This window comes from Mesoplodon bidens, assembly GCF_964165515.1.
Source record: "Mesoplodon bidens genome assembly, contig: HAP1_SCAFFOLD_289, whole genome shotgun sequence".
Classification (NCBI taxonomy): domain Eukaryota; kingdom Metazoa; phylum Chordata; class Mammalia; order Artiodactyla; family Ziphiidae; genus Mesoplodon; species Mesoplodon bidens.
In genome coordinates, this window is record NW_027672374.1 from 432,361 (window position 1) to 489,732 (window position 57,372).

The 57,372-nt window shown below is 44.4% G+C and overlaps 3 protein-coding genes across 3 annotated transcripts; all 3 read left to right on the forward strand.

Annotated features, from left to right (window-relative positions):
* The first annotated feature begins 20,712 nt into the window (after nucleotides 1–20,712).
* On the forward strand, nucleotides 20,713–31,290 carry LOC308610296 (interferon regulatory factor 6-like). The gene is made up of 4 exons (XM_081259485.1): nucleotides 20,713–20,919; nucleotides 28,493–28,788; nucleotides 29,707–29,835; nucleotides 31,194–31,290. Exons 1-4 carry the CDS (start codon nucleotides 20,807–20,809, stop codon nucleotides 31,274–31,276), a joined length of 621 nt encoding a protein of 206 aa, XP_081115611.1. The 5' UTR covers nucleotides 20,713–20,806; the 3' UTR covers nucleotides 31,277–31,290.
* LOC308610304 (BCL-6 corepressor-like) lies at nucleotides 31,278–46,415 on the forward strand (the record flags this gene model as incomplete). Its single annotated transcript, XM_081259488.1, is given in 9 exon segments — nucleotides 31,278–31,751; nucleotides 32,410–32,463; nucleotides 32,930–33,116; nucleotides 38,489–38,716; nucleotides 39,953–40,134; nucleotides 40,463–40,480; nucleotides 40,484–40,717; nucleotides 45,602–45,871; nucleotides 46,200–46,415. Coding segments are annotated over 9 exon segments (1,863 nt in total).
* A 202-nt stretch (nucleotides 46,416–46,617) lies between these two features.
* Nucleotides 46,618–49,868, forward strand: LOC308610297 (BCL-6 corepressor-like). The gene is made up of 4 exons (XM_081259486.1): nucleotides 46,618–47,064; nucleotides 47,500–47,576; nucleotides 47,745–47,899; nucleotides 49,325–49,868. Exons 3-4 carry the CDS (start codon nucleotides 47,805–47,807, stop codon nucleotides 49,614–49,616), a joined length of 387 nt encoding a protein of 128 aa, XP_081115612.1. The 5' UTR covers nucleotides 46,618–47,064; nucleotides 47,500–47,576; nucleotides 47,745–47,804; the 3' UTR covers nucleotides 49,617–49,868.
* The last annotated feature ends 7,504 nt before the right edge of the window (nucleotides 49,869–57,372 follow it).

The window sequence follows — 57,372 nt, forward strand, 5'->3', positions numbered from 1 at the left end:
AATTGGCATAAGTTCTATTTCACTAGGGCTGGCATTTTGCACTGCCAATATGACTAAGAGTGAGGGCCAAGGGACTTCACAGTGTCTCTGCAAAAGAGTGATTCTAATGACAGACCATGGGCTCTAATCAGGGTAAGCAGAGAACTGAGGAATTACGCCTTGAGCGCTACACTTGATTTTAACTGCAGGTTGGAACACAAAACTGAAAATCTTGACTGATAATGGTATGGTAAGGGCAAACACAGCTAGAACCTCCACATTTCACTCTGTTACACAGGAATTCTCCATGTTTCTTTCAGCTGAATTCCTGTCTCTAATTTCTTGATCCTTAATTCAGTGACATTATCTGAGGTGAGGTATGCATTTTTGATAACGTCTTTCAGAAATGCATTTTACAAGACTACTTTTAATGTTAAAGTTGTTAGACTAGAAATAAGTTTAACAGAGCTTGCAATGTTTTCAAGTGCTTTTCTTTTCTCTAAAGAGACATTTGTTTGACTATTACACCGAGCACCATCCTTCAGGTGTTCTTCCTCTGGCATTGAAAATAGGAGTAAAATGTAAAAATTAAACAAACATATTATCTTCAAACAGATATGGATCACTGTTTTCTTTCTAATATGGGCCAAATCTTGCTATTGACACCATGTCCATTTTTTTCCCAGTGTAACTAGTTTATTACTAGTTTTCCCTTCATTGTGTGTATGAGACATGTTTGCCCCCTCATGGATGAATCTGGAACTGTCACCATGAATTTTTTCTTGTTTTTATAGGGAAAAATAGACAGAAAGTATAGATATTATGGTCAGTGGGAATTATTTTTGAAGGAAATGTTGAGGCTGACCAAAAGAGGTTGAAATCACTAGATGTTTAACCTTCAATTAGTTTCAGAACTTGGGATTATGTTAAGAACCACACTTTAAGTGAATCTGGAAGAAGATGATAGACAAAAAAGTTTAAATTTTGACATCCTTTTAAACTATGAGAACACAGAATTATGAAGAAAGCTAGTCTCACTCTTATTTAAATATTAAAATGCTTAATGTTTGTAACTTAACTCAGAAGGATGAGATGGCTTTTCTTAAATTAGTTTAAGATTATATACATATAAATGAAGGAAAACCTGCCATTGATTAATCTTCACTTGTTACATATAGAATTATACAAGTTATGAGAAAGTCCATTCTTAGGACTGTGTGAACAACAATGAATCTGACTTTCCCTTAAGTGTTTTCCCTAACATTCTAGAAAAAATAACTTAATGTGCTGATTTAGACATTTATGACTTATTTGCTTGTCACTGTTTTCGTTTCTAGGAATAAGACCCAGTTTCTTTCCTCAAAAGAGTTGCAAGTTGATATAGAGCCAAAAATTGCAATAAAGTGTAATCAATTCCACTGCAGAAGTTTGTACTTGATATAAATTAATATGAGTGCAAGCAATGTACTTTAAGTTCATTCTAGAGGAGTCGTTCAGAATAGCTTCATAGAGGAGAAGACCTGAGCTATCTTGGGAGATGTTTAAACAGATGAGGAGTGGAGCCGGAGTTGGGAAGGCAAAGGCAGTGTAGCCTTAGAATGCAAATGTTCACAGACATGATCTTGTGGCTTATTCACCCTTCTTACCGACCTAATAAGGACACCTGCTGGTAGCTTCATCATCATCATCATCACCATCATGTTAATAAAGAATGGATATTTTTGTCAGGTAGTCAAACAAGCTCTTTACATGTAGCACCTAGATGTTTTCTACGATCCACCTTATGAGTTCAATCATTGTAATTATTTTCATTTTTCACATACAAAAATGAAGACTTAGAGAGATTAAGTAATTTGTTCAAATCTTGGTGTGTGCCCTTTCAACTCCATGCTCTGTACCTCTGTGCTTAACAGGCTAGGATGATTTGCCCATATTAAGGGCTCAGATATTGGTTGATAAGTATAATAATCTCATAAAAGGTAAAGTGAAGTAATCTGCTGTGATGTTTATGATGCAGTTTGGTGAATGCACTTAAGTGCCAATAGATGAATAATAAAAGTTAGAAACACACAAAACATAGAGAATAAAAATTCATATATGTATGTCTGTTGGGAATAAAAAATCCTCTTGAATGTCTAACTTCTTAGTAAATATCAGGATATCACATACACATCATTAGGCAGCATTAATGGAGTATCCTCTGTACCCTGCAAGAGGGCACTGTTACAGATGCACAGAAAGAAAATTCATATTTCCTGCACATTATAAATAAGGACATGCTATGATCACTCTTTAAGAATGAAGTAATTTGAATTTTTAACTTTTCCTTATCAATTGGTGTATATGAATCATGTTAGGTGAAGAATTATTGGTTGATTGGACATTTTATGTTTTAATTCTTTTCAGAAAACAGTAAACAAATCCCTTTAGGATCGATCAAAATATCACATTCAGCAAATGAGCTATTATACTGAAGAAAGTGATGAATTCAGTAAAGTGTCTGGAATCTAAAATATTGTTATATAAGAAGTAATTGAAGGAACTGGGAATAGATAACATGGAGCAAGACCAGGAGAGAAGTAGGTGGTCGCTCTAAACTATTTTAGGAGTTGTCCTATGAAAAAGGGTTTAGACTGTCCCACACTGAAGATTTTAGACCAAGTAGACAGGTTTAGGTTGATAAACGGATGAACATTTTGACAAGTAGAACCTTTCAACTACAAAATGGACCGACTGAATTTTAAACTCAAGAACTCCCTGTTACTGAAGTGCTTTAACAGAGGTTGAAGTTAAGCAGTTGGAAAAGTAAGAACCTTTACAGTGAGAAAATTCTATGATTCTATGGTTTTCAACTCATAAATTTGTGTAGTTCATCCATTTTATTCATTGTATACACTTAAGTATATTGTTCCTTGAAATGGCCATTCAAAGTTGTTTCCTGTGCCACACACTATGAATGCTAGGGTTGGTCCTGTGTAAATCTTGCCCCCATTGAATTAGTATTAACCCTTAACAAGCAGCTTTCTTCCATAAGGAAACAAGAAAAGAGGTTCAGAAATGTCCAACTAAGTTTTTATAAAATGGTGTTATCGAATCTTATTTATCAAAAAACTTCAAACAGGGGCTTCCCTGGTGGCGCAGTGGTTGAAAGTCCACCTGCCGATGCAGGGGACACGGGTTCGTGCCCTGGTCCGGGATGATCCCACATGCTGTGGAGCAGCTGGGCCCATGAGCCATGGCCACTGAGCCTGCACGTCCGGAGCTTGTGCTCCACAATGGAAGAGGCCACAACAGTGAGAGGCCCGCGTACCGCAAAAAAAAAAAAAAAAGGGAAGATGCAGACCTGTATGCTTCAGGATTTTCTCACCAAAACCCCACACAATTTCTTTACTACTCCAGCCAAGTATGGCCTAGCCCTACCCTCATCCCTGTTTTTCTTGGTTTAGTAATAAAGAAAGAGATGGAAATGAAGAAGAGATATTAGGTAGAAAGATATAAAATAGTGGGGAAAATAATATAAGTGAAGTCATGTACCACCACCATTTACTAGAAGTGAACTTTCAGCACCAACATTAATATTTTTTCCTGTTATATCTGTAAATGATAATAACAAATATGTGCATAACAATGTTCAATTTAATCAAATCTCATTTTATAACTAACTACTTCGCAACAAGTAACACGCTAAGGCAACATCAATAGATGAAAAAAGGCAGTCCCTGGCCCCAAGGAATGTTGCCCAGGAGAACACAGATATATGAAAAAAATACAATCACAATACAGTGTAGCGAGTGCAACAACCAGGAATGCAGAAGTGCAAGGGTAGCAAAAAGGAGCGTGTGATCACAACACTAAAAAGAAGACTGCACAAAAGACATAATGTGTAAACTGAGGTTTGAAAAATGAAGTGGGTTGCCCAGGTACCCCATAGGGAGAAAGGAATTCTTGGAGGAGGGAAAAGCAAAAATGAAGACAGTGAATTGTTCATATAATCCAGAAGTGAAGTAGGCAATGGCAGGAGAAATGATTGGACACAGGTGTCATGAATACTTGCAGGTCTGCATTTTAGCAAGTCCATTCTAAAGGAAACTTTGAGGATCAACTCGGGGGTGGGGGGGCGCGGTGGGGACAGAACTAGTCATTCCTGTAAGAAACATTGGAACCAGTTTCTACCAACCCACCAAAATAACGACTTCAAAGGCAACATGGTATCACAGAAAGGGCTTGTTTTTTTTGTTTGTTTGTTTTTAGTTCATTAGGCCTCACTTAAAATTCTGATTCCACTATGCGCTTGCTTTGGGATCTTGAACAACACTCATAACCTCTGCAAGTCTCAGTGTAGTAAGTTTATGTGATTACCTTCATCTGTAATATCTCTGCGATGCAATTTTAATGGAAACTCAAGTTCAGGTCAAAGACAAGTTTCTCTGTAACTTCTCCTCCGAATTGATTCAAAAGCCGTCTCTCCCGTCCTCATTTGGCTTCTCTTATGGAATCTTATAAAAACTTCTATGACCTCTTTCGGTTTTTTATGTTGTTGTTGTCTGTTTGTTTTTGAATTTAAGTATAGTTGATTTACAATGTTGTGTTACTTTCAGGTGTACAGCACAGTGATTCCTTTTTCACATTCTTTTCCCTTATAAGTTATTACAAAATATTGAGTAGAGTTCCCTGTGCCATAGAGGAGATCCTTGTTCTATCTATTCTATGCCTTACTTGAATGACCACAGCACTTGTTGTCTGTATCAGTTTTATGTCTCTGGTTGCTTTGTGACTGAAAATGAAAAATTTCTATTTGTTCATGTCCTGGCCCTTCCTTAAAAATGTGTTCATTTATGTATTTCATATTTATTGACTACATCTTAGACACCGTGTTAACTGCTGGTTCTAGATGTTAGTAAAATATAGACCTTCCTGTTCAAAAGGTTCAGTTCCATCTACTCTGGAACCTCTGGTCAAGACATCTACTTCTGTGCTCAGCCATCTTATCATCTGTAAAATGGAGGCAACTCTAAGAAAACATAGTTACAGAGATGTTGCACAGTTTCATGTGTCATTGTCTTCATTTGTTTCAGAAAACCAATAACATCTAAGCTACTACTGCAAAGAGTGCAATGTTACTTGGGGTCATCTAGTGCAGCTCTGTCAAAGGAAAGAAAAGGAAAGGGGCCTAGAATAACTATAATTTTCCCAAGAGGACACTATTATTTTATGGTAAATCTGAGTCAAGAACCCTGATCTCTTTGATGCCATTCCATTGTTCTTTCATTGGGTTGTGAACAACCCAGAGAAAGAAAGAGAAATAAAACTCCTATGTGCTGTGTCACTGGTACAGGACGTGACAAGATTGGAATTGGAGAACTATATATTAACAGGTATTTGGGAAATTCTTCAAACTAATTAAGATATATACCAGGTCCATAAAAAACAGTATGTTTTCTCAAGATGATTCTGTAGAATGAACAGAACTGGTAATTGAAGGTGTCTGTGTGCTGCAGTTCCAAACAGGATGGGTGAATGCTTGTTTTCTGGCACCTTGAAGACTCCACCCCAACATACACATTAAAATAAAATTAACATTTCAACTGGGTCATATTTAATTCTGCATGTTCTTGTAAGTCAGCAAAATATTTCATATATCATTTAAGTTGTCACTCAGTTTTGTTTTTGTTTTTGTTTTTTTTGTGTGGTACGTGGGCCTCTCAGTGTTGTGGCCTCTCCCGCTGCGGAGCACAGGCTCCGGACACGCAGGCTTAGCGGCTATGGCTCACTGGCCTAGCCGCTCCATGGCATGTGGGATCTTCCCGGACCGGGGCACGAACCCGTGTCCCCTGCATCGGCAGGCAGACTCTCAACCACTGTGCCACCAGGGAAGCCCCATATCTGATTTTTGTATTAGGACTCGTCTAATTTTTTATATACATTGGAAAATAACTCATGTCTTTCTAAGGTGTATATCTTTGATTATATTTTCTATTTTCATAAAGCTTCTTGTATTCTCTACTCAAAACAGGTATAAATAATGGCTGCATATAACTAATCAATAATCAGCCATTTTGTCCAGATTTTCAAATGTGTTGGTATAAAGCTACCATAGTATTCTTTTATAATTAAAAAAATTCTCTGTTTTATAGCTAGTCCCATCTCTATCATATTTGCCAAATATTGCTTATTTTATTGATCTTTGTAAAGAACAAGCTTTTGGGTTTATTTGTCAAGTTTACTGCTTTTCTTCTCTATTTTTGACTTTCCTCTTGATTAATTTTGTCCTTCCACTCTTTGAGATTTACCTTGTTCTTTTTCTATGTCTACTGTCCATTTCCTGTAGCTTCAAGAGCCATTTTCAACAACTCAACGAGCTCTGCCGGCTGTGTCATGGCCACTTCATCATACGCCATTAAAACTTAATCTCGTACACTGGGTGAAGACTCAGCAGTCTTATTTTGCTTTCAAAATTGTTCTATGGCCTTGGATCCTTCTTCTTCTCCTAAATTAGCACTATCATCAGGGAAAATTCTAGTGGGCCTAGAATTCTAGGCTTGCCTTTCCTGCAGTTTCATAATCAAAGAAAAAACATTTCCACCCTTCTTTTGATGTTGATCGAAAATTTAGCAACACTTCTTTGCACTGTATTCAAATCCCAAAATATAAGGAAGCCTTCATGCACACAGGCTCACTGAAATGTCATAATTTTAAACTATGTATGACCTTGAACAATGACCTTTCCAGATACTCCACACTCTTCCTAGGTGTTCAGACTTTTTCATTCCTACAATATCTTTTACACATGGTCGATTTGTGTCATAAGTTCCTCCTCACTCCCACTTCTGAGTATATATCCAAAGGAAACATCATCATGATTTGAAGAGATATCTGTACTCCCATGTTCATTGTAGCATTATGCACAAGATCCAAGGTATGGAAACAACCTAAGTGTCCATAGTAGATTAATGGATAAAGGAAATATGGTATATATATACAATAGAATATTATTCAACCTTAAAAAAGAAGAAAATCCTATCATTTAAGTCAAAATGGATAAAACTGGAGGACACTATGCTAAGTGAAATAAGACAAAGACAAATAGTGCATGATGTCACTTATATGTGGACTCTAAAAAAATAATGAAATAAATCAACTCTTCCCTCCCTGGACATTTTCCTCAGCAGAATCTAGCAGCCTCTACTATGAGTCTTATCTTTTTTTTTTATTGTTTGTACCAGATCACAACCCCAGGGAACCTATGTATTTACCGATGTGTATCTACATTATAGTTTACCATTGTTCTTTTTCTTTGTAATTCATTCCTTCCACTTCTGGCATCAGAACCTCATTTTTACTTTGGAGAAGTCCTCGTGATTCAGGTAGGCTGTGTGTCTCCTCCCTAGGCTGTGTGACTTGCGGCTGGCTAGACACGGTGTTTCGCATATACTCTATATGTCTTAAGTACTTACTTCTCTGTTTTCCATCATTTTCCCTCCAAATTTTTGTGTAGTTATTTTTTAATTGACATTTGTATTCCTTTCTTTTGTTTGACTAAGGTACTCTTCAACCAATCTTCTGAGTGCTTAATTTCAACTTTTTTAATTCTAGAAGTTTCTTTTGGTTGCATTTCAGATAATTTTTGCTTAAATTGTACATGTCCTTTTTTTAATACATTAATCATAATTTAAAATAATAGTTTCATTTAGATATAATTTACTTTCCATATTATTTAAAGTGTACAATTTAATGTGTTATGCATCTACCACCACAATCAATTTTAGAACTTTCATCCACCCCCAAAAAGAAAAAGAATCTATTATAGGTCACTCACTCCCCCATTTCTCCAAACCCTAGGCAGCCACTAATATACTTTGTCTCTACAGATTTGTCTAGACTGGACATTGCATACAAATGGAATCATACAATTACTTAGCATGTTTTCAAGGTTCATCCATGTTGTAGCATGCATCAGTACTTGATTTCTTTTTATGGCTGAATAATATTCCATGGTGTGGATATTACTGTGTTTCATTTATCCATTCATAGTAAATGGCCATTTGGTTATTTCCACTTTGGGGCTCTTGTGAATAATAATGCTGCTGTGGTTGGATTTATGTGCAAGTTTTGTATGCAGGTCTAGATTTATTTTTTAAATTAACAGACTATTTAGGAGAAGTTTCTGGTTTACAGAAAAATTAAGCAGAAAGGACAGAGTTCTCATACCTCCTTACCTCTCTAGCCAGTTTCCCCTATTATTAACATCTTACATTAGCGTAAGACATTTGTTATAGTTAATGAACCAATATTGATACATTATTACTAACTAATGTCCATGGTTTACTTTAGACTTCACTCTTTGTTTTGTACATTATATGATTTTTGACAAATGTGCAATAACCTGTATCCACCACTACAAAACCATACACAGGAATTTCTTTGCCTTTAAAATTCCACGCTTCACCCATCCTTTTCTCCCTCCCCACAACCTCTGGCAACCACTGATCTTTTGACTGTCTCCACACTTTTGCCTTTTCCTAAATTTCATATAGCTGCAATCATATAATATGCATATAGCCTTTGCAGATTGGCTTTTTTTCACTTAGCAATATGCATTCAAGCTTCTTCCATGTCTTTTCATGGCTTCATAGCCTTTTCCCTTTATTGCCCAATGCTATTCCTTTGTACCGATATACCATAGTTTGTTTATCCATTCACCTATTGAAAAACATCTTGGTTGATTTCAAGTTTTGGCAATTATGAAAGAAACTCTTATAAACGTCCATGTGCAGGTTTTTATGCAGACATAACTTTTCAGTTCCTATGGGTAAATACCAAAGAGCATGATTACTAGATCACTGTATGGTAAAAGTATGTTTTGTTTTGTAAGAAACTGCCAAGTATCCTGCTAGCAACAAATGAGAATTTCAGTTGTTCTGCATAGTCAACCACTTTGGTATTTCATTATTTGAATTTTAGCCATTTGAATAGGTGTGTAGTGGTATCTCGTTATTGTTCTAATTTAAAATTCCCTGATGACATGGAATGTGTAGCATCTTTTCATATGCTTATTTGCCATGTGTCTGTTTTGTTTTGTTTTTTAACCAACGCCTACTAACTCTTGTCCTCCTGTGTCTATTTATATTGTCTTTTTTCTTTCTTTCTTTCTTTTTTTTGAGCTTTTGATCATTTAGTCTTTTTCCTGGTATGTCCAATTATTTTTATATTAAAATTGGGCTTAACTTATTTTAGGAAACTGTAAAGATACCTCCATATTCTGGATGTTGTTATCATTCTCTTGAAAAGATTTCCGTTTGCCCATGGCAGACAGTTACCATAGGGACTGGAAACCTTAGTCCAGTCTCAGTTTGAGCTCATTCAAAGCTGTTTTTCAGTCTGTGTGAAGGGTGCTCTATTTCTGTCTTGTCCTTCCTCTACGGGTGTTGCCCTTTGGGATTACCATGTGAAAGTCTGGATTCTCCCTATTCCCAACTACCCTTGTATTTGTTAGGCTTTAAATGTAATGGTTCCCCCAGCCCTCTGAGACTAAGGATACGTGTAGCTTGTCATTCCATTCGTTGTTGCTTTTAGCTTGAGCTCTTGCTGTTTGGCTTCTGTGGTTACAGTCTTTTGAACTCCTTGGCTTTTCAGCTCCTAGGCTGTATGAGTTGAATCAGCAAATGCCTCAAGGAGAAAAGCTGCACCAAATGTCAAGCTTGCGTCTGTGTTTCCCTTCTCTCCAGAACTTGGCCCACATGTCTTGGTGTCTCTCTAACATTCAGATGCTGGCGAACAGATGTTTTCTTACTGTATCCAGGTTTTCTAAAATTTCTTTAGACTTCACCTGATCTTATGTTATTATTGAAGTATCATCTCAATTATCCCTAGGAAGAAAATGTACAATTTTATGTTTTTTTAATTTTCTATATTACCTCAGTTTCTGTAGAGACCTTTTACCTGATTGTTCAGTCTAGTTCCTGTGTTACCAGTGAGATGGAGATAGGTGGAGTCTAAGAATATTGGGGGGAAATCACTGATGAATGATATGGCTCGTTCTTTTTGTTTATCCTCTCCTTATTTACCCTGGCAGCCTACATTTGCCTTCTTGATTTGACCCAGTTGCCCAAATAAGCAACCCACTCTGGCAAAGACCTGACTTTACTCTCATAAATGTCTGCATGTTAGGATAAGTTAGATGATGAACACCATGCCAAAGTTCTTTCTGTGACCAGTCAGAATGGCCATCATCAAAAAATCTACAAACAATAAATGCTGGAGAGGGTGTGGAGAAAAGGGAACCCTCTTGCACTGTTGGTGGGAATGTACATTGATACAGCCACTATTGAGTACAGTATGGAGGTTCCCTAAAAAACTAAAAATAGAACTACCATATGACCCAGCAATCCCACTACTGGGCATATACCCTAATAAAACCATAATTCAAAAAGAGACATGGGGCTTCCCTGGTGGCGCAGTGGTTGAGAATCTGCCTGCCGATGCAGGGGACACGGGTTCGTGCCCCGGTCCGGGAAGATCCCACATGCCGTGGAGCGGCTGGGCCCATGAGCCATGGCCGCTGAGCCTGCGCGTCCGGAGCCTGTGCTCCACAACGGGAGAGGCCACAGCAGTGAGAGGCCCACGTACCGCAAAAAAAAAAAAGAGACATGTACCACCATGTTCATTGTGGCAGTATTTACAACTGCCAGGACATGGAAACAACCTAAGTGTCCATCGACAGATGAATGATAAAGAAGATGTGGCACATATATACAGTAGAATATTACTCAGCCATAAAAAGAAATGCAATTGAGTTATTTGCAGTGAGGTGGATGGACCTGGAGACTGTCATACAGAATGAAGTAAGTCAGAAAGAGAAAAACAAATACCGTATGCTAACACAGATATATGGAATCTGAAAAAAAAAATTCTTCTGAAGAACCTAGGGGCAGGACAGGAATAAAGATGCAGACGTAGAGAATGGACTTGAGGACACGGGGAGGGGGAAGGGTAAGCTGGGACGAAGTGAGAGAGTGGCTTGGACATATACACACATATATCCACTCCCAAGTGTAAAATACAAACTAGTGGGAAGCAGCCGCATAGCACAGGGAGATCAGCTCGGTGCTTTGTGGCCACCTAGAGGGGTGGGGTAGGGAGGGTGGGAGGGAGACACAAGAGGGAGGAGATATGCGGATATATGTATATGTATAGGTGATTCACTTTTTTATAAAGCAGACACTAACACAGCATTGTAAAGCAATTATAGTCCAATAAAGATGTTAAAAAACCAAAAAGTTAGAGAGTAAAAAAATTCAAAAGAATTAGCCACACTCCTCCAACAGATTCTCTAACATTTAGCAGAACAGAATTCACACTGAATCTGGTTTATGAGGAAAAGACAAGTCAACTTGAAAGTGGATCAGAGATGACAACATTTCTTTTCCACGTGCCTGCTTTGAGCCATATTTCTGCGGACCACTCAAAACCTTCCTCCTGAGTATTCTGTGATATATTAGAACCAGGAATAAGGGGTGTTAGTGCTGGAAGGGTCAGCCAGTGGTCTGCGATTTAATTCACATAGCCTTTCTGCACCAGACTCTTTAAGATCATTGGGCTAGCCTAAGAATTTTGAAGCTGTAGAATTCAAGACAGTACATTACAATAGGCCAATATTACTATTCTCCTGCTCTGACATTCTCCACTGATGGACAGATGAAGGAGAAGGAAGGGCAGTCACCAGTAAGTGAGAGTAAATGAAACTGGAATATTATAATTCAGTATCATTTGAGTGACTGAATTGGCTGGCAGAGTGTTCTCCAGTTAAGGGTGAGGGAAGATTAATTCTGCACATGACACCACTACTGTATTTATACAAGTCTACTGGGACAGTTGTTTGCCTTGAATTGTTTTCTTCATTCATTTCAGTCAGAGAGTTGTGTTGACTGATTTTCCTTTTTGATGTATGAAATACCTGTTTGACTGAATTTACCATGTAATTTACACTAATGCACTGGAAAAATGATACATTAGTCAAATTGGATTGGCAGGTATGAAAATGTTGACCCCAGAACTAGACAGAAATATAATATTGCCTTCTACAGAAATTAAGTCATATGCCCTGGATTTTGGGGAAATGTTCCAATTTTAACTCTTTTGTCACGTTTCAAAAATGTAGGGCCACTGATCCCATAGTAAAAATAAGAAGATCTGTGAAGTCCAGAAAAACATAGTTTTGTGTGACTCTGACAATCACATAACACAAGAGAAAAAACTATTATGATAAATTTTACTGAGTTTCATACTTATCAAGAGGTGTTTCTAGGTTAAACTTTTGAGTCTTATTCTAAAAGTTCTTTAGGAACAAACACTTCAAATATATTCATAGAAAACCCTCTTTATTTATAATTCCATTCTTCCAATATTTATAGTTACTATGACAGACCATTTCTCCACGACCCATCCCATGATTCTCTGCTCCTATCAAACATTTGGAAATTGGTGGCATGAGCAGGAAAGTGAAGCAGTTTTTGAGATTATTGAATAATGCTGATTTTATAAAGACTGCTTTCTTCCATAGTTGACAAACTTATGATGGTACCGACGGTTGGATACTACTCTTAGTGATGAAAAAGTTCTTAAGGAATCTTCCATTCACCAATCTGTGTTCTTGTTGAAAGCAAAGTTAATTCCTTTCAAAATTAACATATGAGCTTAACACTAATTTTTAATCTTAAAATAATCTATCTGTGAGAATGGGAAGTTTGGGTAGGAAAAAGTGACAGAAGATGGGACAAAATGAATTCATAGAAAGACAAAACAGAATTGTTAAAATGGTGGGTATGAACTTCTGTTTCCAACTATATCAGTTTACCTTAGGCCAGATAAATCATAAGCAACATTGGACTGTGAGCGTTAGAAAACTACTGAGGTAGCCATTACCTAGAAAGGTAAAATAGAGAAAGAAACTCACTGAAGTGAGAACAATATTCTGCACATGCTTTTTCTAGCCCAGTCATTTAGAAACTACTGATGAAGAGCAAAAGTCTGAGAAACCAAATGTGGCTCCTAAGAGATAGAAAAGCCAGTAGATCTTAGGACAACGTCATAGGACTAAGGAAACCAGAGTTGGAATTAAGAAATAACAAGGCAGCTAGAATTTTAAGGACCAAAATCATAAAGAGAGTAAAGATTCAGAGAACGGAGCTGGATTCAGCAACAGTGTTCCCTTGCAGTATTTTCCATGCATAATAGGTAGAGAAGGCAAGATGCTAAGAAGTCAAACAAAAGCTAACTGAAGTCAAAGCAAAGACTTAGTTGGCTCATAATGCTGAAGAGACAAAATTGGGGTTCAGAACCTATGAAAGATTTGTGGCCCAATGGAAAGCTAATGAATTAGGACATTGAAAGTCTCTACATATGTGTGTGTGTGTATGTGTGTCTGTGTTTGTGTGTGTGTGTGTGTCTGTGTGTTAGGAAGGTTGGTGCAACATCTACACTGAACCTTATAAAGAAGGAAAATGAGTATGAATTTGGTCCAGTGACTGAGGTGATCTTTCCTTCTGCTCCCTACCTAAGAATAGGAAATTCTCTACTCAGGAAAATACAGTTGACCCTTGAACAAGGTAGGGGTTAGAGACGCTGACTCCCTGTACAGTCAAAAATCCACATATAACTTTACGGTCGGCCCTTCTTATCTGTGGTTCCAAATGTGAGGATTCAGCCAACCACAGATCATGTAGTACTGTATTACTTATTGAAAAAAAATCCATGTATAAGTGGACCTGTGCAGTTCAAATCCAGGTTGTTCAAAGGGCAACTGTAATGTCATTCAGATTCTCTACAACTTGTCATATCCCAAGTCTGGTATTCACTGAAGAACCACCAAGACTACCAAGAAAAGGAGAATTAGAATAAAAAACAAAACAGAATCAGAATCATAGATGACCTAAACATTAAAGTTCATACATATTTTGGTAAATATTATCAAGTTCAAGAAAATAGATGACAAGGTGGAGAACTTAACTTGACAACTAGAAACTATAAACTGATTGAAGCTGAACTGATGGAATTAAAAATTATATGAAATTTAAAACTCGGTAGTGGATTGGACACAGGTAAAGAGAGGTAAGTGAACTGAAGATAGAATAGTAACAATATTAAGACTAAAGCATGGGAAACGAAAAGAATAAAAAGTACACAAAAGCGCATTTGAGACATATGGGCCACAGTAAACATTTTTATCATATGTGTAAACTGGAGTCCAAAGAAAAAAAGAGAGAGAGATTGGGATGAAAACAATATTTCAGAAATATTAACAGCTGAGAGTTCTCTAAAACTAAAAAGAATATATGGAGCCATAAATTCAGTAAGCACTAAAAAATGCAACAAGAACAAATACAAAGAAAACCACACCTAAGATCACCACAGTACAATTCATGAATAGTAAAGAAAATCATGACATCTTAAAAGAAGCCTGAGGAAAAAGAGAGAGATTACTTTCAAAGGAATAATAGGATTAAGATTACAGCTTTCTTCTCAATGAAACTGACTGCATACTAGAAAATAATGGAATAACATTTTTAAGTGCTAAAGAAAAGAACTGCCCATTGGGAATTCTAGAGGCAGAGAAAATGTTGTTTGGAAGGAAAGATGAAATAAGGCAGACAAACAAAATTTAGAAAATATGTTCTCATCAGAACTGACTGAATTAAATTATAAAGGGATACCTGCAGGCAGAAGGAAGATTATCACAGACGAAAATAAGGACTTTATAAAGAATTATGTATAACAGAAAGGATAAATAAGTGGATAAACCTAAATAAAATCTAACTGCACAAAAGAGTAATAAAAGTATATCAAAAATTAGAATGCATTCAAACAAATGGAAGAGGAAAAAGTAGTAAAAGAAATTTAAGATCTCAGCATTGCTTGAGAAGCAGTAAAAGAGCTAATAAGTCATGGTACATGTGTAACTGCTACTTATGTAAAAATAACAAGCTAATACAAGGGAAAATGGAATTTGAAGAAATCTAAAAGGAAGAAGGAAGAGCAGAAGGAACATAACAAGGTGAGACAAATAGTAAACGAGGAGTAAACGGTCTATAAGAAAATACATTAACTGTAAATACTCAAATTAAAGGACAAGGATTATTGAAATAAAAAACCTAATTCTATGCCACCTACAAGAGACAAGAGTCAGATTGAAAATTAAAGGATTCAAAAATGATGTCGTAACAACAATAAGTAAAATTGAAGAAGATTTTTTAATGTTCACATAGATTTGAAAGCAAAAAGTATCACTGGTGATAAGGCAGGATAATAAAACCCACTGTTACTTTACAAGCAATATATTATAAAGCTACACTTCAATGCAATAGATGAAAGGAAATTCCAAAAAACTAAGTAGAAATAGAAAAATCTAAATTACCTAGATCAGTAACATAGAACCACAGCAACAAATCAGCAGATTAGAGAAGATCTGAATAACATCATTAATAACTTTGGCCTAAGTTTACATAAAACACTGCACCAACAATGATGGAATATATACATTACGAAGAAATTTTTAGGTGCACATGGCACATTTATAAATTGACTATATTCCAGTTATAAAACAAGACTCCGAATAAGCAAGAAATTTAAAAATATATAACCAATATTTTACCAAATAGTTGGATATTAAAAACATACTTCTGATCATTATGTAGGTCAAAGATAAAGTCGCAATGGGAATTAGAATTTTATTAATTGAATGATAATGAAAATATGCCATAACAAAACCTGTGGGTTGCAAATAAAGCTGTGGTCACAGAGAAGTTTATGTATTCAAATTAGATTCTCTAAATGTAAAAGGGAAAGGAATAAAGCAACTAGAAGATCACCTATCACCCTGAGGTAGGCAGCTCCTGGACTGTACCTGGTGGGGAAGGCAGGGCAGAACTTCAGGAGGCCAGCTGAGAGCACGGTGAACGCCACGTCAGGAGCAGTCTCCAAGAAAGGGCACTTAATGTACAAAGGGATGACTAAAATGTATTTAAGAGCTAGCACCTGACTCCTCTTAAGGATGACTTAACGTTGCTGGGGAAAAAATAAGTGCTCGGTGTAGAAGGTGAATAGCTTTATAATTCCCAGGAGAATCTTGGTACCAGGACCACACAATGAAGAACTTGGAGTCCCCGTGGCTAATCCAGCAGAGAGAAAAGGAGAAACAGAGACGCGAGAGAAACTGAAGGGAACTCTTGGTGCAATTTGGTGCTGCTGCAGGCCCAAGTCCAGGTGTGTGCTCTCTAGCTCCCCATCTTAAATAAAAGCCACCATGTTCCTCAGTCCTTCAGGTACTTAGAATTTCTCTTTAGAACCTGAAAATGGGGTCAGGTTTCCTGTCTGCATTGCTACAGTACAAAATAGAGGCAGGATGTTTGAACTAGTTCTCCATCTGGCAGAGGAGGCCTTGAAGCTGTGAGCCACTCACTGCAAACCAGCAGGACATGAAGGATTCTTGAGCAGATCTGAAGCTACTGGGAGGCCTTTCAGGAGTTAAATCCCATAGTAAATACTGTACCTTCAATTCTCCCTCTCTTTCCAGTCTTCCTCCACTCCCATGGGGGCCCAAAGGGGCTAAATGAGCACTCTTTGACTTGTACTTGGTGGTCCCAGAACTTGACTTGGGCTTGAAGACTTCCATGAAAAGTCTGCCTTCCACCTACTGGCTTGGGTTTCTTGGTCTCTCTGCTCCAGGCTAATCCCTTCAACCTGATTTTTCCATTTCTGCCAATAATCCCCCTCTCCAGACCTTCCTAATGCTCTTCTGGGGTGGGAGGAGACTTACTGAGGGCAATGGTTATTTCTAGAGGGAGAGGTGACCACATGACTTCACAGTGGTCATGCCCTTGATTCCTCAGTTTCTGTCTAGATTAGTCGTGGGTGTCTGTGCACCCCAGCCTCACCCCCAGGAGGCTGTAGACCACTGTCCTTATCTCAGCCCTGAGCCACTCTCTATCCTCCTTCCCTCTCTCTCCTTACCCTTCTTTACCCACAGACTCGCAGGCTGTCTGGACCTCTGAGGAAGATAAGCACATCACAGAACCTCTGCTACAGAACAAAACATACTGAAACAAAGCTACTGAAACAACAGAACAAGAATACATGAGGATTGTTTCTCCTGAGCGTTCAGTTACCTAGGGGGCCTTTAGCAAACTTTGATTGATAAATCTAACCTTTCTTTCCTTGGCAATAGTTGATCACACTGTGAGGAAAACAAGTTAGAGAATGGAAAAATACTATTTGGATTTCAAGGAAATAATAAAGATGCAGGGACTATCTTTGACTTTTGCAAGGTGAGAAGAGAGTTTACATTTTGATTATTGATGGCAGGAATCCCTTTTAAAACAGGGCCAGTCTGCATGATGCATTTAAAAATCAACCTTTTCAAATATAGCCATAGCCCCCACAAGATTTCTTGATATCTCTGGGGTCAGATAAACCATCACATTTCACAGTGGTGCCCTGTATATGAAAGTGATAAACATAATCTGGAAGCATGGCAGGGGCTAAAAATATGGAGCTGGCAGCCACACGTTGAAAGGATTTTTTGCTTTTAATTCACTGCATAAAATGCTAATGTCCAAATTCAGGCAGGTAGATCTTACCAACCATCAAGAGCTTCAACCCTGCTAACAGCTAAGTATGCACTTTTAAACCCTACTTTGACTGCTCCAGAAATTTACTGGGTTTCTTTAATGCCTCTGTTACTATTTCCTTTGTGTCATTTTGTTTTTCTTTAAAAACATAGCTGTGTGACCTTGGGGAAGTTATATTATTTCCTTGAGACTTGGTTGCCTTCTCTGTGAATATCTGGGTATAATTTTAGTATTGCTCAATAGAATTTTTGGTGATAATGAAAATATTCTATATCTGTACTATGCAAAGCAGTATTCAATAGCTACATGGAGCTAATAAACATCTTTGAAATATGGCAAATGCAACTGAGGAACTGAATTTTGAATCTTATTTTTAAATCTGTTTACATATAAATAATGCCACATAGCTAGCATCTGTTGACAGTACAGATCTACATAATATTTTAAGGACACTCTCCACTCAAAAACTCTACCATTCATTAACTCAATCTAAATATTTTTGCCCTCTGACAAACAGAAAATAATTTATGCTTCCCTTGAAATTATCTGTCAAGACCTTTATCAGTTTGGGGACATTATATTCTTAAAATTGACTTTGCTTTATGAAACTTTAATAATGTTGGAGTTCCCTGCCCTTGGTATCACCTTTGTGATGATGGGAAATACTGTGGATGATCAAGGACCATTTCAAGAGATCATGGAGAGAAACCTCCTTCTGGATTTAATTTCATTACGACGATGTCAAAATGCTTAATTACTTAAAATAAAACCCATACCGTTTTTATGCTGTTATATTCTACATGTAGCTGGAAAAATGTTAAAAATACTTTTAAAGAACTGCACATTTATTTTTGAAGCTGATTTGGCTGTTCAAGTCTTGCTAGCACTTTATCCATCTCAGTACTATTTCACTTAGTAAACAAATGCAGTTGCCATAATTGCTGCATATGTGTCTGTGTTCCCTGCTAGGTTATATGTTTTTGAAGTTAGAAACTATATTTCTATCACAGCCCCTATGTATAGCACAATATCCATTGCTAATTCAGATTGTGTTTTTAGATATGAGACAAAATTTAAGACTTTTATTATAGTCATAAACATCTAGCAAACCAACCAGAAAATAAAAGCTAATTATCAATTGGTTGGCCAAGAACAAAAAAGAGAGGAATACCTAGTGCAAAACCATATCTCTAATAACTACTGTTGGATTTAGAGCATGCAGATGCTAAACTTATTTTAAAATATCTTCTTATCAAAGATTTGAGGTTGGACCTGAAAAAATTATATCAAAAGTGAAAATAATCATGTGGTCTGACCAGCCTGGATCACACAAAGTAAGTGTATACTATATATAAAGTAGATAAACTACAAGGTCCTACTGTATAGCACAGGCAACTATATTCAATGCCTTGTAATAACCTATAATGGAAAAGGATCTGAAAAAGAAAGATATATATCTGAATCACTTGGCTGTACACCTGAAACACAACATTGTCAATCAACTATACTTCAAGTAAAAAAAACAAAACAAAACAAAACAAAGTAAGTGGAAAGGGAAGTATAGTTTTATAAATTCACCTCTGATATCCAATGGACCAACTTAAAGACAACAGAAGCTACAACTTTCTAGGAGTCAGGACATAGAATATAGCATGCAAAGAGTTTTGTTCCGTATTCCCAGCCTACTGCCTAGAATAAACAGTGTATGTGGAATTGAGCTCTTTCAGGAGGTAGAGAGGGGGAGAGATGATGGATGTTTGGAAAGAAAAGGATGTTTTCCTCTTTCTCTGTAATAGGAGAAGGAAGAATACAGACTGGCCCCCAAAGTCTTCTGTGTACCTTGAGGTTTTGTATCAAATGGCTCAGGGTATCATAGCAGGGGCCCATTTGAAGGAAAGCTTCTAAGCTCTCCTTTTCTTCGTCTTCTTTTTTTTTTGTTTTTGCGGTACGCGGGCCTCTCACTGTTGTGGCCTCTCCCGTTGCGCAGCCCAAGCTCCGGACGCACAGGCTCAGAGGCCATGGCTCACGGGCTTAGTCACTCCGCGGCATGTGGGATCTTCCCAGACCTGGGGCACGAACCCGTGTCCCCTGCATCGGCAGGCGGACTCTCAACCACTGCGCCACCAGGGAAGCCCTATCCTGTGGTCTTTAAGTATCCCTGCACACTCTGCCTGTCTCTAGAGTATTAAGTCCAGTTGCGCTGTTTATACCTGTTTATTGAGATTATTATTTACTTGCATTAAAATGTACCAATTTTAAAGGTACAGTTTGATTAATTTTGGTAATTGTATACCAGGTGTAACCACCACCACGATCCAGTTATAGAAAAGTTACTAACCCTTTAAAAGTTTTCCATCCCAATTTGCCCCAATTCAGTTTTGAGACACTTTATTGAGTTTTACTGCTTCCTCTAACATCGACTCTCCGGGTGATTTAGGAAAGTCACTTTACCTCTCTGGATGTGTTTTTGCTTTTATAACATGAAAAATGCCAGGACAGATGTGTTACCAAGGGCCCTTGCGATACTTTCAGGCAATGATGGGGTTAGGGTAAGGGCGGGAATCTCAGCGTTGCGTCCTCATTCTTCACGTAGCACACGCATGTGGCAGATCCTAGTGGGAAGAGCCTGTGGTCGCATCAGAGAGAATTAGGTTTCCATCTCCTCTCTTGCTAGTGTGTATGTAACCTTTTGTAAGCATCAGCTTTCTCATCTCCAATATCGGGCTTATTAACAAGGCCTATTTGTTTACTGTTGCGAGGATGAATGGAGATGCACCGGCAGCCTTAAATGTTAGTTGGTATTTGTATTATGGCATAATATAAAGGCACTGCATTCAACCATCTCAGTTACTACACGTTTATGCAGGCTGATTCTCACAGCCAAAACAGACGCACGAAGTACACCCACCCATTTACCCACCTGGGGAAGCCCGAAGCCTCCCTGCCTGCCTGCCTGCCTGCCTGACGGGGCTCAGAGAAAAGCTGCGCATGCGTGCACGTGCTTCCAAAGAGCCTCGCTAGGGGGCGGGATGGGAAGCAGGAAGTTCTAACGCCTGTCGTACAAGCGCGACGTAAAGCGGGTCTGCTTTATGGCACCCTGCTTCCGCCGTAAAGCGCCGTTGGCAATCCCGCGTGAGTGGGTTGACGAGACTACTTCCAGGTGAAAAACGCGATTCTTGGAGGTTGGCTGACTTGACGTCTTCCCCATGGGCAAACGCGGGAGCCGGAGCCGGCGCCAGAGCCAGCTGCTCAACTCCCTAACTAAAAAGCAGAAGAAGCATCTAAGGGATTTCGGCGAGGAGCATCCTTTCTATGACAGGTATGGAGAGGCAAGGCTGGGACCGGCGCTGCCGGCGTCCTTTCCCGGTGGGAGCCCGCGTGTCCCCGCGTTTGGTCCGCCGGTGCCCCGGGGGTAGTGACAGGGCAGCTCCCGCCGCGTCCCACGCTGCCCCGGCGCCGGCCTAGCTCGCCCGGGGATCCTGGCGGCTTCCCGCCTGAGATGGGGTTCTTCACCGGTCTTCCTACCCTTTGTTGAGCCTGTGGTTTTATGCTAGACGGCACGCCTCCTGTGTGGCGACTGGGCAGAGATTTTATAAGCTTGTTTTCGTTTGATATGTTTTTAAAGAATTGCTTGGGGGCTTCCCTGGTGGCGCAGTGGTTAAGAATCCGCCTGGCAACGGAGGGAACAGGGGTTCGAGCCCTGGTCCGGGAAGATGCCACATGCCGCGGTGCAAGTAAGCCCGTGCGCCACAACTATTGAGCCTGCACTCTAGAGCCCGCGAGCCACAACTACTGAGCCAGGGTGGTGCAACTACTGATGCCCGCGAGCCTAGAGCCCCTGCTCCGCAACAAGAGAAGCCACCTCTCGCCGCAACTAGGGAAAGCCCGGGCGCAGCAACGAAGACCCATAGCAGGCAAAAATAAATAAATTAAATAAGTTTAAAAAAAATAAAAAAAGAATTGCTTGGGACCCTCGACATCACCTGTCTATTCAATGAGCATGAGGAAACTAATGTTTGGGTAGTTGTGGGTTCCTCTAGAAGTGTCCAGACTCTCAGTTATGATCTTAGTGTTCATCCCACCCCTTTGGGCTGCTTTCTCAACAGTTAGAGGGATAGTCTACTTAAGAAATTTGCTAGAAAAGGTGAACCCCGAGGGCTTTTATTTGCCCAAATTTCCCATCTTTTGGATGCAAGCCTGTTACTGTGTGACTGTAGTATTTGTCATGTGGTCTTGTTAGACTTTTTCATTCGTCTCTTATTATCTATTTGGCATATCCTTCCAAAAACTGTCCAAATGCATATGGAGTTTTTACTTGACAATAGATATAATGTATTTATAACGGTATAGTCTGCCATGTTCATTTAAAGTTGTATCATTAGACTTTTCCTAATTGCTACATACTAGTAGTTAAAGTTTAACATTGCCTGTTTCTTCTCAGGGTTTCCAGAAAGGAAGCAAAAGCACAGACTTGTCAACTGGTAATGCTTTATACCTTCTTTATGATAGTAGATTCTGGACTGTTACTTTTAAGATTATATATGGTAATAAAGTTTGGCTACGTTTCCACTCTTTTTGATTTTAGATGTAAGCTATATTTTAGTAATATTGCTTAGTTTTAAGTGCAGATGTCTGTTAAAATGCCATTGTGATAACTAATATAGTTTAGAGTATGAAACTGTCCTGAGAGATTAGCCTGTTAGAACCTGTTAAGGAGGCTTACCAGAGGGCTCTTGGTGAATCCTAAGAGGGAATGTCATGTTTGCTTAACATAAAATAGAGTGCAAAATCATCAAAGGTCGTATTTCATTACCACAGACTCAGAAATAAAGTACACTTTTTTTTTTTTTTTTTTTTTTTTTTTTGCTGTACGCGGGCCTCTCACTGCTGTGGCCTCTCCCGTTGCGGAGCACAGGCTCCGGACACACAGGCTCCGCGGCCATGGCTCGCGGGCCCAGCCGCTCCGCGGCATGTGGGATCTTCCGGGATAGGGGCACGAACCCGTGTCCCCTGCATCGGCAGGCGGACTCTCAACCACTGCGCCACCAGGGAAGCTCCAGTACACTTTTTTGTTGTAAGTTTTCCTGTTGCTCCTTTAAAGGTGCCAGATGTCTGACACATAGGTTAGATCGCCTTATAACCTAAAGCTCCATGTGTTTAGTTTGCTGTCTTCCCATGTGGAACATTAGCAGTTCAAAGAAGAGGAAGCGCTTCTAGAATCATAGCTAGATTAGCTGTTTTAAACAAATTTGGTGCTAGGTTTGGTTGAATAGATAGGGTTGCATATTTGCAGAAAAGCTAGTTTTTATTTAGAAAAGTCTGAACTTGGTTCCACTGTGGGCCTGATGATAGTCGTGGGGTAGCAACAAGAACAATATAATTTTTGTTCTTAAAATCCCCATTTTCCTTTTAGTCAGAGAGTTTATAGATACTTCAAGTTCTGAAAGTGAAGCACAGAGTGAACCAGAACAAGTTTCTGGTTACAACAGACTACTTGCCACATTAAAGGATGTTTCCAAGGAAGATGAGGAGGAGGAAGAGGAAGAAGATAGTGTTCTAGATGAGACGGAAATGAATCTTGAAGATGGCGATAGTGACATCGTTGTGGAGGAAGAGATGGCGGTAGAGTCTACTGACATGCAGAGGAGTAAGTGTCTTTGATGTGGGTTTATCATCTTCGCAGGGACCACAGACAGATTGCCCCAGGGGCAGGGTGCCTTGTACCATAGAGCTGGGTGAAAGCACATGGATTCAAAGCAGAGAGCCTTAACATGGTTGGGCCTTGTGATATCTTCAAGAATCTGATGAAAACACAGGACCCTCTGGCCATAAAAATGCAGAAATGACATTTTTGCTTATGATTTCCAGGATTTCATCAATCCTACTTCAAATTCCCCTGATTGAGAGGAAAGGGAACATAATTCTGTTTTTGTAATGGTCTCAATTTATGAAAGAGATGATTGTTCCTGCCTTAGAGGAACCAAGTTTAATGGAAGATAGACATAAAATATACAAAACTTTTCAAGCATCAAATCTGAATGGAACCGATAAATACAAGGTGTTAAAGAGATGCAGCGTGGTCCCATGCTGCCAGGGTGCATGAGGGGAGGCTTCAGAGAAGAGCTGGGACTGAAAGCTTAAAGGAACTCCATCTCACTCAGACATCTAGGGGACTGTTGTTTTTAAAATTATTATTTATTTATTTTTGGCTGCATTGTGTCTTTGTTGCAGTGTGCCGGCTTCTCACTGTGGTGGCTTCTCTTGTTGTGGAGCATGGGCTCTAGGCACGTGGGCTTCCGTAGTTGTGGCACACGGGCTCAGTAGTTGTGGCTCACGGGCTCTAGAGCACAGGCTCTGTAGTTGTGGCGCACGGGCTTAGTTGCTCAGCAGCATGTGGGATCTTCCCAGACTAGGGCTTGAAGCCACGTCCCCTGCATTCGCAGGCGAATTCTTAACCACTGTGCCACCAGGGAAGTCCCCATCGGTGACTTTTTAATGTAACTTTAAAATCAACTTTATTGAAGTATGAATTACATTCAACAAGGTGTACCCATTTTAAGCATGTAATTTGATAAGTTTTGACAAATGTGTATATCTATATTGTCATCGCCAAAGTCAAGATACAGAACACTTCCAATACCTGCAAAAAGTTCCTTCTTGTCCTTTTACAGTCCGTTTCCCAGGCCTGGCATCAGGCAACCACTGACATGCTTGCTTTCACTATGTATTAGTGTTTCCTATTCTAGAAATTCATATGAATGGAAGCATACAATAAGTACCCTTTTGCACGTGGCTTCTTTGGCTCCTCATGTTGTTGTGACTCATCCGTGTAGTTCATATTACTAATTCATTTCTTTTTATTACGGGAATAGTAGTCCATTGTCTGAATATATCTGGGTAACTTTTTATATTCTATTATCTTAATGCCTATTTGCCTTACTGTATTTTTTTCTGTACTTTAAGGTGTCACACACCATTCTTAGTATTTTCATTCATCACTTGTACTCGGATAAAAAAAAATCGTTGCCTCAGACTTAGGGATTTTTTAAAATTTTGTTGGTTTTCCAGTTTTCTTTCATGTTTTAGGTTTTTAAAAATGAAAAGTTTGGGGCTTCCCTGGTGGCGCAGTGGTTGAGAGTCCGCCTGCCGATGCAGGGGACACGGGTTCGTGCCCCGGTCTGGGAGGATCCCACATGCCGCGGAGCGGCTGGGCCCGTGAGCCATGGCTGCTGGGCCTGCGCTTCCGGAACCTGTGTTCTGCAACGGGGGAGGCCACAACAGTGAGAGGCCCGCGTACCACAAAAAAAAAAAAAAAATGAAAAGTTTGGTTTTTTAAATTATAAAAGTAATATATATTTACTGTAAAAATTTAAGAGGGTAATATAGTTAACGTATATCTCCTCCACCCTGGGATGAACACCTTTAACATTTTATAGAACCTTCCAGACTACTTTTTTATGGATGTATGAGTGAATATATATTTGTGTGTATGTGCATAATGACCTCATACATTTCTGTAAGTTACTTTTTCTTTAATAATATAACGTGTGTAACTGTGGGTTACTGCAGCTAGAACCCTGGTGTCCAAACTCCCAGGCCAAATCTCCTTCTACTACATTACACTACCATGGGGAGGTTTAAAAAAGAAAGGGAAAGTATGAAGGGTGATTTTTCCATAAATTAAATCAACTTTAAAAGGTGCATTTGGAGAGTCAGAGAGTACTAATATTGTTAGAAAGGTTTAAAAGCTGGTTAAATCTCATTTTTATTTGTTTGTTTGTTTTTTTGGCTTCACTGCACAGCTTGCAGTATCTTAGTTCCCTGACCAGGGATTGAACCCATGCCCTCAGCCATGAAAGCATGGAGTCCTAACCACTGGACCACCAGGGAGTTCCCTAAATCTCATTTTTTAAAAATCCATATGTAGCACATTGTGAAAAAGAGAAGGAAGACGGCATTCATGATTACTGGGCTGGCAGGGTAGGGGACAGTTGCCTGCTGGGGGTGGCTCTCGTACTGGCTCTTCCACTCTTCACACTTGTGCTCGGCCAGAGCCAGGGACCGCTGAGGGAGATCGGAGGAGGGGGTGGTGCCTTGGGGGTTCCAGGGGGTTGTCCAGCTGGCTCCCTTGCCACCCAGACTGCCCCAGGGGTCCCAGCCCCAAGGATTATGGAGCATCCCCACACCTGTTTGCTCTGCAGTTGCTGTTCTGCACGCATTTTCTCCTCCGGCACTTTCTGCAGTGTCTCCTTGGCCTTCTGCTCATAGCTGTTTTTCTGGTCTTCCATCTGTAATAGCAACTTATTCATTCCCCAAGAAGTGTATTTCTGTAAATTTGAGGCAATTCAACAAATACACATTGACCTACTGTGTGCTGAAGCCTGAGCAGGGATACCGAAATGAAAAGAAATTGGTCCTTGCCCACAGGGCAGAGATGTCAGTAATCTGGTGGACCTTCTTCCAGGCTGGAGGCAGGCAGGGAGAGCCCCTCAGGTGATGTGAGAGGTGAGTGGGGATAAACAACTGCCCTGGGCATGCTGGGCCTTCTCCCCTAGGCCTTCCACAGGCACTTGAAATCCGACATTTCCAAAGGGAAATCATCTTTCCAAACCTGCTCCTATCTCAGTGGCCAGCATCACCACCCACCCAGTCTCCCAAACCCTACACCAGGGAATCATCCTTGATTTCTCTCTCACCTTCTTCAAGGACTCAGTTCATCCTCAAGCTTTGTCAAGTCAGCGTCTCTAACGGCTCATCACCTGTGTCCTCTATCCCCACTGCCACCCCCTTAGTCCAGACCCTAGTGACACTATTCTAGGGGTTATGCAGAGACTATGAAGTATCTTCATGCCTTGCCTCCCTTCAAACCCTCTTCAGTCCTGCAGCTAGAGGGTTCTTTCTAAAACTTAAATCTGATCGCATCACAACCTGCTTAAATCTCTCAGTGGTTCTCAGTGTTCTAAGAATCAGGTCCAAACTCCTTGGCATGGTTCCTGCTTACAAGCCCAGACTTTCATCTCATGCTGCCTCCACGCAAGCTGAACTGCTTGTAGGTCCCCTAAGCACTGTGCTTTTCAGCCTCTGCCTTTGCCCATAAAGCTTCTTCTGCTTAGAGTATCGTGACCCACGCTTCTCACCTGGTTAACTTCTACCCATGTTCAAGATTCAGCCCTAGAATCATAAATTCTGATCAACTTGGCCAACCCTACCTCCCCCCCGACTCTTTATGGATTAGGCAGTTTTACTGGTGTTCACATAGTATCTATATTGCTAATGTATTGACTCATCTGTCTCCTTTAAGGGATTGTAAACTCCTTTGAGGCAGGGAGCATTTTTAAAAAAATAAAATTATTTTTGTAGGCTTGGGGATCTGAACAATATTCAGTAAAGTCAAGTTTTAAAAATGAATACATTTGTATTTTTAGAATTTCTCCTGGCTTCAAGGTCAAAAAGAAAAAGACACAAGAGCAGCTTTGCAAATTCACTGGGGGTCTTGCCTTTCCAGTGCTTTTCATTTTTATGCCCTGTGATTTTTGGGAAAACAGGAGCCTTTTAGTGTCGATTCTGGGTTACCCACCTGGGTAAGAGATAGTCTAGATAATGCAAATTTAGAGTTCAATATCAAATCATTTCCATTTAGCTTTGGAGTCATCTGAAAATTTGGATTTAAATGTTGAGTGGGTCTTATGTTCTTGGAATTGTCATTAGAAACCAGATGCAGGAGTTACTGGTTGAGATCATACATGGTTATGTCCAGGTTATTGGACTTAACCATGCTGGTCACTGACCAGCTTTATCCCCCATTGAAAACGAGTAGACTGGCATTCTGGATGATATGTCAGTCTCTTATGAGCTTGGTTGGCATTACTGAAAAAATAAAAGTTGTGGATCCGCAAACCCATAGACTATATAGACTGTGTTCCCCTGCAGAATTCTAACTACGTGGCCACCTTATCTTCCTAACATCAAGTGGGAGCAGTCTGGCCGGTCCATCTCGTTTTCTTGATCTTGAGTCCCCTGCAAAAGACATCCCCCTTTTCTGCACCAGCACATACGTCACAGCCCTGAAGAACGTGTAGACATCTGAGATACATTAACAGTGCGGGAGGGCTGATATCCCGTGAACAGACACATAAATGCCTGTTAGACCTGGAAATTGAAAACCAGAGAGGTGGGGCCACACTGGTTTTGGCCCAGGCCACCAGCCACTGGTGTTCCCAGCAAAATGTTCCCAGTGTGGGAGTTTGAGGAAGCAGGAAAAGGCAGGTGGTGTGAGTTTATTAGGACTTGAGGCCCTCAGCCTCGCACCGAGGCCAGCTGAACCCCCAGAGCGTGCTTCCTGCCCTCCTATGGGCTGCTCCTCCTAAGGGTACTTGGTTTCAACAGTTATTTGTGCATCAGATTAAAGACAGAAGGGAGAGGGAACAGCAAGCCTGAATTCTTCATATCATACGCCACCTCCCTTTCTCTTCTTATTATATAAGCAATTCATGTGAAAAACAAGGCCAACAAAACAAAACAAAATAACCTGAAATCTTGCTATCCAGAAGTTACCATGAGTATTTTGGTGTATACGTGTTCCAGATTTTTCTTTATTTTCAACCCTTCATTAAGGCCATTGTAGTCTTGACAGATGATGCTGGCACAAGCACTTGAGATGAGGCTCCTCTTTTTAAAAGACTGTATTTGCATTTGGCTTAATTTCTCCCAGGCCCTGCCTTGCCTGGTCCCCAGCGTGGTGTTTTCTGCTGCAGTCTCTGTCAATTGGAGTTGGGGTGATGGGGCGGTCAGGCAGGGCTGTGTGTATCTGTGTCTGTATGAGGGAGGGCGGGCACACTTTCCAGTGTTTCTGGGCAACAAGCAGGCACTCACTGCAGTTTCCTGTCCCTCAGGCCTGGGCTGTGCAGACAGGGGAAGTACCAGGAAGGGGTGGACGACCCCGACCCAGCTAAATGGAAGGCCCAGCTCCGCTGTGCGCTCAACAAGAGCAGGGAATTCAACCTGATGTACGACGGCACCAAGGAGGTGCCCATGAACCCAGTGAAGATATATCAAGTGTGTGACATCCCCCAGCCTCAGGTGAGGCCCCAGCTGCTGGGGAGAAGGTGGACAGTGTGCCAGGTTCCGGGCTGGACCCTGAAAGCGATAGTCGACTTGAAAGTCGCCTCGCTTACGAAGTTGAAGACTGGTAAATAAAGCAAGAAATCCTGTCCCTAGAAAGAACCCAGAGAACAAAAGATATAAACTCAGCACAGTCTTCCTGCCCACCCAGTGGAACAGTAAAGCATTAGAAAGAAGAGGGGGTATTGAGTCCTATAAAAAAATAACTTCTCTTGGGACTCAACACTGAGAAGAGAGGCCAGGTAGTTTAGAAGAAGGAGGGATTAAAACTTAGAAGGTCTGAGTTGCAAACCTCGGTCTTTCCATTCCACTACTTGTGGGACATTGAATCAAGTCATTCAACCTTTTGAGCCTCAGCTTCTTCCACTATAAAATCTGGGTTCTCATCTTTCCTGCGTATTTCAAAGGCTGTTCTAAGAATCAGTTGACATGACATTATGAAGGCTATTAAGTTCTCTTTATAAATGATGGGTAAGTGATCATTTAATTTGTATGGTATTTTTCCTAGGAGAATACCACCTGATCCCTATATTTACTCAATGTTTAGCAAGTTTGGACTAAGCGCCAGATAATTTAGACTTGACCTCCAGTGAATCTAGTGAGGCTCTGCCATGAGGGAAGGGTCTGTCTTCCCAGTAAGCTTATAAAGGAGAGAAGCTGTGCTCCTTGGGTCCTTAGAAGGGATGCTAATGTGTAGAAAGGGGTTTAGAGTAGGAATTAAAAGATTTCTAGGAGAAGGGAGTAAGGTCTGCAGCTCCTGGATAGGGGAGGGGATGAGAGCTTGCACTGAGGCTCCGTAGGAGGAGCTGGGAGTGGGGTGAACACGCTTGGTTCCCACTCTTTGGCATTGAGGGTGCACACTGAACCCGAGGAACCTCTGTGCTGGCAGTGCCTAGCTTGAACAGTGGGTCAGCTGCAGGGGTGACAGTGCAACGTGGGCGCCTCACTTTTGACCTTCGTGTGTGTGTGTGTGTTTCTCGGGTAGGATCCACTGGATCTGCTCCTTGGGATGAGAAAGATAATGATGTGGATGAAGAAGATGAGGAAGATGAGCTGGACCAGTCCCAGCACCACGTTCCCATCCAGGACACCTTCCGCTTCCTGAACATCCATGGTGAGTGGGGTGGGGGGCGGGACAGAGGCATGGAGAGGATGTAAGGGGCTTTGATTTTGCAACCGTTGACACCATATCCACCATTGCACTGGGAGCAGCGACCAGGCCCTGGGGCCAGGCTGCCAGTCTGTTAGCAAGTAGGAGTCCTAGGCAAAGGAACTCCGTAGGCATAGTTATCCCAGTGGGGTGGCTTCTAGGCAGAGAGAGCATCTTCTGAATCTTATGTGATAATTCAGAGAAATTAAAAAATTAAATTCATTCTCAATCCCGCATACAAATACACAAGCTGTTATAAAGTTTGCTGATTTCCTTCAGGCCAAGTGCAGGGATCATTTTCGTGAATTGTAGGCAAACTCTTCTGCTATTTCCCTCGGTACAAATTTTCTGTCACTGCCTTAACAGCCTCTGCTAAGGCTGTATCATGGGAAATTTGTGGCTCTACAGCTCTTAATACTAGGCTCTGATAAAATTTCTCTACTAGAGACTTTGATCTTTTTTTAATTAATTTATTTATTTATTTATTTTCTGCGGTACGCGGGCCTCTCACTGTTGTGGCCTCTCCCATTGCGGAGCACAGGCTCCGGACGCGCAGGCTCGGCGGCCGTGGCTCACGGGCCCAGCCGCTCCGCGGCATGTGGGATCTTCCCGGACCGGGGCACGCACCCGTGTCCCCTGCATCGGCAGGCGGACTCTCCACCTCTGCGCCACCAGGGAAGCCCTATCTTTTTTTTAAATTGACTTTTTGAATTCAGCTTCCCAGGAGAGATGAGTTTAGAGGCTGGAGGGTCACTGAGACACAGCAGGTACTGCACCTCCCACTGCACATTCTGAGGAGGCTCGAGCACAAGGGGAACTGCTCCTCCACAGCATCTGCACTTGAACTTGTCACTGACCTGCTCCTAGTCTTATATCTTGCATTCAGTTGAGTAGCTTTTCGCTACTTCTCTAAGTTCCATCTGGCTGCTAGGGTCCCATGAGATCCTTTGGCCACCTAGAAGATTTAGTGTATCAAGAGGATTCCTGTAGGATTCTGGAGTCCCTTCCCGAGGTGATGCCCCTTCTGTTGAGAATCAGGACGTGACTCTTACCTGTCTACTTGCCCTCCTTCACTTACCCTGTCATGTATAACCTTGCAACCAAGTTATGAGTAAAGACAACGATCATAGAGCTCTCTCAGGTTAATATTGCCACGGCTACATTCCCACTTGGTGCAATGTTAAGATTTGGACATTTGGAAATGTGAGATCCTTTCCCAAATCTTTGGCTCACTCATTCTGTTATTCTCACCCCTTAAAAGGATGCAACCCATTTCCAGGATCATGATTTCCCTTTTTTTTTTTTTTCATGTTTTTTTAAAGCTAATATTGTGTGTCCTTACATTATGGGCCACCTTGGATCCTTTATGGAAACATGTGAACATATATTAAAAATAAAAAAGTAAAATGTGGCCACACCGGGATTTCATTGCCCTGAGAGAGGAGTTGGGGCGCATCAGTGACTTCCACAAAGCCTATACTTTCAAACAGGCTCCGGGCCAGCCAGTTTCCGGCTTAAGCAAGGAGAATGTTCCAGTGGTAACCAGCAAGGAGAACCTGGCGACGCCGGTCTCGACTCCATTCCTGGAGCCAACCCTGGGGAGCAACGGCTCTGCGGTCACTTTCGGGAAAACCCAAGAGGATCCCCAATCATTTTGCCTGGGCAGTGCCCCACCGAGTGTGGACGTCACCCCCACCTACACCAAAGATGGAGCTGACGAGGCAGGATCAACCGATGGCAAAGTTCTGAAACCGAAGCCATCTAAGCTGGCAAAGAGAATCGCAAACTCCGCTGGTTACGTGGGCGACCAGTTCAAGTGTGTTGCTACCGGACTGTACGCAGACTCCAGTCAGCTCAGCCAGGAGCAGCGGGCATTGCAGGTGAGCCCCCCCGCCACCCGAATTTCAGGAGCCTGACCAGTTGTCAGGTTTTTTTAATGTGTGAAGAGGAGGGGGCCGGGGGTATGATAGGGCAGGACACTGGGCTGATTTGGTTAATGAAGCTTAGGATAATTTAAATGTTTGAAATGTGTCCAGTAAGGGGACGTAAGTGGATACTTTAAGTTATTTTGTAGATTTTAAGCGAACTCCACTCGAATGCCGATAACGGAAGTTTTAATTATTGCGAAGGATGTCTAAAAGACTGCATGACATTGACCTATCAATCACTTTGATTTCTCTGCCGTTACTGTACATTAACAAATATACCTAAAAGCGCTGCTTAGAATGCCTTACGTGATACTTGGTGGAGGTGTGTAGCGGCCGCATGTCTGTGAGATTCGTGCAATTTTTTTTTTTCCACCAAAAAAACAAACAAAAAAAACCAAAAAAAAACCTTGCTTAAAGGGATAGAGTATGTATTTAACTTGCTAGTGAATGATAGATGTTGTATAGGAATTTCCTTAAGATGTTTTACTTTTAATTAAAAGACAAATAAAGCCAAATTGTTTTGCAATGTTAAGAAAAAAATTGGTTTATGCTTATAAAAATGGATGAAGTTATCTAAATGATCCATTGAGTGCCCATTTTAATTACATAGATGGAAGGATTACAAGAGGACAGTATTTTATGTCTACCTGCTGCTTACTGTGAGGTCAGTTCTTCAAATTTTTATTACTAGAATCTTACATAAACCTTTTGAGTTAAATTTCATTTCCAAATATACAAAGGGAAGTTTGTGGGCCATGGTCGTCTTTATTCATTGTGCATTTGTTTTCTTTTGTGCTTTTGTTTTGCTTTCTTTGCGTTGTGTTTTTGTTTTGTTTTATTTACCTTCGAAAGAGAATGTCTGTCTCTATGCCACAGTGTATGTATGGCTATACATACACACCACATATATGTCTACATACATATGGCTTTACGAATAAAGAGTGTGTGACTAGTTACACATAGACACTCTTACATTTTTATCGTTCAATTTTAAAATATCTCAGTTGTATCATAAATTGTGGTTGGTCTTGGGCAAACTTTTCTTTGAAGATACTTTCCTTTAAGGTAAGGGCAGTGAAATAGCTTTGGTGGTAAGGTGTGTCTTTTTTCCATCTCCGTTCTCTTTCTAGCGTGCAGTGATGCGCTTCTCAGAGTTGGAGATGAAAGAGCGAGAAGGTGGCCACCCCACGACCAAAGACTCCGAGGTGCGCAAAATCAGCCCCGCTGACTGGGAAAGGCTGAAAGGAAGTCAGGACAAAAAGCCAAAGTCGGTCGCCCTGGAGGAGGCCATTGCCGACCAGAACGACAGTGAGAGATGTAAGTGAACCCAGGCGGCTCGCGTGTGGTACCACGTCGGTGGGAACGGGGCGGTTCCGCTCCCAGTGCCGAGGGAGGTGAGAGGAAACAATACGCTTCCGACGGCCCAGCGTCGGGGTGCTGGCTGTTCGAGAACGGGCTGCTCTGGCCACCCTTCCCAGCTGTGGATTGCAAGGCTGGGTGTCCTTCTGAGCGTTGCGGCATCCAGGAGTGAAGCACCTATGAAGTGTTGTTTCCTGGCACGCATCTCCTTTGTCCGGAGAAATGCTCGTCCTGTAGTTAGTAATAGTCTGATAGAGCAGAGCAGAGGAATGGCAGTGCAAGACCTCCAGCGTCGCAGGTACGCGTTCTGTTTTGTAGCAGGTACGGATCCGGGTTTTGGGTAGCAGTGGAATGACACTTGCAGCCAGAGCCAGACCCTCCAGGGTGACAGTCTCCTGTGGGAGGGAGTGGAGACTACTCGGATTCTCCCTCCAAAGGCAGAGGTTTCGTTAAAATGCGATGAGGGCTGACGAAGGCACCAGAAGGATGAGCATCACTGTTTTCTGTGCAGGCTCTGCAGTCATTAGGCGTTGACAGTGCGCTCCAAGGGCGTGGGGTAGACGAGGGCGTTCTTCCTACCCGGCGGGGTGTATTCTGTTTTGGAGGCAAAATGGAGAGAAAGCTCGTGTTTGCCTCGAGTCGCACTCTGCAGTCCCATCAGCTGCTCCCCCACTGGGGTTGACTTCGGGCTTTGCCCTCGAGACTCCCTGGGCTAATGAGATGTGTTGGCAGCCAGTGGAGGTCTTTCTCCCGCTTTCTTCAGTGTGCGTGCTTGTGGCCTGCAGCCTGCTCCGGACCCCGGAAACCTCACCGGTGATGGTGAGTGAGGGCACCTAGGTGAACGTCGAGGACAGGGTGGCCGTGACATCCTCCTGAGACGGGACAGTCGGGGGTGGTGGGCACGTTTGGGAGGTCCAGGCCCTTGGACCCAGTCGTAGGGTCGGCGTTCACCTGCACGCTTAGGTCGTGGGTGCCTGATGCAGTTCAGGAAAATTGTGGTCAGCAACAGCGTGTGCTTCTCTCTGCTGCTTGGAGCACTGCCCTCCCCCAGCTCCTCTTTGGGGTCAGACAAAGGCCTGTGGCCAGGGGTCTGGGTAAGCCACACCGGGACCGGTTTGTCCTACGTGGCTCCCGTAGACGGGGATTTCTGTGGCTAGTCAGTGGCGGCCTTACCCGAGGGATGGGGCTCTTGATGTGCCTGGAGTAGACGGTTCCGAGCTCCTCCCCCTCGGGACTGGAATGAAGAACGGAGGGTCCAGGCCACCCTGGAGTAAAGCAGCAAGAAGGCCTCCCTCCTTGCCTGTGCTCACAGCTGACACGCAGCCCTTACCCTCCTGAGTGGCCTCATGACTCAGCCCCTGGGGAAGTTTCTCAGAGAGAGGTGATAAAAGTGGGCAAGGCCAAGTTCACGGGGATGCGCTTTTCTGAGGAGGGGATCTGCCTGTTCTGGGTGGACGGTGAGGGAGGCTGGAGGAAGGGAGCGGGCAGTTAACCGGCCTCGAGTCTTCTCGCCCTTCTCTCCAGCAACGTGGCCAAACCCAGGGTGGCCGCTGCCCTTCACGTCTCAGTGGCCTCACCCGCCCTTCTTCCCAGAGACGTTTGTGTGCGTCCTTCCCAGTCGTTCCTGCTGAGCGTGGAAACGAGAACTCGGTGTGGCTGATGGGGAGCAGGGCCTGAGCCCCAGATGATTCTGAAAGCCCCCTCCCCCCACCGCCTGCCTCCAATCTCAGACCGACCGACGGGTCTCTTCCTGGAGCACCCGGGACATGGCCCAGTGATCCATGAATCGCCACCATGGGAGGGCAGGAGAAGGGTTGGGGAAGGTGAGGGGCTCCGTTTGAAAGGTTGGGGCAACGGAGGTGGGTTCCCCATCCACCCTCTGTCTTGTAGAGACGTGGGGTTTGTAAATAGCTGGTCAGGAAAGGTCACCTGAAGGGGCCACTGTTCTTATTGCGGCCTCCACATCCAAGGCACAGCAGGTGTTCATTCCATTCAGCTGGAAATGAATGGGCCTTCTTGTTCTTGGGCCATCATGTCTTGAACTGATATGGGCTCAGGTCCTGCTCATGGGTGTCGGTGTGGCCGAGAGCCGAGCTGTGAGCACATGGGAGCTGGGGCGGGGATTTGGGGCGGGCAGGGGTCACAAAGAGGGTCCAGGACGCCTTCAAGATGCCTTCCCCCTTCTGAGGCAGCCCCTACCCATGGAGGGACCAGGAGCTTCCAAGGTGGTGGGTGCTGTTTGCGTGGACCTGGTTGTCCTGGTGTGGGTGCATCTTGTTGCTAGGGGCTTGTTTAAAAAAGGAATTAACTTGAAAACACAGTGGCCGAGATACTCATTTATTCTTTATGATCACATGGGTGGCTGAGTGACATTTTTATTTTGGAAGTTCACCAAATGAGTTTGGAGGTTCCTCAGACTTGGAAGTTCATCACTAGGAACCCTCAGTGGCATTTGAAGATGGGGCGGGGCCAGGAGGCATTGGTCCCTTCCTTCTCAAACTTGGAGTAACCATCTCCCTTGCCAACCACTTGGCTGGGACAAGCCTAGGACCTGCTCAGTGGCAGTGCCTGGCCAGGAGCTGGAGGAAGCCTCAGTCAAGGGGCTTCATGAAACTTCTTTGTTCAGGGAACTTCTCTTCCAGCTGAGCACCTGCACGTTTGTCAACTACTTTGGAACAGAGATCCCCTGCACTCCTTCTGTAGCGGGTGTAACTTTTAACAAGGTTAGCCCTGACTGGAGGTGCTATTAGAGTTAAGCTACAGAGAAGGGGATTTTAATCCTGGGGAGCCTTCCAGCAACTCAGAACCCTCTCACCTTGTTTAGGCCTCACTGGGCATGGCTCAACCGTGGTGAGGGTGCTTTGCTGCCACAGTGACTTGTAAATGTTGCTGTGGTGATTGCTTCTGTGAGGTGATGCTATGGTACAACCATAATGAATTTGGGATATATGTGCTGTGAGTCATAGGACCATGCTGCAGGGACCACGTTCACATCTTGCTTAGACTGGGTGACCAAGGGCACATGGCTTCCCACTTTTAGAAGGGCCAAAAGTAGCAATGATGGCAAAGCCTGATGGTTAGGATCCCCGTGTGTCTATTTATCTCCCCATCTCCTTTGCCCTCGAGGGTAGTCCTCCTGTGGGTCGTGGTTAGAACAGTCTTTGAGAAGCTCCAAGTGACACGGAGCCTCTATCCTATAGCTGGTGGCCATGGGTCTCTTGGGCAGTCGGGGTGGGTGTCCTTCAGGGTTATTACTGGCCTGGGTAAGGTCACACGAGCGTAAGGTCTTGGGGGGCCTTATCTGAGGGGAATTGAGATCTTTGCCCTAAAAGGCTCCGGGGTTGGGGGAAGGGTGGATGGACCTAGTTTGGAAGAAGAAACTTTCAAATTGGACATGGGGGTTCTTAAGGTAGCCCTTCCATTCCTCCGTGGATCCCCTCCCACGGAGCTTTTAGGGAAGGCTGATTGGACCAGAGAAGTCCGGTGGTGTGACCAGCAGGGCTCACCTCTTAAAATTTCCTACATTTCAGGCCTGAGGTTCAGGCTGGTCTGAAAGTCTTGGCATCTTTTGGTTAAAGGGATTTTCCAGCCTTTCTCTGTGCTGAGCCCGGCCCGTGATGATGAAGCCCACCCTGGAGGGAGGCTAGCAGTAACATTCCCACTTTACAAGTGAAGGGGGCCGAGTTGAAAAGCGGCGCCATTCCTGCCCGAGTGTTTAAGAGGGTCACAGAGCAGCCGGAGTGAGAGTTGCAGCACGCCGTCTTCACCGGGCCTGCGGCAGCCTGGGCTGCATCACCCGTAAGCACAGGCCAGGAGTTTGGGGTTTCTCCTGCTGCCATGACAGGAGACCCTCGCGTTTGGGGTGATTCCACCATTCCGGCAAGAGTAGATGGGGACCTGTCCCACCTTGGGATACCCTCGGAGAAAAGCTAAGTGTGTTCCACCATTGAGAACACAGGTCAGGCTAGCCCAGGCCAGGGTGAGGTTCATCCCCACAACTGACTGCCATTAAATGCTGGGAATGCCCCCAAGAGAGGCTGATCAGGGGACCAGCCGGCTGGGCAGAAGTGGGAGTGATACTTGAAGTGGTCTAGGGAGAGGAGGAGGAATGCAAGCAGCATGTGAGGGTTGTGTCCATGATTTCATCTAGAAAAACGGGCTGTGGGAGCTTAGCTCAGGTGTTAACGAAATACCAAACTCATACACCCACCCCCACCCCCGGCCGGTGATGGACACAGGGTCATCTTCGGGGAACTCTTTAACAGCACAGTGATCATTATGGAATTATTTGTGTGTTAGAAACAATGTGACTGGCAAAGCAGTTGAACTGTTTCTTTGGCTAGAGCAAAAGTGAGGAGTGATGTTAGGCTGGAGTGATTGGAGGAAAAGCCCCAAGTGGATGCTAGATTGAGCAGAGGGGGCAGGAGCAGCACAGGCGGAGCTGGGGTGTGAGCCGTTCAGCCCTGCCCGCCGCCCCCCACCCCCCATGAAGGGGGTTGGAGTCTTGTCTTTGAAATGTCCTTAGATGCTTGTTGCCTGGGAAGGAAGGCCTGGAGACCTGCCAGGTGGGTGACTGGTGTCACTGAGGGCCTTCTTCCTAGACAGGAAATAGGAGCAGCCCCTCGATGGCAGTGAAATGCTTTTCCCCCCACGGGTGTGGAAAGAGGACAGACGGACTTGTAGCAATCTGGTTGAGTTCTTTGAAATTGCCCTTGACCCTTGTGTGTGCACCGGGAAGCCTTTCCTTTCCCTTGGCCAGGCTCCTCTTCCCTTGGTCTCCCCAGCTGCCCAGCCTCCCACCATTCTTTCCCTACCCTTTTTCTTCCCCCTCGCCCCTGCTGACCCAAGTGAACATTGGTGCTATGTCTGTGTAGATGGCAGTTGGGGGCTATTTGGTCTCTTGATGACATCAGCCTTTTTTGTTTACTAGCAGCTGTTTCCATAGTAATTTGTAGCTCCGCCCTGATGGGTTGGATCTTACTGTGAGGTCACTCACCCCCCTTTAAGAGTAAGCCACCTTGGAGAGTTAAGCAGTCAGGGAGTTATCTCACATGCCTACAGAGGGCTGGTGTAGATGCCTCACCTTGACCCTTGAAGGATGGATTGTGAGTGGGCTACGCGCCTCATTTTCTGCTTTCTTTGCTGGTTGTGTTCAGCTGTCCTTCCTTTGGGACGTCTTTCTGAGGGTTTTGTGCTTCCAGCGTGTGAGGCCCCTGGTCTCCAAAGGGGGGGGGGTGGTCTGTTGGTAGCAGATTGCCTTGGGCATGGGGGTCCTGCCTGCTCCTGGTGACCTTTGTTCCCTCCTTTCCGGGTTGTCTCCCCTCCCCTAGGGGAGTGTTATGATGGAAGCAAACCTGACCCCTTCAAAGCCCCAGAAGACAGTGATCTTCCTGAGGACATGGACACGGAGCCCCCCAGAGAGTCCCCGGACGCGTCACGCAGCCCCACCCTCCGGCTGAACAGAAAGCGCAAGGTGTCTGGCGATAGGAACCACACTGAGACCACTGTGCTCCCGGAGGACTCTCTGCTGAAAGCCAAGCGGAGACGGGTCTCCAAAGGTGAGCTCGGTTTCGCTTCGGGCCCGCAGGGCACCCTACGGAAGTCCTGGGGCGGAGCAGTGGAAAGTTCCAGTCCCACCCTGGAGCCCTGGGGGGAGCCACTCACACCTCCCCACCCCCCACCCCCCCAAAGCCAGGTGCCGGGGCTGGAGCCCAAAGGTGGCCAAAGGCAAATAGGCCCCCTCCCGAGACTTGGTGACAAGTTCCAGCCAACACAGTGACCACACCCCTCCCCTCCCCCACCCGTTAGTGATGTGTAAGACAGTTTGTTTCCCCCCCGGCCTGCCCCGGGGGGCTTCTTCATTAATTTGTAGTTGTTTCTCCATTAGCTGACTGGCCTGAGAGAGAAATGACAAACAGTTCCTCTAACCACTTAGAAGAGCCACATTATAGTGAGCTGAGAACCTGAGGTGTGCATTGAATTAACAGGGCTCCATCCCAGAAAGCAGCGCCGCTTGCTGCACCTTAGAGAACGGCGGGAGCAGAGAGCAAACCTGGCCGGTAGGGCAGGAAGGAAGTGACCCAGGCGGTTCAGCCTGCGGTCACCCCCCAGGGCAATAGCATCTCCGAAGAGAAACCTGGCAGGAAAAGGGCAGAGGCCAAAAGCAACAGAAGCTGGTTGGAGGAGTCCCTTAAATGCAGTGACAATGAACAGGGTACGCACGGGGCGGGGGGCGCTTCTGGAGGGTGGATCACCCGCCCTCTGTGGGAAACGGCCCTGGAGGGGACCTGAGCGCCATCCAAGTTGACAAGAGTAGCGTGTGGCGAGCGGGAGTTTTCTTCATGGGGTCCTTTCAGCCTGCACACTTCCTTATGGAATGGACAGTGAGACGGAAGCGCGACTTCCTGGGCTGCTCCTCATCACCCAGCCCGCGGCTGGGCAGCAAGGGAAGTCTTGGGTGAGCCCGGGCGCTTGTCAGTGCCCTCATTCCAGCCTCAGGCTGTCCCCAGTCGCCCTGTCCCGAGCCCCCAGGCCCCCCACGGGTGGGGACGGGAGCGCACGAAGGGCTGGCTTCTGCCCTCTCTTGCGGCCCTTTGAAGCGACTTGCCATTTGGCGTGTCGTGGGTTAGCCTAATTGCCGGTTGAATGTGGGATAATTAAAATATTAGTGCTTTGAAAACATAATCAGTATATCTTTAGAAACTGAAGCTGCTCCAACGATCCGTGCTCACAATGGGCTTTTCTTTCCTCACCGGCTACAACTGTGTGACGCCCGCTTCTTCTCCCCCTGACAGATGTGCTGTGCGTGGACGAAGAAATGGATTGGCAGCCTTCGCCCCCGCCGCAGAAATACACCGACAACAGCGAGAAACCATCCGGGAAGCGACCGTGCAAAACCAAGCATTTGATCCCTCAGGAGCCCAGGCGGGGCTTGCCGCTGCCAGGGGACTCCTACGTGGACAACGCGGACGGCAAGGTACCTCTTGCCCCTGGCTGTCCCCCGCCCCCAGGCCTGTGCAGGAACACCCGCCTGCCTACTTCTCTGCTTCTGGGGACAAAGCTTTCCTTTCCCTGAACCCCTCCCCCCAGAACGTCACTGCCCCTTCCTAGGGGACCTGTCTCCTGGGTGGTGGTGAGGTTTCCAGCCAGTAAAAATGCACCCCCTGCCCCCCACCCCGCCTCCCCCAGACAGAGAGGAGGAAAAGTGCTTTCCTCCACTCAGGTTTGTACCTCAGGGAGGAGGCGAACCAGGCGGGCGGTGGAAGGACGGCCTGAAATGTGTGCGCTGCCTGGTTTCGTGATAGGTGACCGTCCGGAGATTTTGAAAGCGGCCTGAGCCCAGTTCCGACTATGATCTTTCGCCGGCCAAGCAGGACCAGAAGCCCTTGGACCGTTTGCAGCAACTGTTACCAGCTTCCCAGGCCTCGCAGCTGACGTGCTCAAGCTCCCCTCCAGAGACCACCCAGTCCCGCCCGATGTCACCGGAAGCGCAGAGACTTATTGTCAATAAGAACGCGGGCGAGACCCTCCTACAGCAGGCGTCCCGGCTTGGCTACGAGGTGAGCATCCTTGTGGGTGCCCCGGATCAGGATCCGCCGGCTGCTGCTCCTTGGGTGGGGGACACACTGGCTGGGGATGGGGGGGCGGGTCTCAGAGCCCAGCCCCCTCCACGTGGCGGGCTGGGCTGGGTGTTCCAGCAGGGTGTTTGCGTTGGCCCTGCACACACTGCGGGCTCTTTGGTGGCTTGTTCAGTCGTGGTGTGAAAAGAAAGGCAGGCCTCTCTGACGTTCCGTCACCGTTCAGGCAGGTAGGCTGCTTCGGCCAGTCTGGCTCACTTATCTCTGATACAAAATCTGACCTAACCCAGGGCTTGGCGACCAGGGGAATTTTAATGAGCCCTTTTGGATTCTGAATAGCAAGAGGGAGAGTAGTTATTAGCTCTAATAAGTTGTGCTGTTTGGGGCAGAGTGATGCCCCTGTGGGGTAGCGGGTGGGAAGTGTCTGTGCAGAGTAGGGGTGGGAGTGGGGCAGACCTGAGCCATCTCTTTCTCAGAGGGCACGGGAGCCGAGGGCTGCTGGGCGGGGAGCAGGGGTTGAGCCTTGCACAAAACTCCCTGTCCACACTGCTGTATCCCAACCCAGCACGGCTGATGACAGTGATGGCCTCTATTGCTAGAGCAACATAGAAAGATAGCTGATGTCTGCCTAAGCCCGTGTGATCTGTAGTAACTCCTTTCACCCTTTTAACATCTTCACTTGGGAGTAACGAGTACTAGCCCACTCTCGGATGAGGAAACGGAGCCTCAGAGGGGTTGGCTGATACCTGTACAGGTAGCAATCCAGCAGTGCTCCACAGCCCACCACGCTCCTCAGCAAGACGGGCTCACATTGGAATTGCCCTTTTTACAGTTCAAAACCTCTGTGAGACACATGACTGTCTCTGCCCGGTGCAGTTCCCCCACCATACTTGTCAGGAGCAATCGGGATGTAATAGCCCACAGGGCAAAGGCATTTTTCTGTGCTGGCATCAGCCCTCTGGGAGTTGAACGGTGACAGTAAAAGGCGGTTCAGCAGGCTGAGCGTGGAGGTGTGGCTGAGCACTGGGGTGGCAGGACCCAGGCTGGCCCGGAGCCCTGGCGCCCACACCCTCAGCCAGCTCTGTGCCCCCATCCCCCGTCTCCCGTCGTGTCCCCCCACCCCGGTCCATAGCGCCGTGAGCCCTTCGAAGTGTGCCTGCCTTGGCCCTAAGGCATGACTGGGGGTGGGAAGTTGGAAGCACTAGGGCTCTGCTTAGTTTGGGGGTGTTTTTTGTTGTTGTTGTGGGTTGAATGTGCTGTTGTTTATATCTCCGCGTCTCTTGGAGACCTCTCCATTAGCTAGAGAGCACTTTCTGGTAGTTGGCACAGTTGCTTGCAGGTGAAGTCCAAGGAGCACCCAGTTGGCTTCCCAAGAGCTGAGAGCGGGCGCCTAGGAGGACAGAGCAGATGTTGCACAAAGTGCTGAGCTAGACCCCCCGTGGTTGAGAAGATCGTCTCCTTGCTTCCAGCAAACGCTGGAGGTGGGGGGGAGACCCCTCACCCCAACTTTTGGGTTAGGGTTGAGAAAGTAGACTCCCGCTTCCAGCAAGTGCTGGAGATGGGGGGGCGGGGTGCTGCTGCACCCGCCGTGGAGGGCGGGGCTCCGAGCCCCACCTGTGAACTCGGCATCATTTCCAGCAGCCTCCCTTTGGGACCAGAGACGTCAAAAGACCCTCGTTGGTCCTCTAAGACAGTTTCCATTTTGGTTTGGTGGCTCTGAGGCCTGGACCAAGGGGCACTTGATCCATACTGTTTTAGGCTACCTGGCCTTTGATTGCACAGGAAGCCTTGGGAATGTTTACACTCGGATTTGTTTTTTTCTTCAAATGTAAATTTCAATATGTAGATTACACAGATCACCAGTGTTGATGCTGAACATTGTGACAAGTAGATGAACGCTTTCAACGTTGAACCCAACTTTCTGGGACTTCTCTGGGCAGAATTTTAAATGTTGGGATGATGGCCCAGTTGGGAGATGTGTCAGCTTCAACCTTTTAAAATGGAAGGAGAGTTTGCTGAACCAGAGAAGGGTGCGGTTTGGGAGGGTTTTCCTGAAGTTTTGTCTTCAGCATTCTTGGTTATTTTCTTCTGCTTAGCCAAAGACACCATGTGCAGTATAAAGGCTGTCTGAGCTTTATGTCATGATAATCTGGTTCTGGAAGTTTAGAAACACACTCTGGCTTCAGATCCGCGTTAAACAGATCACTTGCGTGGCCAAAGACCTCAAACCTTTCCCTCCTGGGAAAAAGGCTTCTATTTCTTAGACTAAAACGCCAGTGTGCCACCACATGCTTGTGCCTTTAGCGGTGATGGTTAAATTTTCTATGAATTGAATAAGTCATGTTTTTTAAAAAGTTAATGAGGCATTTAATTAATTAACAACGTCGGGCTTATGGCCTTTATGGTTACATTTTGCGGGTAATGGCATTCGGCTTATAGCCGCCGAACAGAGAGCTGTCCGACAAAAGCAGTTTGACTTTGCTTGGGAATGGCTGGGCTGCCCTTCAGACACTCCCGTTTATTTCTAGCGGAGAAAATAAACCAAGGAATGTGTTGCGTCGACAGACTCGCCCCGCCTCTTCACCTTTCAGTTAGAGAAAGTGTTGGTGGCGACGGTTGCCATCCATTTAGAGGCCATCACCCTCGTAGCTAGGAGAGTGTAGTTAGCCCACTTGACCCCCAACAGAGAAGGCCTGTGGGATGCTCGTCACAGCTGGATTGCATCCCTCTAACTGGGGCCCTCTTGGGCCTTTTGAATCTTCCCAGCTGACCAGGTACCAAAGACCTGAGTTATAGGTCTAGTACTTCATGTTAACTGAACTTGGGGTTTAATATCTCTGGGCCTCAGTTTCCAAGTGTTGAATGAGGATAGTACTACCTTCCTTTCCTGCTATCTCCTGGGTTCCTGTGGGTGACAGAAGACGTCCTCATCTGGGGAAATGAGAAGCACCGTGTAAATAGTGGGATCAACGTGGTTGAGTTAGGACAGCCCGTGGCAAAAAGTCTGACCTGGCCCTGGGGCTACTGCTGCCTTTGCTGCCATCTTCCAGGAGAAGAGAGTTGACTTACCCATCAGCTCGGACGGCCTTTCATTTCTAGGTACCCTTGAATCCGCCCTAGTAATGACGAAGGTTTCCAGGTGAAGGCCATGATTGTCACAGCAAATAAACCCTGGGTTGAGTAAATTGATCTGTGCACAGCAGTTGGTGGCGTTCAGAACTGATCCCAGAGCCACGTGACAGGGCCTCTCCCTGGCTGGGGCACACAACTCATTAGCTTGCAGCCGTCCACTCAAGTCTGGCTAGTGAGGGCCTGCTAAAAGAGCAGCAGCTTCATGCGGTGTCCTGGATACCAGGGCTCGGGGCAGGTGGCCTGGGAGCCCAGAGGATTGTGGGCTTTCTGGCAGGTTGGGATGTAAACGGAGAAACGCATTCGTGGGCGTGCCTTTTCTCTTCCTCCTCTTGTTTTGGAAGGGAGCTGCTGCAGTGACCTGAAGTAACGGGGCACCGATGGCCAGGTTTACCAGCATGCCCCATTAGGTTCACGTGGTAAGCAAATGGAACATTCTAGTTCGCTCCCAAGTGAGCGGTCACCTTTGATTGGCGTGTCCTCCAAAGGGCATAAAAGGTTTTACAGAACCCATCTCGCACTTACGGGCGGCTAGAATGACCCCCGTTTTAGGTTTAACAGATGAGTTACCTGAGAGATGTCACAAGGAGGCCTGTTCTGACCCCATCCCATACCCCTTACCCAGCAGACCATGTGCTGGGCCACATGCACGTTCTGCCTACTCCCAGCTCTCAGAACCTGACAGCTCTCTGCTGGGCACGACTTACCCAGTATAAACAGTATAACGTGTTTTCTGGTGGCAAATGCTTTCGATGTGTCTGAAAACTTTCTTAAGGTAATAAAACATGGAATAAATTCCTGCTCTGCTTACTGGGAGTGGTTCATATTAATATTTTAACAAGCCAAAGAAATAAGGTTAATAACAGTGATTCTAATGCACAGTGTTGACACAGAACATCTCCGGGCGGGTGGGGGGCGGTGAACGTTTTATTTGATTCTTGAAATGTGGAGGTTGCAGCCTGTGGTGTATCAGGTTCCTGTCATTAACTTGAGTAAATATGAAAATATTAGACTGATTCTGCCCCGAGAGGCTGGAGTGAGGCAAAATAGAGGGTGGGGTTATTGGAGGCATTTTGTGTCATTCCTCGAGGATGGAGGGAGCGAGCTTCTCTTTAACTCTACTTACCATACAGACAAGAGCATCTGAGGCCCAGGTTCTGATTTGGGGTCTTAACAGGGGGCGAGAGGATGTAGCTGACCTGGGTGTCCCTGCTTCTCTAAGCTGGGGAATGTTCTCCGGCTGATTTAAGCTCTCTTTAAGTGTTGGTCATCCATACTTTTATCTAAACTTGTGTTATCGTCCACTGCCACCGACTGAACAGACCCATCAAGTGAGAATGGTCTGTGCTTGGCAATGTGTCATCTAAGATGTTAGCAGCCGTGACACCTCTGTACTGGTCACGTCGGCCCCTGGGCTGAGGGCTTTCATCGCTATCCGAATGCGTCCTCTCAGCAGCCCTGTGGAAGCTTGGAGAAGTTCAAGGGTAACTTGCCCATGGCCAGGCCACTGGTGCAGCAGAGCCTTAGAGAACACTGTCTGCATCTCCAAGCCCTTCACACGCACTCTCGCCCCCCACCAGGATGCTGCCGCCTGCCCGCGCCATGGTGGGCTTTTGGTCCCAAGGATGTATGCCTTTGAAAGTGGGCACCGCCAAGCTATGGGGAGGTCACCCTTACAAGGTTCACTGTATGGTGGTCTGATGGTATTTCCTCTCCTCTCCTCTCCTCTCTCTGTAGGAAGTGGTCTTGTACTGCCTGGAGAACAAGATTTGTGATGTGAACCACCGCGACAATGCGGGTTACTGTGCCCTTCACGAGGCTTGTGCAAGAGGTTGGCTCAACATCGTACGACACCTCCTTGAATATGGCGCCGATGTCAACTGCAGTGCCCAGGATGGAACTGGGTCAGTGGCGGTCTTGCTCTTGGCCTGGCCCTGCTGGGGCATAGGCAGTGGTTCTCAGGGTGTGCGGGGAACCCCAGAAGGAAAGGTGGAGAGTGAGTGTCATGTAAGCACACTGATGGCGGAGTCCGCTAGAATGGAGTCGGACAGATCTTTCTGGCAAATGTACATAGAACTTTAAAACTCTGTGACGCTCTTATGGACAGAAGTCCCTGAAAACGTTGAGCCTGCATGAATAATCAGGGGTGTTCTCTTTTAAGACCCTGGACTCTTCACCAGCGTCTGTTGAATCACAATCTTGAACGTATATGTGAGTTGAAAGTTCCAGGAGTTCAGACAGGTCCAGTGGCACCTGGCTTGATAGGACCTGCCGTGTCCACCCACATCCCCGGGCCTGGCCCCCACCCTGTCCTTGACCTCGGTTTACTGGCCAGAGGCCCAGGTCTGCGTCAGCCCAAGCGTCTTCCCGGTTGTACCTGGGACGCCACCACGAGGCAGGGCACCGGGGCTTTCCTGACGGTCATGAAATCAGCAGAACCGTGAGGTGTTTGGTGGTTCATGGCGTCCACAGAGCATCCTTTCTGGATGGGGCTGTGGCCAGTGTTCCCGACCCCAGCGGACACGGGCAGGAGGACTCTGTGCCCTCCTGAGGACTCGCCCTGCCTGTCGACTGCTGCTGGGCGAGAGGGTTGATCACTCATCTCCACGTTGGTTTCAGGAGAGGTTCCACTTTGCCCCTAGTTTCTTCTACAAACTGCACTTTTGGGGTTTTGTTTGTAATGGTGTAACAATGGCTTCTCGTATCTGCTTCTGTGATGCTGGGGTTCTTCCCCCCACCCCGCCATACTTTTCCTTCTTACAGTCTGTCACTATTTAAGTTCATTGGAAACGTTTTCATCGTGGCCTGAGTTCCTCCTTGGGCCATGCATTAAGAGAGATTTGCATTGAAGAATTAGGCCTGAGATGGTCCCTTCACCTGCCCCGTAAAGGGTTATGTGTTGAAATAACAGAGTAATTTGTCGCAGCGACCGTACGCTCACCTCCTCGGTGAAATAGCGCGCCTACGAGGCTTGGCCGCACACGCTCGATGTTGCCCCGTGTCCTTAGAAGCAAGCGTCGCGTGCACAGGTGTAACCCCCCGCACCTCTCCTAGGCCTCTCCACGATGCTGTCAAGAATGATCATCTCGAAATTGTCCGCTTGCTCCTCTCCTACGGTGCTGATCCTACCCTGGCTACGTACTCAGGTAGAACCATCAAGAAAGTGAACCACAGCGAACGTCTGGAGAAGTTCTTAACAGGTACGGCAGAGGTCAAGACACGGTCTTGTTCAAGCATCTAGACGGTGACTTCACAGCCTTTCACCTGGGTTCCCCCTACCCCCACCCCCCGTTTACTCTAAGTGACCCTTTACTGGGAAAAGCGGCCCAACGTTAGTCTGTCAAAGAAGAGATCCATACTTTGAGTTTTGCAAGGTGGGGGGCTGGAAAACTCTTAGCTAGCCAGGCTAGCTTTTGTTTGGCAGGCTGGGGCGGTGAGGCGGGCAGTCCCTCAGGAGGGCGGGTGGACGCGTGGGGAGGTTTCAGTCAGATACCTGGAGGCGTGTGCAGTGGGACTTGTCAGGAGGTGACACCAGCCCCAGCGTGAGATGTTCCCGAACTCCAGCGGCATTTGCCTCTTACCAGCAGGCGTTACCTTGTTTCTCTCTCTCTCTCTCTGTCCCCCTCTCTCTCCAGACTGTTTAAATAACCTGCAGGCTCCTGACAACGTAACCCCGGTTGCTCTTCGGAGTTCTCTGGCAGCTGTGTGTGTGGTGAGCAGCCTTGTTCGTTTCAGTTGGGCTTGTGGGGGTGGGGGTGGGGGTGGTGCTGTGAGCAGGGCTTGCTTGGGAAAGAATTTTTCCAGGGTCCTTTTGGAGAACAGCTGGAATCTTGCTCCAGCTTACTGACCTCTCTCTTGTTTGCCCCCCCACCCCGGTTAGAACCAGATGATGAAAGTGGTTACGATGTTTTAGCAAATCCCCCAGGACCGGAGGACCAGGATGACAGCAACGAGGCCTATGGTGACCTATTGGAATTTGAATTTTCCAAAGACCCCCTTTTGCCGTGTTACAACGTCCAGGTGTCCGTCGCTCGGGTGAGCGTGGCCAGTGTGTGGTCGAGAGCCAGCCCAGCTGCTCTGTGGGGTGGCAGGAGTTAGAAATCCCCTTCAGCAGATGAGGGTGGATGGGTTGGGGGGTGAGTGAATTCCTCACCAAGTGTCCACCGACCTCACATAATGCAGTGGAACTTTTCCAGAAAAGTTTGGGGGGTGGGAGGGCTCCCCAGCCAACTGCCCTCATTGGAACACACCCCTAGAGCCCAAAGGACACGGGAGTCAGTGACTGCAATTGCACAGTTTCAGTCACTAAACTCTTGGGGAAGGGATCCTCCCCAAACGGCTACCATAGGGGCCTTCCAAGGCACGTGAGGTCCATGGGACGATACTTATGTGTACCCTCTTCTCGTATAAGATTAGAGAAAGCCGTATGTGGCACCTGGGATCTTATGTGTCTTCAGATTTGCTTAGATCGAGTCTTGTCCCCACGGTCGGGCCACTGTGCCCCATGACCAACCCTTCGGAGTGAACACATCAGGAGACCTTGCTCTGCTGTGTGTTGACCCCGGTGCTTAAGGAGAAGCATCCTCCTTGGACTCTGAGGCTGGGAACGTGTCTGCCTTTGTGGTGACATTCTATTCGGGATAGAGATGATAAAGCGTGGCAGGGTATCAGGAAGGATTGTACCACCTCCCTTCTCGAAAAAGCCTCACTCCCGGCAGCATTGAGGGGCGGGTTGGAGGTGTGGGAAAGGAAAGGAAAGCCAGGTGACCTCGAGTGTTTCTCATGCTCTCTCCGTGAGGGCTGGAGGAGAGGAGAGGTCAAAGAGGTGTTTGCCATCTCCCTTGGGTTGGCATACAGACTGGTTTTCCCCAGTGACTAGAACGGGGTGCACTTACTTGGAGAGGGGTGACCTGAGTTGTGGCCAGAGCCAAGGCAGCACTGGGGTGGCCTGCAACGAGGCTCGTTCAGGGGCGCTGCTCCTGCTTTTGTCTAAGTTGGCTGATCCGCCCTAGGTGGTCTCTTAACACATGCACATGAGTCCAGAGTTCCCCCACTAGAAGTAGATCTTCCGGGCTTCCCTGGTGGCACAGTGGTTAAGAATCCGCCTGCCAGTTCAGGGGACACAGGTTCGAGCCCTGGTCCGGGATGATCCCACATGCCACGGAGCAACTAAGCCCGTGCGCCACAGCTACTGAGCCTGCACCCTAGAGCCCGCGAGCCACAACTAGAGAAAGCCCGTGCACAGCAACAGGCCCAACGCAGCCAAAAATAAATAAATAAATAAAATTAAAAAAGAAAAAGAAGAAGTAGATCTTCTAAGGACAGTGAGAAGTGGGGTGGGGGTGGGGTAATCAAAGGGGAAGTAGCAGGCCCTGTCACCGCCAGGAGACGGGTAGTTCATAGTTGGGAGCGCCTCTAATTTTGCCGGAAACTCAAACCACTGTCCTTTCTCTGGTGTAGGCCTCGTAACTTGCTGTTGCTCTCAGACCTGCTCAAGAAACTGCAAATGTCCTCCTGCATATTCCGCTGCAATTTCCCAAATGTGGAAATTGTCACCATCGCGGAGGCCGAGTTCTACTGGCAAGTATCAGCAAGTCTCTTATTCTCTTGCCCCAAAGACCTGGAGTCCTTTAATCCGGAAAGTAAGGAGCTCTTAGATCTGGTGGAGTTCACGAACGAGCTTCAGACTCTGCTGGGCTCATCCGTGGAGTGGATCCTCCCCAGAGACCTGGACTCAGACGACGACTGGTGAGCTCGCCGGGGCCCGCCGTGTACAGTGTGTCATGGTGTTAATCCTCGTGCATATGTGTCATAATATGACTATTTCTGTAAAGAAAGGACACTATGAGACACGACTCCAGTCGGAAGGACTTTGAAACATGTTTTTTTCTTTTTAAAATTTTAAGTCAGTTTTTATGAAGTTGTTAATAAAGTTTCTTTACTTTTCAGTGTACACATGCTTTGGAATATGTTTGTTTTTACTCGGAACAATTGTTTCTTTTCTTTTTTAAGGAGAAAAAAAAAAAGGAAAAGGAGCTCCACACTTTGACTTAATTTCATACAAAGCTCCGACGACAGAAGCCATAACTGTTGAGAGCTGCTTTTGGGGCAAATTAAACCAGTAAAATTTTAAACTCTTCCTCCATATTAAAGGGACTGAATAAATTGGCCACTTTGGTGCACCTGTGACCTGCGAATTGTCCAATTGGAGATGGAGGTTTAGAAAGTGAGTTTCAGTCTTGTTTAAGTCTCTTCCCATCAGACTGGTCTCGTGATTTCCTACACACCATGACTGTCTACCTTTTCCTGTCTACCTTTTGTTGGTGTTGTTCAGGCCTGGATTGTCTCCTGTACCTGCTCAAACCTTGGTCCATTCTCATTTGTACCATGGAAGTTTGTCATGCTGGATACTGTCAGAATTAATCTTACTTAAGTTTGTGTTAAGCCACAAACCACATGTTTTGTATATTTTCTGTTTTCTCTGTTTGTTTATATTTTTATGGTTTCTCTTCAAGAAATAGGAAGGGAAATAGCAAGATGAAGAGCAAAAAAGTCATCATTCTCTTTCAATTGTTAGAACATCTATCTGCAATCATAATTATGATGCACTGTGGTATGTGTTAAAATAGTAAATACATGTAACGTCCCGTAGGAGCAGCAAACTCCGTGGTGTTGGTGAGGGTGTGTCATGGAAGTAATCACAAAGCAGGTGACTCTTGATTAGGGTCCTGAAAGATTAGTGTGCCTTCCCTGTGTCCAGTAGTGGTCTGGAGGGGTCAGGAAGCCTGCCTTTCACTTTGAGGGAACAGAGGGTTTGAGGTCCTCTCTCTTCTATTGCTCTAGTACACTGCAGAGCAGCTAATAAAATACCGGGTTTATAGTTGACATTTGAATCGCTGATTGATCATTAAGATTGGGATGTATCTTTGGAAATGAAAATAGGAAGAATCGTATGCTTTTTCTTTTTTTTCTTTTTTTCCCTATATCTGAAAAGGTATGTAGTACTTTGCTGAGTGGTTGGGAATAAAGTTTGCAGTATTCAGTGTATTCAGTTTTAGTATCTAAATAGAATTAAAATGTTGCTGTAAACTGGAATAGCATTTTGTTACTGACAAGTTTTAGAATGCATCTGTTCGTCAATTACCTGTTTGGGAAGATTGTAGTTAATGATTTTGAGAATGTGGCTATAAACCTCCAACTGACTCAAGAAAAGCAAATAAGTCAAGATTGACAAATGTATAGGCTCTTCATCTTATTGTGTGTGGGGTTTTTTTTTTTTCCTTTTAGTTACTTGTCAAGGTATAAAGAATTCTATCACACTTAAGACAAGTTAAGTAAACTTCACGGGGTGTATTCTGACATGGCATGGAGCAAATCACATGGCCTAGATCTTAAAGGTGATTTTATGTTTAAACTTTCATGAAAACATATGTGATTGAAATACTTTAATATATTGATACAGAGGGCAGTTAATTTTTGTCTTTTTGTGTGTGTGTGTGTGTGGTACTGTTGTGGCCTCTCCCGTTGCGGAGCACAGGCTCTGGACGCACAGGCTCAGCGGCCATGGCTCACGGTCCTAGCCGCTCCGCGGCATGTGGGATCTTCCCGGACCGGGGCACGAACCCATGTCCCCTGCATTGGCAGGCGAACTCTCAACCACTGCGCCACCAGGGAAGCCCGCAGCTTTCATTTTGCTGAAAGAATATGACCAGTTTTCAGTTTGGGATTCTACCATTTAGTAAAGATAGTCCACTTAATTTTAGAAATAAGAGATTTAATATATAATACCTAATAATACTTTTATGTATGTTTTTTTACTGAAAACATTTATTGTAATACTGTGAAGAAACTATGCCATTCTAGTCTTCAAGACTTAAATGAATCAAGTGTTTATTAGCTGTTGTAGTTTTTAAACTAATAAAAGTCAGTACATCAGCAATTTGTAAATACAGTTTTTAAAATAATGCCTTAACAACTTTACAGTGGTTATAATGACTGTATTTAGGCCTAAAGTTAGTTAATAATTTGACATGAAGGCTTTTTAATAGTTTGATGGTGCAGATCAGGGATAGGTAAACCCTGGCTGGTGGGCCAGATCCAGCCCGTCGCCTGGCTTTGTAAAGGAAGTTTTTCTGGAACATAGTCGCACCCATTGTTTACATGGTAGTTATGGCTACTTTCACCCTACACCAGTGGGGCAGGGTATTTGCAACAGAAACTGTATAGCCCACAAATCTGGAAATGTTTAAATTTCAATTTTAAAAATTGAAAAATTCTTTGAGCCTATACAGGGCAAGTCCATTGACCCCTGAGGTAGAAAACAGTCAGGAACTTGGGTGTGGAAGCCAAATGGCCTAGGTTCAAATTCCCTTTCTCCCATTTCATAGCTAGTGACCATGGGCAAATCACTTAACCTCTATGCCTCATTATGAGGTTTAAATGCACTTATTTGTATAAATAGTGCTTGGCACATACTAAGCACTGTGTAAGTGATTGCTGTTGTTTCTGCTTGGAGCTTTAATAAGTTATTGTTAATAGAAAAATGACACTAATGATTTTCCTTTTAGAGTAACAAAGGCACTTTGAGTCTTTTACTTTTTTAGGAATGTAATAAGACTTTTTTCATTTACAGTCAGTGTTCCCTGTTACCAAAATTTACTTTATGAATATAAAGAATTGAATGTCTTCAAGACAGTACTTTTGCTTAAATGTCAAACCATTATTTTCCCAAGGCACATCAAACTGGCTCTGCATAGTCCAGGCCTCTAAAGCTTGTGTGCATACCTTAGGTAGCATGTGAGATACATTTTGTAAATATAGTTTTTTAAATAATGCTTGAGACTTCCCTGGCGGTCCAGCAGTTAACACTATGTGCTCCCAATGTAGGGGGCTTGGGTTTGATCCCTGCTCAAGGAACTAGATCCCACGTGCCTGCCATAGCTAAGAGCCCACATGCCACAACTAAAAGATCTGGCATGCTGCAACTAAAGACCCGGCACAGCCAAACAAACAAACAAACAAATAAATAAATAAATCTTTATAAAAAATAAGTAAACTAAAATAATGCCTTAGGAGTTAGGAAAAGAAAATATTAGAACATTTTTACCTTTGTATTATTTTAAAAAATCTGTGTAGTTTATCATGTACATAAATTATATGTATGGAACTTTGTGTATATAATTTGTTAATAAATAAGATGCATATTAAAAAGTTTTCTTATGGTTTGCCCAGTCAGGTGTTTGGAGGCATTGGAGGACAGGATGATGAAATACAGGGCCTCAGCAAAGATAGACTTTAGAACCAATTCCCTGACTTAGAAGATAAGGAAAATAATTCATAGACTGTAATTGAGTTGTCCAACTTTACATAAGTGTTCAGCAACAGGAAATCCAGTGGCTAGAATCTAATCACTGACCGAGCAGAGTCTGGGTCACTGGACTCGTAAACCAGAAGTGACTGTTGAATTTCTCAGGTTGATGCTCCTGGCATATATGCTTGATATGTGTGTGTGTGTAAATCTCTGACATAATAAGCCATACTCAGGCACACCCTGTTTCCTTATCCAAGCATCTTAATTTCATCCCATTAAATCTTTGAAGTATCTACCAGAAGGCATGAAGAAACCTGGGCTGAGAGTCTTCATTCCAGGAGGCCTGATCTTGACTGCATGGCTGGTTTGAGGCGCATCACTCTGAACTGCAACACGCTCATTGGTGACCTGGGTGCAAGTGCTTTGGCAGAATCTCTTAGGATTTATGGCTTAGAGGTGAATTCTAAAATTGAAAATATTGAATTTTTAATATGAAACATGCTTAGCTTTTGGCATGATACTATTGTGATAGGATTTTTTAAAGCCTCATTTTACTGATAGCTTTTATTTTGCTTTTAAACTTTCTCTAAGAGTTGCATATATCCCTTATAGAAAATACAGAGTAACAAGAGAACAATTACCTATAATTTTAATACCCAGATATAATCACTGTTCATTTTGGTGTATATACTTTCAGTCTTTTTTTGTCTACAAATATATATGTACACTTAGGGATTACAAAAATAGAATTGTAGTATACTTGCTATTTCATATTCCTGCTTTTTTCACTTAATGATGTATCATGTAGTATTGTGTCGTATTGATGTCCCATAGTTTAATCAATTCTTTGCAATTCTATTTAGACAGTTTGCTTTTCCCTGTCAGAAACAATGTGAATATGTTGTATATACATCTCTGTGTCCATCGGGATTACTTCTGTAGAATAAGGTACTACAAGTGGAATGACTAAGTGCGACATATTTTTAAGACATTTGATACACATGGCCAAATTACCACCCAGAAAGGCTATGCCAATTTGTAGTCCACCCCAACAGTAGATGTGAAGCCTGCCTCTCACAAACACTGGCCTGTAGCACTTGTAAAAAAATGTGAAACTACAAAAATGAGTACCTCTCCATTTTCTATGCAAGTGGGATTACTCCAAATTTTATAACTTTTTTCAATTAATTTAGTATGAGCATTTTAGCAAGTCAGTAAATTTGCATCTCCTACATCATTTTTTGTGATTGTTCAGTATTCCATTATATGAATATGCCACAGTGCACATAGCTTATCCATTCTTGTATATAAGCTTTGTCCAGTTTTTCAGTTACAAATAGCACTCTGATATATATCCTTACCTATATCTCTGACTATTTCTTTTGGTTAAATTCTTAGAAAGAGAGTTGTTGGATCCAAAGTGTATAGACATTATTTAAAGGCGTTTCTTACAGAATCTTGGCTTCATCTGATAGGAGAATAACCCCATTTTGTTTGATTTGTATTCATTTGATTGGTGAGGTTTACTGGCTGTTTGTATTAATTTGGCTATTTGGTTAATTATACCCTGTGTCCGTTCTTCCGTAGTGAGAGTTTGTGAGGGTTGTATCATATCCTGCCAGATCCGTATGTCTGACTTGCTATTTCTGTGTGTCATGGGGGTGTTGAAAGACTCCAGTTATTTTAATGTGATGGTCCACACAACACTTAAAAACAAGACTCATGATAGTTTCCTTTCATGTAATATTTTTTAATACCTGTGCTTTAGTGATGATCCCTTTGGTTTAAATGAGTAGGTTGTTCAGCCCCAGAAGTACTAGAATTCATGATCAGTTTTTCTGGGTTTTGTCTGACCTTTTACTGCGAGGGTTCTTGACCATCATACTTTCATGATAGGTTTTTAGTATGTATTCTCTATTCACACATTGTTTAAAGTTTTTATTATTTGTATCCTCTTAGACTTGTCTTTTTTTCCTCTAAAACTAACAGTTATTACCTTCCTTCTATTTTGTTTTCCCCTTTGAACTAGTTTCAAGTGTGATTTGGAGCTGAAGATCATGATCAAAAGAATGCAGTGCATTTCTGAGCTCCACCAGGTTTTGCTTGTGAGGTTTACATGCCCCTGCCGCCCTTGCTAATTATGAACTGAGATTCATTTTGTGATGCTTTTTGCTCATAGGTTATATACAGTTATTCTTCAGTTCTGTAATTGTAAAATATGTTGTATGATTTATTGGTACTAAAGCCAGGGTTATCATTGCACATGCAAGAAGAGGTTTTTAAATTGGATTATGCATTATGTGTGTGCGTATATGTTTCTGTTTTTTTCCATACCCAAAATTACAAACCTGCCATGACTTGTCTTGTGCAGGACTCTTCCACACGTGAGAAAATGAGAGCTGTCTATATGTTAAATCTGTAGAGTTAGCAAGTGACCTTTTCTCTTTCATCGAAAGCACTTGACCTGCAGCAGTGCGGCCTCACCAGTGAAGGAGCAAAGGCTTTACTAAAGGCCCTTGAAACCAACAGAACTCTGCTCGTTCTGGATATAAGAAAAAATCTGCTTGTTGGTATGTGGTCACTTTTTTTAAATTGATAAACACATAGCAAAACAAAAAGAATTTGTTCAGGTATTGACAGTTTTTTAAAACTTAATGTGTTTAACTTTCCTCTTCATATACAGTTGGCCCTTGAACAACGTGGGCTTAGGGGTGTCGACCCCTACGCAGTTGAAGATCTGGGTATAAGTTTATAGTCAGTGGTTCCACATCTGTGGATTCAACCAACTTTGGATCATGTAGGACGATAGTACATATGTATTGAAAAATATGCGTGTGTCAGTGGACCCGCGAGGTTCAAACCCATGTTGTTCAAGCTTCAACTGCACTTTTCTAGTGTTGCATTTCCCTTATGTTTTTAGCAGATAATGTACTAATTAAAGTGAATTATACTTGTAAATTTTTCTTATCTCTACTCTGAATAGAGGTGAACCTAGATACTAAATCTGCTTCCACCAAGAGCATTATTTCTTTCCTGTGCAACCTCTGAATTCTTGCCAGGAGTACTTTATTCATTTGTCAGATTCACAAGTAATTTTTTAAATATCTTCTGTGTGCCAGATACGGGTTTAGGGACTAGGGATAAAGCAGTGAACCAGACAGACAAAAGTCTTGCCCTCATGGAGCTTACATTCTAGTGAAGGAGATCAGGTAGAAATGAGTAAACAGATAAGTAATATAATTTTAGAGAGTAGGAAGTGCAAAAATATCTTAATGTAAGGAGAGAGGGAGAGCAGGTAGGACTCCATTGGATAGGTTTGTTAGGGGACAGCTTCACTGGAGAAGTGGCATTTGAACGGAGCCCTGAATGAAGAGAGGAGCAAGCTATGGAAGATCTGGAGTAAGCACATTCCAGGACAAGGAGGCCATGAGTATGTAGGCATGTAGGTGGGTGGAGTATTTAAGGAAAAGCAAGGAGGCCAATCTGGGCAGAGTACTGAGTGAAGAAGAGTGTGGTATGACATGAGGTCAAGGAGCTAGCCAGGGGTCTGCTCTTGTAAAGTCTTAAAGGCCAGAGTAAAGATGTGGATTATTCTAAATGAGTAGAGGGGTTTGAACTGGAAAAAGGCATGATCCAAATCGTATCTGAATAAGGTGACCTGGTATAGAGAAGGCACTTGGGAGGATAAAAATGAGGAACAGGGGGCTTCCCTGGTGGCGCAGTGGTTGAGAATCCGCCTGCCGATGCAGGGGACGCGGGTTCGTGCCCCGGTCCGGGAAGATCCCACATGCCGCGGGGCGGCTGGGCCCGTGAGCCATGGCCGCTGAGCCTGCGCATCCGGAGCCTGTGCTCCGCAACGGGAGAGGCCACAACAGTGAGAGGCCCGTGTACCGCCAAAAAAAAAAAAAAAGAGGAACAGGGAGACCAGTTAGGAGACTATCACAGTGCTCCAAATAAGAGATTATCACAGTGCTCCAAATAAGAGATGTTTATGGCCTAGGTTAGGTTGGAAGTTTGCAGCAAGTGAAAAGTGGTTGAATTCAGGTTGTGTTTTGAGGGTGTAGCTATCAAGACCTGCAGATAGTTGTGAGGTATGAAGGAAATAGTAACAAGGAGACAAGTCGTTGATGATTATGTGTGCAACTGGGTAGTATCACTTAGAAGAAGGGGGCTGATGGGAGGAGCAGCTTTTGAGGGA

Excerpts from the sequence above, each read along its gene's own strand:
- LOC308610296 (XM_081259485.1), top strand. The coding sequence starts at position 20,807 with ATGGGCAAACGCGGGAGCCGGAGCCGGCGCCAGAGCCAGCTGCTCAAC. Across the intron at positions 20,920-28,492 it reads GAGCATCCTTTCTATGACAG|GCCTGGGCTGTGCAGACAGG; the intron begins GTATGGAGAGGC and ends CCTGTCCCTCAG. Across the intron at positions 28,789-29,706 it reads GCTTACGAAGTTGAAGACTG|GATCCACTGGATCTGCTCCT; the intron begins GTAAATAAAGCA and ends TTTCTCGGGTAG.
- LOC308610297 (XM_081259486.1), top strand. The coding sequence starts at position 47,805 with ATGACAGCAACGAGGCCTATGGTGACCTATTGGAATTTGAATTTTCCA. Across the intron at positions 47,900-49,324 it reads TCCAGGTGTCCGTCGCTCGG|GCCTCGTAACTTGCTGTTGC; the intron begins GTGAGCGTGGCC and ends TCTCTGGTGTAG.